Below are 72089 nucleotides of genomic sequence, written 5' to 3' on the forward strand. Positions count from 1 at the left end.
TGAAAAAAGATTATTTTGTGCCATCAATCTGCAGCTTAATGCAAAAATTCAGACTATGTCATCCTAGGAGGTGCATGGCTGTATACAGGTAGCTTCTTTTTATGTATATATTTTTTATTACAGACCCATTGGGTCATGCAAGAGATATTTCTTTACCTAACCAAAGAAACAGAATGACCATGATAGAGCAAAAAAGGAGTAGGAGTGATTCTCAACTTCCTGCCAGCTTCTCCACTGGTTGCTTGTGGGAAGCTAATAGAAGCATTGGAAATGATTCATTCTCTATATCAGCTGACTCACAGAATTGCCTGGCACTTTGCTAGGGAAAAAATGGAATAGTGGGCCAGCGCACTCCCAATTTTCATCCTGGAATGTCCCCAAGCTTCACTCCTTCCAAGGTCCTTACAAACCCTAGCTAGTCTTATGTTACAAGCAAACATTTATGTTATTTTTTCATCCTTTCCATCCACTTCCATTAAGAGATTTCAAATTTCATCTTCTGTTTCAAAACAACCAACTGCCACCCACCCCTCAGACATTGCTGCCAGCTGATTGAGCACAACAGTGGTAGTGGGAACAATTTTTATCTTCTTGCTGGTTTCCCAATTGATTTTGCGTGTGGGAAGCTAGAAAGGAGCATCATAAATCATTTCTTTCCTTGAAGGTAGCAACACATCTGTACATGCAGTAATCTCATTGAAGTTACCATGTTAAAAGTCATGTCAAAAAGTCAGATATTTTTCCAAAGATCTGATAAGAAAAACCTCTGCTATCAAGTACATATTAATCTTTTAAATCCTCTGACCCAGTGTGCTTATTTGAATCCAGAATTTTCTAGCTTTAATTTTTCAACAAAGGATAAAATGTCCCTTCTTGTTGTTACATTGCCAATGTAAATTCGAAGTATCTTTATACAGTATAGATAATTTTTCTAACATATACTACATCATTACTGGTAAACTGCCAGCTTGACTGGAAGGAGGGTCAAGCGATGGCTTAGCTTGGAATCATTAAGCAGATGCAAGCAGTGTAAATTTCATCTTTCCCATGATCCATGTAGCCTTATCTGGTTGTTCCCAGGAGAAGACAAGCATTCTGGTTAGGTTGTTGTGTCATAGTCGGCAAACAATAATGTTAATGAATATTAATATTCACAACTGGTTGCTTCCTCTTATCATTTTATTTTATTTTATAATCATTTTATAAATATTTTCATTAAAATTATAAGATTATAACAATATTTTCAGCCACATATATATTTTCTAATGCCCTCTGTATACTATAACCAAAACTTTCAGCCCATTTTCTGTTACATTCTTTCTTTTGTTTCAAATTTCAGTGACATATATTTTAGCAATTATATGTTCATCATTTGTACGCAATTTTATTTCAAACGCAGTCTTAAAGTTCAAAACGATGAACTCTTTTTCCAGTTTAAATATTTCTAATAACTGCAAATAAGAGAATCATTGACAAATGTATCTCTGCTAACAGGTCTTCTTTTGATTTTATTTTACATTTTCCTTAGCAACATTCTAGTATCTTATGATAAGTTACCCATTTAGGTTTGCCTATTATCTTTCACTATAAAATGTTCTTTGGGTTGAGAGGTGTTTTTATGTACAACTTGGGTTTGTATTTATTCCATATTTTCAGTATGGATATCTAACAATGATTTTTAAAAATCCGCATTAACCTTGACTTTGTTATCCTATAAATATTCATGCCATCCAAATCTTAGGACATGACTTCTAACCCCAAAAGCCATCTATTTATCAACAGTAACTGCTCTTTCATTCAAACTAAAGAGCAAGCTGCAATGCAGTTTCATATCAGATCCACCCAATCCTCATCTTTCGTTTGCATCTTGTACAGCCTTATATTTAACTTGTATTTTTTTTTATCTCTGCAAACAAATTTAGAGACCTAATTCTGCTTCTGTTTAAATGTATTTTCCAGGACCAATGCCTTTGGCATTGCAAAAAGCTTTAATTTTATAAAGTTCTTTTAAAATCTTTACTTCCACTATTTCTTATTTGTTATCATATCTCTATTCAATATTTCAAAAACTAAATAAATAAGAAAGGAGATAGTGGGCATCCCTGTCTTGTTTCTTTTTGTTTCTCATAGGGTTTTGTTTCCTCTCTACTAACAATTAATTGCGCTTTCTGTAAATGTAAATTTTATAAAGTTCTCTTCAAAGTTCATTTATCTTCCATCAACCTGAACAAGAAATCCCAGACGAAATTTGTTAAGTCCTCAGGGTTACGTCCTACCCATAGTCATCACTGTTGCCGCCCTGCTCTAATTGGCTAAGACGCGAGCAGGCTCTTTGTGAGAAAAACACAGTTCTCCTATTGGTTTTCCTCTGCCTGACAGGCTGCTATTTAAGCAGCTGTCAGTCGGCCACCTGTGTGCCTTATTAAAAAGTTAGCTTGTTAATAAAGAGTTGTGTTATGATAAGCCGAGCCTCCACGTCCTGCTTTGTTCTCTGAATAGAACAACTGGCGATGAGGATGGGATCGTTCTGAGGCATCGGCTGTGGAGTCGTGATTACAGAGCTGAGGCATCCCAGCTAAAGGCACCTTAAGTTACAAGCGATGAGACGTCGCTTACAGGCTCACAACTCCAGTGTCTCGTTGACTATGTCCACCTTCTTGCCAGCATTTGCCCCATTCGTGCTGGCATCAGAGACTTGGGACACGTATATAGAGAGATTCGAGTGTTTCCTACAAGTGAACGACCTGACAGGGCTGTCAAGTGCACGGAAACGGGGCTACTTCTTTAGCTCATGCGGGAGCGACATTTCCGGAACTGCCAGGGCTCTGGCAGCTCCACAACAAGTTTTCGATGTGCCGTGGGAGACGTTGCTTGATAAACTGAAGAAACAATACTCCCCGGCGCCTTCCCGCATCACGCGGTGCTATGCCTTTTGGCAAAGGGCACAGAAGGAAGGAGAATCTGTCAACGATTATATGGCTTCCCTATGGTCAGCCACCCTGCACTGCGAGTTCAGCAAGCTAGACGAAATGCTGCTGGACCAGTTAGTGTGTGGCGTTAGGGATTTAAAGCTCCAACGGCAGTTGCTGGTCCATTTGGATATCAACCTTCAAACAGCCCTGGATGAGGCTAGGGCAGCAGAAATGTCAGACCAGTCAGCCGCTGAAATCCAACATTTCCAGGTGAGCCCCGTGGCTGCTGGGAACCCCTCCTCCGTCCAGAAACCTCCGTGAAGTTTCTGACAACAATGAGTCATCAGAGGATGATGGGGTGGTTAGCTGCCTCAAGGCGAACCGGCAAAAGAGAGGAGCGCCTACAGCCAAATGCCCCTCTAGAGTTTGCCTGGGTTGTGGCGGCAACCATAATAGGGTGGACTGTCATTTTAAAACTGCCATCTGCCGCCATTGCAGCAAGCAAGGCCACCTGTCACGGGTCTGTAAAGCGACTCTCCCCGCTGCAATGGCTCCGTCCCACAAGCCGCGGACCCGTCACATGGGCAGGAAGGTGGCGTGCCACAACGACTGCTATGAGGTGTCCCATCTCAATGAACCCTGTGACATCGTGGTGAGCCACGCCACTTCCACAACATCAGTTAACAAGATCTATCTCACCGTCACCTTGGAAGGCGCTGCCTCCAGGATGGAAGTCGATACCGGGTCTTCCAGGTCCCTCATTTCATGGTCAATGCTCTCTCGGCTGCTGCCCCATGTATCTAAATGGCACCTCAAGCCCTGTCCCATTTTCTCTCAAAGATTACCAGGGACGGGCCATTCAACTGTTGGCTGTGACACCTTCCATGTGTCTTATGAAGCATTCTCCAGCAAGTTGCCTTTGATCGTAGTGAAAGCTGACCTCTCGAGCCTCCTAGGGCTTGATTGGTTCGCTGCGCTGAATCTTAATGTCTCCGGTGTCCATTCAACTATTCCTGATGTTACAGCCGTGTTGGCCCGCGAATTCCATGATGTGTTTGCTGACGACTTTGGTAAATATACGGGGCACCCAATCTCTTTTAATCTGGACCCCCAGGTGGTGCCAATCTGCCTAAAACCTGGAAGGGTGCCGCTAGCTCTTTGGCCACAGGTTGATAGGGAACTAGATAAACTGGTGGCCCAAGGAATATTGGTGCCCGTCGATCATTCCAATTGGGAGACCCCTATAGTGATTCCTCTTAAGCGGGATGGGTCCATTAGAATTTGTGCTGATTATAAGTCCCTCAATAAGGCGTTACAGGCCAACCCTTACCTGGTCCCCGTCGTCCAGCACTTACTTCACTCCCTCGGCCATGGGCAAATATTCGCCAAATTAGATTTGTCGCAAGCCTACCAGCAGCTTCCAGTCGATGAAACTACAGCAATGGCTCAAACTATCGTTACGCACTGCGGTGCATTTAAATACAACCGTCTCCAATTTGGCGTCTGCATCGCCCCGGGGATCTTTTAGAATCTGATGGAAAGGCTCTTGCAAGGCATACCCGGGGTGGTGCCGTATTTTGATGACATCTTCGTCTCGGCCTCCAACAACTCTGATTTAATCTCCAAGTTGCGAGTCGTCTTGTCGTGCCTGCATGTTGCTGGGCTTAGGCTTAAGAGGGAGAAATGTACTATTGGGGTTCCACAGATTGAATTCCTGGGGTTCCTGATTGATGCCCAGGGGATACACCCCACCTTGTCTAAAGTAGCTGCTATTAGGGATGCCCCCACCCTGACCAATAAGGTTGAATTGCAGGCCGGTTCCACCTGAGTTTGTGCCTTTCTTCTGGAGGCAGCATGAATTGTCTGTCCTCAAGGGGTGTCTCCTTTGGGGTAGCAGGGTGGCGGTTCCTCTCCTGCTGAGGGCCCAGGTTCTCGTGCACCTCCACGAGGCACCGCCTGGCATTGCCCATATGAAAGCCCTGGGCCGCGGCTATGTATGATGGCCCGGAATGGACCACAAGATTGAGAACTGGGTTGCGGCCTGTGTTCCATGCCAGCTGTCCCAGCCGGCACCCCCGGCAGCCCCCATCCACGACTGGGAGGCCCTACAGCACGCTTCCAGTTGTTCCTGGCCAAGCTTGGCATTCGCCACACCACCACGGCTCTTACCATCCAGCCACTAATGGCCAGGCGGAAAGGGCCGTGAAATTGGCCAAAGAGGCTTTGGGCCATTTGGGCCCATCCAATTGGCACCGCAACATCTACCAGTACTTGCTGGCACAACACACTATGCCCTGCCCAGTCACCAAGGCTAGCCCAGCTGAGCGACTCATGGGACGGAGGCTACGGACAACACTGGATTGGCTACATCCCGAGTACACGCCTGATAGATTACGGGACACGAACTACCCGGTCCGGACCTTCACCGTCAGGGATCCTATCTTTGCCCAAAACTTTAGTTCCGATGTAAAATGGTGCCCGGAGGTTGTTATTCAACTAACCGGACCATACTCTTACAGGATTCAGCTTACATACGGGCGAGTGGCGGCAACACATAAACCAACTCCGGCGAAGAGCTACAGACGCGGCCTATCCATTGCCGAGCCCGGATGCACCTTCCCCGGGCGGTGATAACACTCCAGAACCTCCACCTGTTATGTCTGCTCCAAAGGTTTCAACTACACCCGATTCGTTCTCGGTGGCAAACTCACCTGATGCATCGGTGTCTTCAAGTGTTCCAGCCTCGACCACGGCACCTGCTCTTGAAGTTCCAGAGAATGATCCTCCAACTCCGCCTCCTACGGCGGCCCTGCCTGAACTGAGAAGATCAGGCGGAGCCGGCATCATCTGGCATACTTGGAGGATTACGCATGTGCCATTCAGGTGGGAAGGGGTGTTAAGTCCTCAGAGTTACGTCCTACCCATAGTCGTCATTGTTGCCACCCTGCTCTAATTGGCTAAGACACAAGCAGGCTCTTTGTGAGAAAAACACAGTTCTCCCATTGGTTTTCCTCTGCCTGACAGGCTGCTATTTAAGCAGCTGTCAGTCGGCCACCTGTTGTCAATTGTATGCCTTATTAAAAAGTTAGCTTGTTGTTAATAAAGAGTTGTGTTACGATAAGCCGAGCCTCCGCGTCCTGCTTTGTTCTCTGAATAGAACAAAATTGTCAAAGGCCTTCTCTATATCTAAAAAAATAATGCTGTTTGTTTTTCATTAGGTTGGTCCAAATATTTCAAAATGTATACATTTCTAATTTTCTCCATTTAGCTATCTTTTAGGTTAAAATTCACATTGATTAATACATGAATACATTCTTACAAAATTAGTTTTGGTGTATCAGCTAGAATCACTTTTTATAATGATATTGGTTTATAGGGTGGTTTTTTTTTGTTGTTGTTAAAGTCAAATCTTGTGCCTCTTTAGCTATTAGTGTTATATGTATCTTTACAACTCTCTGATATCTTTTCTCCCTGAAAGATAAAGTCCATTGAGTTCTGTAAAGATATTCATTTATGACACATCTTATATCAAAATTGAAATAATCCTAATAAAATCCTTTTTCTATAGTTGCATTGTCCATTATATAATATCTTCCTTTTTAATTTCAATATCATTTTCTTTTTTATATATATATAATTTACATTAGCCATTTTCCTGGTTTATTTACTCATTTTTTTAAAATAACATTTTTACTTTCTCTTACTGTTAACATAGATAATTGATATTTAATTCTTTTTCCCCCTCTTTATTTCATTCAAAATAGCCTGTGTTTTCTTTGGGCTTTTTTTTTTCCCAATTCACTATTACGTTGTATAAAAACACATCTAATAGAAGCCTTATTTGCATTCCAAATCATTATTAGTGTCTTTATGTATGATATTTTAATGTACCTTTATCATCCTCCATCACTTCTTTCTATAGAATTAGTTTTTCTTTTATAAACCAAACTCACAGGATTATGATCTGAAAAATTCTTTGGTAATATATTTATCATAGAAACTTTATTAGCCACATTCTTTGAAATTCGAATCATGTCTATTCTTGGAAAGAAATATCCCTGGTAACATATCATACAATTTTCTTGCAAATCCTGTATCTATTCTATATACTTTATAAATTTCTAACTTTGCATCCTGCTCATCCCAATTTAAAAAAAAAATGTACTAAAAGCTTTTAAGAGGAATCTGTTGTAATTCCTGTCTATACTGGTTGCTGTAGTGCTCCTCCTTTGATTTTAATGTGTTTCCATTATAATATTATAATCCCAAAAATGAAAGGGTGTCAAATAAAAGGAAAGAGAAAAGGCAAGCTCCCTCCTTTTCTATTTTGTCTTTTTGCGCTCTTAATACTTTGGACTCAAATGGCAGCCAGCACTATCATATTATTTTTATCTTTTCTTTTGTAAAATCCACCAATTGTTTGCACTTTTTAGTAATAAATAAAAAAACATTACCATGAAGATCTAATTTATTTGTTAGTTTATCCATTTTAGTTCTAATTTATTCAAAAACACTTTCAGGTCATCAAAATTTTTAGACCTAGCTTCTTGATTTTTCTCCATTAGTTCTTGAATGTTTTGGAACATCGCTTGTATTTCTTGCATTGTAATTGGTTTCTCTGTTATTGGTAGATTTTCGGATGACTTCCTTAGCACTGGGGGTGTTGTTATCAGCGAAGATGCCACTGTAGAGGCTATATGTTTTTTCATCACTTTTGTGGAGGTTACTGTGGTAGACATATTGGTTAGGCAGAGGAAACTTTTCCAAATTATCATACACTAATGTTATGTACTCTGCTTAAGTTTACACACTCAATTCAACTTTTTCCCTTGCTTCACTCCTACTAATATTTGCTCTCAATTCTATATGTTTATAACCATAAATCAATTCAAATTTATCTTGTCTATCTACAATTGGCTAAGCTCTCTATATATGTATATACAAATTATTATATCAATTTATATTAAATAGTAAATCTAAATAGATAATTATATACACAATCAATTAATCCACAGTTATTATATACAATTAATAGATATTAGCAATATTAGTTGTTAGTTAGATCTTCAGAAGGATATTGGTCTCCAGTCTTAATTCAGCTTGTCAAAATGATTAAAATAAACAGGAAAGGGCTCACTGTCACACTGAATTCCTGGGAAGGAAGGGGGATCAGGAGAAAATTTATCCCCTAATCATTGCCCACTTTGTATAGTTAATAATTTGCAGTATATTATTCGTTTGTCTGCTGGGCTTTAGTTATTATCACAGCTAGCAACTTTCATTAACTCCAATAATCACCGTCCCGTAATCCAGTTAAATTGTACTTCCGTTTCCCTCCAGTTCCACAGCAGCGAGATCTCCAGAAACTTGGTAAGTAAAAGCTTCCTCCACTTCTAATCTGGGCTGCCCCTGTTCTCTCAAGTCGCTGCACAGTCCCTGCAGTTTTAGGTTCAATTTCCTTCTTCTTGTCCCTTCTTGTTTTGTCCTGTCTCCCCGTGCCGGTCAAAAACGCAGCGTCATTGGCTTCGGGGCCGCTATTCCATGGCCCTCTTCCTGTTCTCCGGGACCTCAGAGCTTGCACTTCGTTATGGTGGGGGGTCGCACTCCCTCTCCTCGCCTCCGAAGGAAGCCCCTCTGCTCCCCAACCTCTCTGGGGCTGAGAGCAGCGAAAAAAGCTGCGGAGACACCAGAAAATCATTTAGCACAATGGAGCTCGTGCCGTGCCGATCTTCCGCCCTGACGGCTGCACCGGAAGCCTCACCCCATATTTTAAAATATTATACCCTCCTTTGTAATCCAGAAATAATGATGACTCATGAAGTAAAATTTTTATCCTGCCCCTAAGAAAATCTGTCCTTGTATCCACAACCTTATTTCTGTAACCTTGATTGAAATCTCTTCACTTCTATCCGCTCAGTTCACAAGGTGACCATAAAATCCTTAGTTTTTTCAGACTAATGAGGAGGATCTACTGTCCAGAGAACATACACTACCACTGGAGATAATGTGTTGGGTGGAATTCATTGCCTGACCACTGTTCTCTGACTTATTGCCATTCCCATTACTTCAGGGACATCTAATTCATCATGAATCCTCACCATAAACTTCATGGCTGTATAGCTTCTGATAAACTTCTGTGTGACACCCACTCACGTATTTGAAGAATGCTATCATATTTCCACTCAAATATATTTTGTCAAATATACTTCTGTTCTATTTCTACTAGCACTATATAATGACCATAGCTATAGTTATGTTAGTAGTATCAATCATTTCTTTCCTTGAACATAGCAACACATCTGTACATGCAGTAATCAAAAGGGTTATACAAACTTAATATTAAGTCTGACTGGACAGAAAGAGAAACTAAAATTAAAGACTATTAATAATATAATATTTATGGCAATTGGAATTCAATCATGAAATTAGTTGCATAAACCATGAATAATTCCAATTTGATAGAATATTGAAGGGTGAAAAGAGCATTCTTACAGAAAATCAATGATTGTGCTAAATCAAGGAGACTTTATTTAATAACTCTGAATTACTCATCCATTAATAATCTCAAATACCTGTGTCTAGCTACATAGCTAGACAGTAATCACATAGCCTACAGAAACCATTATAATATTATTTATTGTGAATTTATGGAAGATATTAATTTAGATATCAAAATGGCAGGTGATATAATGTCAAAGCAATATGCTTTGGCTTGAAGGAGGATGCAGAAATATATCATAAATGCTTGTGATTTATGTTTACTTATGATAAATGCTTATTAAAAAGAAAACCAACGGGCAGATGAATGCATTCAAAAACTCTTAAGAGGTGCTGAGAGTCATCTTTACTAATATTGAAAATAGTTTCAGCCACTTTCAGTGGACATAAAGAAGCCTACATAAGTGTGTGTGTACACATACACGTATGTGCATATGCAACTATACACATAGACACAAATGTATACATACATACATACATACATACATACATACATACATACATACATACATATGAACTGTATGCTATCCTATTCCCAATAAATTTAGAAACTAAAAATGGAGGTTATTCTTGAAGAAAGCAAAAAATAAAAACAAATGTAGCAGAATAAATACAAAAATTAGGGGCACTAAATAGCTGCCAATATTTATTTATTTATCTATTTAATAAATTTATTAAATAAATAAATGAATAAATTAAATTTATATAGATGTCCCTATAGCGAACACAATTAAAAATATTAATATAGCAATACAAAATGAAAATTAGAAAATAAAGATATGCAACAACAAACTTTGGAATGCCACTGAAATCATTGGAAGTTAAAGACAGAGAAATATTAGGAATGAAGACATTATACAAAAAATGAACCTATGTGCGCATTAAAACACAATGGATAGCAAACAATGTAATCATAAATAAATATTATTCATAATTTAAAGTGGCTTCCTTGCCTAATAATTTTGTTATCATACATAGCAAAAGAATTTACAAAAATGTTCAGACATTTGACAGAAGGGAGATAATATTCTATCAACTCCTCATTACAGTGTCTTCAGAAAATCAAAGACCTAACAATAGAAGATGAGATTATATTTTCATTCAATGTCACAACATTCTTGATATCTATAGACCCAGAGCTAGTGAAAGAATCCATGGCAGTAATATTACAAAACACATCCAACCTAACCAGATAGACTAAGATTTAAATACACTAAGATCAAAATACCCAGAATCATGGACCTTATCAACTTTACTACCTACTTTCAGTTTGGTCAACAAATATGCCAACAAATCAGAGGACCGTACATAGGATCACCACTTCTAACACACATAATAGAGATGATAATACAGTGTCTAGAAACTATAGCACTCTTTAGCATATGACCAAAGGTATGGATCTGGTATGTAGACAATGCAAAAAGGAACAACTATAAAAGACACATGACTCTATCAACAACTTTTTCAAAGGAATAAAATTCACAAGGGCAGGAGGAAACGACACATACTACATTTTCAAGACATCTTCAGTAGCAGAAAATTGCAGCAAATTAGAAGCACAAGTCTATCAAATAACCACTTAGACCAGTGTTTCCCAAACTTGGCTATTTTAAGATGCATGGACTTCAACTCCCAGAATTCCCCAGCCAGTATGCCTGGTTGAGGAATTCTGGGAGTTGAAGTCCATACATCTTCAAAGGGTCAAGTTTGGGAAACACTGACTTAGACTAATCAAGCTCCATTACAGTACAGTAACAATTCAACTTTCCACAAGAAAAACTGGGTAACATTAGTTAGACAAAGACAAAGACACTATAGCAATCCATAACACTAGAACAGACTATATGTAGATTTTCCAAAATGCACACCCATGCAATGTTATCAAAAAATGTCTGACTAGTCCTCTACTATAGCACAACCAACACATGTTATGAAAAGGCTAACACTTCTATATATAAAAGAACAATCAACAGACTGTTATAGCCACTAAAATCACCATAGTAAAAGTAAAATGAACACCTCTAAAACATCTTAAGTAAACCAAAAGATCCAGTAGCCAAAACAGAAAAAAGAAAACAATAGGAGTTATCTACAATTTCAGTATAAAGACTGCTACAACCACTGTATAGGACAGACAAATAGAAAACTAGCAGAATGCAACTAGCATTCAGAAGATACAATAAAAATGTAAATTTTAATTTAAAAATACTTGAACAGTCTTAACCATAGTTAAACAGGAAAACTATGAGCATTCTGGACAAGACTAGATCCAAAACACTCGGATATTCCTGGAAGTTTCATATTCATACATATCGGCTATCAACAGACACATAGAGATAAACTACATTTATACACCATACACATCATTCAAAAGAGACAATAGAAAAGTGAAAAAAGAAACAAAAGGCCAGAACACCTCCTTACCAACAATGAACACTCAGATCAGTGGTGGGTTGCTACCGGTTTGCCCTGGTTCAGGAGAACCAGTAGCAGTAGTGGTAGGAGGCTCTGCCCACCTGCCTGGACATCATCAAATATGCTCTGCGCATGCGCAGAACTGATGCATGCACGAGCGAACTGGTAGCAAAGGTAAATGAAACCCACCACTGACTCAGATAAGTAGGATTAACACCAAACAAGTACTAAACAACAGCTTAATCAAAGAACTACTGAAGAGGAACAATACACCCTGCAAAACTGACAGGACAACAACATATAAAAGAGAGATAAAAACCCTTTCTTCTAGTACTGAGAACATTACCTAATCTGAGAACATTATCTAAAAAAACGTGTGTGTAAGCAAGCAACCAAGCTCATAAAGGACTCCACACTTTCTCTTTAATTTCTTTTGTTATTAATCTTTTAATGTCTTCAAACTGTTTATGAGGTTATTCTGGAAATTATTTCTTTGGACCAATGTTCTTTAGACTCTTCAAAAAAAAAATTCATATTCCAAAACAGAACAATCAATCTCTAAATCAAGTTGAAATTATATGGCACGAGAATTGCATTGTGATTTTGAATTCTGATAAGTGATCTTTAATTGCTGCCATAAAGTCAAGACACCAGTTCTGTGTCCTTATAAGCATATATTTTTGAATACTTATTCCAATAAAATCAATTATCAATGCCTTTTCTGTCTTCACATCTTTCAAATGTGAAGCAAGCAGGTTGCAATGGCTTCCGATCCAAAGTTTCACTTAAAGGATGAACTGATAATGTTAGGACTGTGTTTTAAAATGCTTCTGCTGGCAAACTTATTATTAGTTTAATTTGTTGATTACAATATTGTAATATTCCATTAGGAGTCATTGGTTGCCTAATCATTGCAAGTGAATGCAATGTTTTATTATTTGAAAATGTATTAAGCTATTTGTCTTTTGATATATATTCTGCACCATTGCTTAACTGAAATCTAATAGATAATGTAAAAAATTGTAGGTTGGATATGTTTGCAATATGTTCATCTTCTTTCTGCTTGGGACAGCTGGGTATAAATCACCAGTGGTAATGTTTTGAAACAAGATTACATATATCCTTTGAAAATGAAGTACCATATGGAATATACAAAATCATTTGTTTTCCTGAATATGCACAGCCTATTGCCTTATTCCCACTTACATGCTATGCTTATTTTATGGGTCTGGGTCTGGGCAAATTAGGCACCCATAGCTTTGATATTGCAGAATTAATTCAGAAAGCTTAGTAGCCTTTTCATAGCTGCCAGCTGTATAACAGAAAATGACTATAACCTTAAGATTTCAAGGGTATTGTTTCCTAAACATTTAAAGTAGTTAAGCACATGTTACATGTCAAAACATTTAATTATATTGTATTTTATTGATTTCTTTTCTTTTCTCTTTGAATTGGTACTGAGAAAGGTAGGATTGTGTATATCAACCCTTCAAACTGAATTCAGAGGTGGGCGGCACATGAATTAACAACTGGTTTGCCCTAGCACCGAAAATGTGAGCGCATGTGCCTTCTGCACATGCACTTTGCTCGCGCGTGCGCTTGCATGCAGGCGTGCGGCTTAAAAAACATGGCTAAATAGGATGGCATAGCACCAGGGTGGACAACTCACAGATCACAACTACTTGTTTGTCTGAACTGGTCTGAACCAGCAGCAGCCCACCACTGGCTGAATTCCAATGTAATGCATTCTAAATCAAACTGAAGCATTTAATTGAATGCTAAGATATTTTGTATTTTAGGAATGAAATATTCTAGGGCTGGTAACACTAGAAGTGCAATGTTTTTAACCTATACAATACAACCGCATACTGGTTTACTTGGATGAAAAAAGTCTGTTGCTTTTACCCTTGCATTGTTAGTATTTATATTTATTGCCTGATAACCTCCAATACTAAAAGATAGAATAAGTAAGTTTTGTAAATTAATGTAAAAACTTTTCCACTTTTAGTTTAGAGTAATTTGATTAAAACCCATAAATCTTCACATAATTTAATTGTTAATTTAAATTTGAAAGCACTAATTACTAGGAGTGAGGAAACTTAAATGATAACTTTGCCAAGAACTTTGCTTTTATGATATTGTAAGATTGCTCTGCATTTCTGAATTAAGAATCCAATGGTAAATTTTAAATAGGAGTAAATGGTTTAGGGAAATCATTCTCAAGAAATATATCAAATAATATTTAATTCTCACCCATGTCATATTTACATGCTTTCTTTTCATCATTTATCTGTTTGTTGAAATATTTTAATTAAGTATTTAAATGTTTTCTTTAAAGAAATGTTAATAAATTATTTAAACTACCAGGATATACTTATTTAATTTATAAAAATATGAAATTCATTGAGTACCCAACTTTTAATCCACCCAGGAAGTGTAAAACCAGACACTTTGGAAAGAATAATAGAGTCATAGTGTTGGTAGAAACACAGAAGCTAATTTGCTTTTCAGTTTAGGAAATCCAGAAAGTGGGCATTTCCAAAACAGCAACAACAGCCCCCACTCCCACAATTAAATACTATTTGTATCATAATTAGAGTATATATGCTTTTCTTATGCCTGCAATTTTAGGCCTTTTTTGAGCAAGAAAGTACAGTCATCCTACCCGCCCCAGCCATTGATATGGGAAAAGAATGCCTTTTTGAAGATCTGCATGTGGATGATAATTAGAACCCCAGTTAAATAAGTCATTTATTTGTGAAGATGTCTCTTTTCTAGCATAATATTTATCTGTGTCAAGAATGGCACAACTTGCCGCGGCCAACTCACTGCAGCCAATTTACCACTGCAACTTGCCTCTGGGTTTTGTTGTTTGTTTGCAGACATTTAATTATCCAACTAGGTGACATAATCAGTTCAAGTAAGTGTTAAGATTTGCCTCCTTTTTCCTTACAGTGGCTTATTTCTGCTTGGTAGTTCCTTGAATATAATAATGTTTTCTGTTGGATTTATCTGGTGTTAATCCCTGTTTATCTGAGTGTTGGCTGCTGAGAAAGATGAGTTCTGATTTTTTGTGTTTGTTTCCTTCTTAGCTTTTTAAAAAATTATCTCCTTTGAATGGTGTGTAAATGTAGTTCATCTCATTTGAATCTCTGTAAAGAAAATAGGAGGAAGAAGGAATATTAAGTTTGTTCATGGCCTTCAGTTATTTATAAAAATAATAAAGGTAGGAAATTGATAATAGATGAATGAATAAATGAATGATAGATAGATAGATAGATAGATAGATAGATAGATAGATAGATAGATAGATAGATAGATAGCCTCCAGGAATTCCTGAGCACTTTTGTATTTGGCTTGGTCTAAGATTCTAAAGGTTTCCCAGTTGAAACACTGGTTGAATATGTCCATGTGTTATAAGATTAATGAGTTTTCATTAGATCTTCTAGCTGCTACAGTAGTTGGTATTCATGGTTGTGGTCTGCTAGTTTTCTGCTTGTCTGTCCTATATAATGGCTGTTATAGTCCTTTATTATTATAGTCCTTTATAAGGACTATAAAGGACTATTATTATAGTCCTTTATTATTCCTGATTTTTTTTCTTGGGCTACTGGGTCTTTTGGTTTGCTTAAGATGTTTGGAGGCTTGTGTCTTACAGTAATGCCATGTGGTTGTAACAGTTTGTTCAGACAAATCAGCCATCAATAGTCACAGACACATAGAGATAAACCATACTTACACACCATTCAAAAAAGACAATAAAAATATATGAAGGAAACAAAAAGAACACAACTTCAGCAGACAATGTACAAATAAACAGGGATTAGCACTTGCAAACAATCACAACCTATAATATGTGAACTCAGAGTATAAGAAACTTTTTAAAAAGTCTGTATTTATGTATGTAAACAATTGAAATATAAAAGCAGTTTCCTCTAATGTACACTTTTACTTAATTTTATTATCATAAATGCCATAGTTTATTATGAATATTTTACTAATACTCTCTAAATTCAAAATTCCACGATATAAGAAATTTTAAGGAATTACATACAATCTACACACTCCCTTCAAATGCAAATGATTTGTATACCCATAGACACATATGCACAAAACTCCAGTTTTATAATTCAATCAAAAGAGTTATATTTAATAAAATCACAACAGCTTATTTATTTCTTCATTTGGGTTATATTCAGTCTACAGCTTGAAGACAGAAATTTTATGAGATAGATTTTGGACAATGAATCATCAGGTTAACCAGGTTATATCAGGCTAATGACATCTTAGTCTATTTTACATTTCATGGCTACTATTTGCATTAACACACTGACAATGAAGACTACAAAAGTGCATTTCAATGTAACCAAGCCATACTTTGGCAAACAAAAGTTACTGCCCATAAATGTAGTATAAAGTTGGAAAAGAAATCTGTATGGATTTGTATCTCAAATAGTATAAAACTGCCTTGAGGCATTTTAAGGAGAAAATAGGGCTGTGCAAAGCTTAGAAGGCTTGCTTCCCTTTGCTATCTTGAGCAAAGTACCCCTTCAAAATCCTTTGTGAACCAAATATCTTCCCACTTTTACCAGCAAAGAGAAGCTGTTATGTTACTTTATTTCATGTTGCTTCTAGGACCTCTAGCATGTCTAATAGATAAAGGAAATTCTGTGCATGCACCACACACATACAGAAGCCTCTTTGGACTATTGCATATGTTGACAAAGACCTAAGAAGCAGCACAAAACACTTAATAAGAAAAATAATATCATAGACTGACCTTATTGAGAAAAACTAGATTGCCTCTGTGGTGCAATGTGTTTCACTGAGATAAAACATGCCAGTTTTGTGCAGTAGGAAAGGAAAATTAAAAACATTTTAAATAAAATATAAAATAAAATGAAGCAACTCTGGGAAGGTTTTTTACTTCATGAATCTTTGGTCTGGGAAGTTAAGCAGAGTTGATGAGAACTTGGATGAGAAACTACAAGGAAAGTCCAGGGCTGTAGACTATGATAGAAATGGAAAAATATAAATGAATATACTCTTATGTCTGAAGTGCTAAAAATATGTTTCTTACTAATTACCCAAATATATATTCTACCTCATTCTAAACTTCAGCCATTATTTAGTTAACTAAATTAGGAGTTAAGGGGAGACACTGCTTCATCTGTATTTGCTTTTTTAAAAATTAGTGTATTGTGGTAATCTAGATGAAGAAGTTATAAGAGAACGATTCGTGCAAATAGTGACTCAGGTCCACAATTTTAAGAAACCGAAACATTGGACTGCTTAACCAAAGAACTCAACACTGAATATAAATTATACAGTATTTCAGTGGCATTAAATTTAGACAGTTTCAATGGATATACATTCTAACAGTTCTATGAAGTATACTGATTAACTGGTAAAGTTGATCTTCCAATAGACAACACTATTTGGGGTCTTGCTTCATTTGTATTTATTACCAACTACCTCTTTCCATTATTTTGCATTTCCTATTTTCACTGAGCTATCTTGATAACAAATTGATTTTTTTTTGTCAGGCATACTCACATCACTAAAATCATAAGCATTTAAACTGACAGATTAATAAAGAACTCTTTCTCTATAACCATTTTAGTGAGAATTCTTCTAATTTACAAATGTGTGTGTGTGTGTGTGTGTTTGTATGCTGAAGACATGGTGTGTTTCAAACAATGTCATGGAGAGAGGGGGGGTGTATGTGTGTGTGTGTTCAACTTATGCAGGATAAAATAAACTGAACATATTTTTTCACATTGTAATGATTTAGGGAATTATATCCCATTATATTTTATAATTATATTTTAACTGAACATGGCACAATGACTCATCAGTTAAGATGTTGGGCTGGAAATCTGGCAGTCCAGGTTTGAGACCTGAGTACCACATGACAGGTGAGTTTCTGTTACTTGCACCTGCCCACCTAGCTCCTGCCCACCTAGCAGTTTGAAAGCATTCAAATGTGAATAGATAAACAGGCATCACTTCTGTGCTGGCCACATGACCATGGAAATGTCTTCAGACAGAGCTGGCTCAATGGCTTTGAAACAGAGATGAGCACCTCCCCCTATAATTGACAACAACTAGTAAAGTAAAATCCACAGGGACTCCTTTACCCTTTTTACTTTAACTTAATATAGGGAAAAGATATAACAAAATAGTTTGAAAGCTTTTTGATGTTATTCCATTGACTGATGTGATCAAGAAATTTGACTAGAAACTTTTCTTTCCTGTTTTCATGAAAAAGCCAATTCCATTCCATGAATAAAAATCCATGTAAATGAATAAAAATCCATGTAAATGAATAAAAATCCATGTAAATCTAGAAGGAAGCAATCCTAGTGAACGTGGAGTTATTTACTAAGAGACCAATAATTCCCTTCTTGAAGCACAAAATTTCTTAATCCCTTTTGTTGTTTCTTTTTTGTTGTACATGTTTAATTTCCTACCCTCTTGTTAGATGTGACAATAATATAATCTAATAGCTCTTTTATTAGTCATTTATCCACAGACGCTCTTTCCTCCCAAAGATGATGATATGGTATTTCTACCAAGGAAATTAAAAGATGAAAGTTATCTATACGTAGTATCTTTAATATTTTATTTTCAATTCAATGGTTCTTGTCAACTTGTTTGTGACCAGAATAAACTGTAGTAAAAGAAACATACACTTTGAGCTGAATATTTTAATTTTATTTATTGAAAGTGAATTTAGTGTAATTGAATCTGGTAATTAAAAAAAGCCAGATTGTATTCATATAACCAAAACCAGAAGTACTATAGTAAGGTAAGTAGCAAAGTTTTTATACCAATTCCCATATCCAATGAGGGGCATTCATGGTATAAGTGGAAAAGCTTATCTTTTAGTGCCATGTTGAACATGACGTGACCTTTATATTTACTATGGATTCTTTCTCAGATCCTCATCTTCCTCATTGCTGTGGGATTTGCTACTTCTTCCAACTTGCATTCTTTAACCTAATCATGACCTACCCAGCATGATTTGTTCATGTCTTTTAGTAATTCATCCACTTCATACTGTTCTCCTTAAGGACAAAATTTACTGCAGCTCCCACTGATAACCTTTAAGACTCCAATATAGTTTGTCTGCTGAGACTAAACATGTACAAAAAGTGAATATCTGGAGTATTCTGCTTGGGGCTTCTAATCACCTTCAGTAGGCTGGACATTGAAAAAAAATCAAACCTATTTTCATTGTGTAATGTTAATTCAGGACAGAAGAGGAAAGAGTAGGTAGGAAGGCATGTTTATTTATTCTTTTTCCTATAAATTTTCCCTTGCAAGATTTTTCAGATATAGTGCTAAAATATAGGCATTTCATTTTTCAATTTGGTAAAGAGAAATTATATATTTTTCTCTAAATTGTTGTGGCTGTTATGTTAATAGATAAAGAATGTATGTATGTTTACTCTGTAATAAACTCATAATCAAAATTTTACTACATTAAATTTCCCAATAGTCCAGATGTTCTCCAAGGAAGCATTCCCTACTTCAGTTAAGGGAAGGGAGGGAAGGAAAGAGACAACTTTTTATTTTGAATTAGGTAATATAGATTATTATTATTATTATTATTATTATTATTATTATTATTATTATTATTATTATTATTATTTAATCTTTAGTGAGATTCACAGCCTTTGAGGCTGGTTAATAGCTCAGCAGCTCGAGTCCTAACCAAGGACCTAGGAACTGTTAAGGTATCGTCGGAGGATGTAAGCTGTTCCGAGTAAGATGGTTTTTTGTAGAGTCAAAATGTTCCAGTCCGGCAAATTTAGAATTTCTAAATAGCGGGGTAGCCCTTTGGGTATTGCTCCAAGGACTCCAATTACAATCGGGACAACACACAATTTCTTTTTCCACAGTCGCTCAACTTCAATTTGCAAGTCCCGGTACTTTGTGATTTTTTTCTTGCCGCTTATCTTCAATCCGTGCATCACCAGGTATTGCAATGTCAATGAACCATACTTTTTTCTTTTCAACTATTGTTATGTCAGGTGTGTTGTGGACCAAGTGCCTGTCAGTCTGAATCCTAAAGTCCCACAAGATGTTGAGTTTCTCATTCTCTAAAACTTTCTCTACCTGATGTTCCCAGTGGTTTTTGCTGTACTCAAATCCAAACTTCTGGCACAATTTCCAGTGAATGATCTTAGCAACACAATCATGGCGTTGTAGGTAGTCAGTTTGTGAAATTTTGCTGCACCCACTGATTAGGTGGTCGACTGTCTCATCTTTCTCATTGCAGAGGCGGCATTTGCTGTTGGTGGTAACATGTTGAATTTTTGCCTTCATGCAGTTTGTGGCTAGGGCTTGTTCTTGAGCTGCCAAAATAAAGCTTTCTGTTTCTTTTTTCAGTATTCATGATCTTAACCAGTTCCAAGTTAGTTTCTGGTCAGTTTTGCCTTCAATACTTTTCAAGTATTGGCCATGCAGAGCTTTGTGTTTCCAATTTTCAGCTCGCTGCTCAATTACTTCTTTCTTATATTCTGCTTTTGTTTTAGTTGTCTTTAAAAGGCCTCCTTTATTTACTTCCTTAATCATTGGTTCTTCACTTTTCTGGATGTAATCATTCAAGCTGCATTTTTCTTCTTCCACAGTCTGCTTTACTTGTAGGAGTCCTCGACCACCCTCTGCTCTTGGTAAATATAATCGGTCAACATCACTTTTAGGGTGCAAGGCATGATTCATTGTCATAAGCTTCCTTGTTTTTCTGTCCAAATTGTCTAACTCCATCTGGGTCCAGTCAATTATTCCTGCAGAGTATCTAATCACAGGTATAGCCCAGGTATTTATGGCTTTTATGATATTTCCTCCACTCAATTTGGATATTAATATCTTACGAATTCGCCAAATGTACTTGGCTGAAGTTAATTCCTTGACTTTATTATGCATTAAGTCAGAGGCTTCTAAAATCCCCAAGTACTTGTAGCCTTCTTCTGATTTTACTGCCTATCATTTCTTCATTCTCTAGTTCTATTCCATTCTCTTCTATGAACTTGCCTGCTTTGGTTGCTATTGTTGCACATTTGTCAATTCCAAACTGCATACCGATGTCTTGGCTGAATTCTTTTGTGTTTTCAATTAATAAATTCAGTTCAGCTTTTGTTTTACCAAACAGCTTCAAATCATCCATGTACATCAAGTGCGAGATTTTCAGTCCTTTCTTTGCAAGTTCGTATCCCCAGTTCATCTTCTTCAAAATGATTGTCAGTGGTAGCATTGAGAGTATAAAAGTAGGGGTGAAAGAGAATCGCCCTGGAAAATACCTCGTTTAATTTCAACTTCACCCAGTTCTTCTTCATTAGCCATAAGTTTCGTTTTCCAGAGGTTCATTGAAGATTCCATGAATTTTTGTATGTTGCTGCTGATGCCTAAGATTTCCAGGCATTTCTTGATCCAGCTATGGGGAACTGAATCAAATGCTTTCTTATTGTCTATCCAAGCCATGAACAGGTTGATTCGTCTTTTCTTTGAGTTCTTTAGGATTAGCTTGTCGATCAGCAATTGATCCTTTGTTCCTCTTGAGTTTTTGCAGATCCTTTCTGTTCTACAGGAAGCAAGTTATTTCTTTCCAGGTATCCATAGATTTGGTTTGCAATGATACCAGTAAGAAGCTTGTATGTTGTTGGAAAACAGGTGATTGGTCTATAGTTTCCAGGGTCTTTTCCTTTTTCTTTATCTTTTTGGATCAAAAATGTCCTTCCAGTTGTCATCCATTCATCATTTTCAGGTGTTTTTAGGATCTGGTTCATCTGGGTTGCCAATCTTTTGTGCAGACTTGTAAGTGCCTTTAACCAGAAGCCATGCAGCTCATCTGGTCCAGGTGCACTCCAGTTCTTCACTTTTCTTGACTGTCTTTGCACCATTGCTTTTGTTATTTTCACGTCTTCCATTTTATGCACTTTAATAGAGTCCTCAACCTGTTTGATCCATTTTGCATTTCTGTTGTGCTTCTTGTTGTTTTCCCACAAATTCTTCCAGAATTTCAGAGCTTTCCCTTTATCAGGCTTTTCATTTGTTGTTACTCCGTCTCCATTTTCTAAGCTCTTATAAAACTGGTGCTGATTTGCTCTGAACTGTGAGTTTTCCTTGAACTGTGATACTCGGTTTTCATACCTTTTAATCTTTTCAGCGATGGCAACAACCCTCTGCTTCAGCTCTTCAATTACTACTGCAATCTCCTTATTCCTCAATCGTATCTTGCTTCCAGGCTGCTTTTGATGATGATGATGATGATGATGATGATGATGATGATGATGATGATGATTAATTAATTAATTAATTAATTTTGTATACCGCCCTTCTCCCAAAGGACTTGGGGAAGTGAACAGTCAGAAGATAAAATACAAAAATTAAAACAATATTAAAAACCAATTAAATTAATTTGGCCCACAGTTAAAACACCCCCATATTAAAAAAACCCATAATTTAGCAATTTAAAATTAAAACAATTTAAAAAATATGGTCAGGTCATCCCAGCTTGATGAAACAAAAACGTCTTTAAGGCACGGTGGAAAGTGCGCAGATCCGGGATCCGCCGTACCTCCGGGGGCAACTCGTTTCAGAGGGTCAGTGCTCCCACAGAGAAGGCTCTACCCCTCGGGGCCACCAGCCGACATTGTTTGACTGACGGAACCCTGAGGAGCTCCTCTCTGTGGGAGCGTACTGGTCGGTGGGAGGCTACTGGCGGCAGAAGGCGGTCTCGTAAATACCCGGGCCCCAAGCCATGGAGCGCTCTAAAGGTGGTAACTAATATCTTGAAGCGCACCCAGAAGACCACTGGGAGCCAGTGCAGCTCGCGCAGGAGAGGTGTTACATGGGAGTGTCGAGTCACCCCCATCACTACCCGCGCGGCCGCATTCTGGACCAGTTGGAGCCTCCGGATGTTCCTCAAGGGGAGCCCCATGTAGAGAGCATTACAGTAGTCCAAGCGGGATGTGACGAGGGCATGAGTGACTGTGCGTAAGGCATCCCGATCCAGAAAGGGATGCAACTGGTGGGTCAGGCGAACCTGATAAAAAGCCCCCTTGCATATGCAGAATGATGTCAAGCAGAAACAAGATTTCCCCCCCCCCCGTACCTTTTGAATTTAAAGATCACAACCTTAACCAGAGTAAAAATTCATTCTTCTAAACTTGCTTATGAACAATAAGTTCTGCTTCTCTATATCAATATTGCAGTTATTCTCCCTTTGATCCACGGTGGACTCAGAAGAAGGTTATGGACACCAGGCTCATAGAATCATATGTGGCAGACTTGCCCAAAGGCAAAAAAATGTTGGACAAAAGTACATACATGTTTGGAAAAAATGACAAAGCAACATATAGATTTAAAACCAGAAATAGTCTTGTTGGGCATCTTACCGGAAAAATATGATAAAGGGAATATATATTTAATCTTACATGTGCTTTGTTGTTGTTAGTTGCAAAGTTGTATCTGACCCATCGCAACCCCATGGACAACGTTCCTCTAGGCCTTCCTGTCCTCTACCATCCTCTGAGTCCATATAAACTCACGCCTACTCCTTCAATGCCACCTCATTCTCTGTTGTCCCCTTTTTTTGCCCTCAAATCTTTCCCAGCATCAGGCTTTTCTCCAATGAGTCACGTGCTACCCGTAACTAGAATTTTATTTGTGCAATAATGGAAAAGTGAAGAGATCCCTATAGAGGAAAATGTAATTAAAAAAATTATTAGAATGTGCAGAAATGGATAGATTAATGCTTAAAATAAAGGAAAATGAAGAAAGGGAATGCTTTTTAACATGGGACTCGTTTTATCAATGGCTAGCCAATAAAAATAGAAGTTAGAAATGTGAAAATATAAGAGAAGGACTAATTTTATAAGGAAGGTTTATTAAAATGGGTAAGCAAATACTATTATTATTATGAGATCAATACCAATGTGATGAATATTATTGTAAATATTATGATCATTATCTCAGACAACACTGTTTACTTAGAAATGGAATTTCTTATACATAATAAAACTTTTTAAAACTCGGAGGGGAAAAGAAGAAGAAGGTTATGACCCTAGAAGTTTATTGAAGAAAGGAAAGTTCACAGTAAACTATTAATGTAATAAACTATTACAAAAGCAAAATTCTTTTGGAATCCAAGGTTTGTATATGCTGGTTTTATTTATAAATTTCTAACATCTCCTTGACTGACATGATACTTCTTGACATATTTTTCTTTTTCAAAAAAGCCAGAATTCAGAGCTATCAATGCCAGTGTAGCCATATTTTCAACATAGCTCTTACAAGAGGCTGCACCATCTGCCATATCATGAAAATGACGTGTATATGCAGCGCCCCAGCCACTGTTTGATTGTCAACTGTTCAGCCTTCTTAGGCTTAAATACTTTACGTTCCTACTTGAAAGAACAGCCTACTGGGATCTGAATCACCAATTGTTCTATATTGTCCTGGGTTCTAACCAGTGGCGGGTTTCAAATTTTTTTACTACTGGTTCTGTGGGAGTGGCTTGGTGGGCATGGCATGGCTTGGTGGGTGTGGCTTTGTGGGCATGGCAGGAGAAGGATACTGTAAAATCTCCATTCCCACCCCAATCCAGGGGAAGGTTACTTGAAGATCCCCATTTTCTCCCGATCAGCTGGGACTTGGGAAACAGAGAATAGATGGGGGTGGGGCCAGTCAGAATTTTTACTACCAGTTCTCTGAACTACTCAAATTTTCCACTACCGGTTCTCCAGAACTGGTCAGAACCTGCTGAAACCCACCTCTGGTTCTAACCAGGGGTGGGTTCTAAATTTTTTTACTACTGGTTCTGTGGGCATGGCTTATTTTGTGGGTGTGGCTTGGAGGTCATGTGACTGGGTGGGCGTGGCTAGCTGGTCATGTGACCGGGTGGCCATGGCTATATGTATAAGGACTACTCAGAGGGCTGAAAAAAGTCATTTCTGACAGGTCGTTGCACTTTTGACTGGTACTCATACTTATGACCATTCTCACATTTATGCCCGTACAGCATTCTTAACAAGTATGTCACTCATTTCACAACTGCTTCTCTTCACCATGGTGACAAGATAGGGTAAAAAACATAAAATGTGAGGACAGTCGTAAGTTCGAGGACTGGTCAAATGTGCGAGGACCAGTCAAAAATAACTTTTTCAGCCCTCTGAGTAGACCATATGCACAAAAGGACTACCTAGAGGGCTGAAAAAAGTGATTTCTGACAGGTCCTCACACTTTTGACCGGTCTTCGCGCTTATGATTGGTCATTATTTATGCCCATTGTAGCATTCTTAACAACTATGTCACTCATTTCACAACTGCTTCTCTTCACCATGGTGACAAGATAGGGCAAAAAACGTAAAATGTTAGGACAGTCGTAAGCTTGAGGACTGGTCAAAAGTGTGAGGACCAGTCAAAAATAACTTTCTCAGCCCTCTGAGTAGTCCATATGCACAAAAGGATTCAATTATTTCTTCAAAGTGCTGATGATTGCACCCTGGCTGGAGGAACTCCAACAGGGCAGTATTTCCTCCCAACAGCAGTGTAAAAAGCTTAAAACAACCCTTCCCCTTTAAGAAAGTCAAGCAAAAACATAGCCTCCAGAACCGGAAGTGACAGTAAGTCTACGCATACTGCCGGAGAGGCAGTTTCTGTAATAAAGATTAGGCTAGGAAACAACACCAAATGTTGTAATTAATCCTTACAGGATTAACACTGTAAAGTGGAAAAAAACAAAAGGAGATTTCTTTTAACAACCAGTTCTCCGAACTGCTTAACTACATAACAACCGGTTCTACCGAAGTAGAATCCCACCACTGGGTCTACCCATTTATTTTTGCAGGCACCGGTCTACTCATTTGTTTTCTTTAAACACTGATCAGTTGTAGGGCAGCCCTTTGAAGCCCCGCGGCAAGAGTTTAAACAGTTTTTTTCCCTCTAGCCATCAGCTGGGACTCAGGAAGCAGCAATAGATTGGGGGTGGGGCCAAATAAAAGGTAAGAATAAAGAAGGGGTGGGAGGAGGGGGCGGGGAGCAGGGGGGCAGAACTGGTTCGGTGATGTCATATTGTCACAGCTACCGGCTCGGCCGAACTGGGCCGAACCCACCACTGTTTCTAACATATACAGTGTGAACAGAATTACTTAATTTAGTGTTTGTCCCTTGTATTTGTAATAGGATTGTTTTACTAAAAATGTAGCATTTGTATAAAATTATGAATTAATTTTAACATTTTATGACCATCAAACGATCATTTTAACATCAAATCATTATTTTGATAAAGGTTGTCTCTGTGTCTACCATTTCAAAATTCACTTTATACTGATGTAAACCAATCAACCTATTTTTTCCTTGTTGATTAAAAAAGTTAATTCTCTCCAGTATTTCTTCACCATATGTACAGATGGAAAAATCTAGCTCTCTGAATTTCAGTAATGAGTATGTATGTATGTGTGTATTATATTACATTTGTAATTATTTATTTTCAAAATCAATTTATGGAAAGAAACGAATGTAAAAAAGGAGCCATAGTTAAAACAGAATATACTTGATTTGGAGAATATAAATGAAGATTCGTTCTATAGCTTACATAGTTGCAGGGAGTTATAAAATTCTTCGCAGGGAACGAAGATAAATAAGAATTCTATAAAAATAATAATTGGTAAATTGATTTTGTTTTATAAGGATCAACATATATATTGACCTGAAAATTAAATAAAGACAACTAGATATTTTGTAGAAAGTCTCATTTATTCTTAGAAGAATTGTATATAAAATCCTTTGCTATAACCACTTAAAGGAAATAAACAAATAAAGACTTTCAAACTAAAGAAATTAAAACATTAGAGAAATAAACATTTATAAAATTGAGAATTATTTATAGAAACATCCATAACATTATTCTTTTTTTAAAATAAAAATGTTGTTTTTCTAATTATCAAACTGGTTATAAATGCCTTTATTTCTCTTTTTTTTCTTTTTAACTTCAGCTGATTTACTGAGTTCAGTGTTAAATTAGGTTTATTGTCACTCTGGATTATAGATTGCCTCTTAGATTTGTGTAAAAACCAGACCAATTTATTTGAAGCCCTGGGAATTTAATTTCATATCAAAGAAGTTTATTTGAAATAAATAAATTAAAAAAAGCTGTTGGAAGCAAAATTTGAACTGAAAGAATTGGTTAGTTTTTTGTGGTTATGTTTGTGTGTATGTGTGTGTGTTTTAAGACAAAAACAAAAACTGGCTGCATTATTATACCATACTAAAGGATTTAATTCTGTAAATTAAGGGCTAAAAATATGTGAGAACTTGACAAGAAATGAAAGTATAATCATTCAAATACATTCATTTGGGATTTGTATTAATATATTGAAATATAGATTGAAAATCTGCATTATGAATAGGTAGTTTTTCCAGTACGGCACAGGTAAGCTTTGTATTAATCATTTGGGAATATACAAATATATGGTGCCTTACAATATGGATAAAACTGGGAAAAACTCAGAAACAGGGATATATTGCTTTTAATGCAAAATATTTGTTTCTATAAATTCATCGTGTTTATAATCACCATTTGCAGCTATCACAGAATGTGTAAAAGAAACTTGTAGGTTCTAAGTGGTATTTTATATCTATAGTTATAGCAGACACTGAGGACAGAGCAAATGATGAAGGTCATCCACAAATACTTGTCTGTATCTCTTTCCAGACAATTTTACAAGTTGATTTATTTTTTTATTTTTTTACATCTTGGGGCTTTTGACAGGCTTTATATCAGTGGTGAAATCTAAAATTTGTTACTACTGGTTCTGTGGGTGTGGCTTGGTGGGGGGGGTTTAACGTGACTGGGTGAGTGTGGCCAATTTTTTTTTTACTTTTAAAACCATTTTTTCTACAACCTCTTCGACAAAGAGATTGTAAAAAAAATGCTTTCAAAAGGCTCTGATAATCTCAGCTGGTTGCCTGATCCGGCAACTTAGCTGGGATCGTCAGAGCTTGGATCATCAGAGGCATTTAAAAGAAAAAAAGCCTCTTATGATCGTGTGGCTCAGCTGGGCATGGGGGGGGGCAGGGATTTTTGCTACCGGCTCTCCGAACCACCCACCTCCATCGCTATCGGATTGGGTGATCCGGTCCAAACTGGGAGCATTTCACCCCTGCTTTATATGTTTAATCATAATGATGATGATGATGTTTAATTTAAAATGCTTCTGGAGCTAGCAAGTGGGATGTTTTCCTCTGATTGAAACTACTACCTCAACTATTTTATGTTCCTTCATGAAGGTTTGTTCAGTTTGGTCTACTAATTAAGGTACTATCAAGTCAAAGAGATCTGATCCACAAGTGAAGGTCCAATTAAACTAATCATGCCTATGCACAGGAATGATCTCAACTAACAGTACTTACTTGGGGTTAGAAAAGGCTCAGTGGTATTCAAGAGAGGTTAGACTTTATGGCTATGTAAGGATTCTAGGCTAATCCCCTTTTAACTCCACCATTAAGTTCTCTCACTCCTTCTCCTACAAGTATGAGACTAGAAATTGGAACATCATGAATCTAGGCATGAAAGCCTACTTGGTGACTTTGGGGTAGTCATTCTCTCTCGGCTCAACTTACCTCACAGGGTTGTTGTTATGAGAAAAAAATAGGAAGAGGATGGAATGTTTGAGTTGTTTATAAAAATAATAAAGGAGGAATATAAATATTTTGCAACAAAACAGGCAGTAATTAACAGAATTTACCATGGATATAAAGGTAAGAAAAGAAAATGAGAAGAAAAACTATGTGGGTTTAGGGACTCTATGCTCAGTTGTGATGGTTAAGCGGATCATATCACTGTTATTGATTGGAAGGAATATGTCCTGAAAGCTGCTAATTGCCCATTGGGTCAATTTAATAAGTTCATCCTGCAAAATTTGCTTTCCACATAAATCTATGACAAAGTTTTAAACCATTTTGTTCCATCAAGTTTGTCTTTTATTACCCTCACACTTACAGACATCTCAAATACAGATCTCAAAATGGCGATCTGATACTCTCCCTTTACATGTTCATTGTGCATGTACATTTCTGAAACAAAGCATTGAAGCAGTGTTTGCAAATATATTGTGTTAGTTCTACAATTGCTATTTTTTCCAATCAAATTAATTTGCAAAGATCAACATTAGAAACATTGGGAGTTTTTTTAGTGTCTTAGAAATAACAGAATATGGCAATAACAAGCATGTACCTCAACCTATACTTCCTACCTATACTTGGTAATTTTTTGTCATTGTCTCAACAAGCTACTTTGCAAAGCAAAGAATTTCAGACAATTACCATAATTTAAGTGAATTTATTTTTAAATCACATAGTTAAGTCTATTGGCTCTAATGGAGGCACGTAGACTTTATGCACTCACCAATCTACTCTGAGGAATCTACTATATTTCATCCTGTGCCTATAAACAGTCTTATGCTTGGATATTGCTTCTGGATCAAATTTCCAAAGTTAATTTCTAAGGTTAACTTTTTCTGCTCTACTTTCCACATTTATTGTAACTTTTCATGTATATATGTGTGTAAAGAGCTACCATATAACTAATCTGCAGCAACTTAACTACATGGTAAGTTTATGAACTTGATATTGATTTTTTTCACCCTATTTCCATAAAAAGAAAAGTTCACTCACTTCGAATAACCTCAGCTGAGAAGAATCTTTCTTCTGGGTCAGAATTTTAATACCATGCTCAGCTTTTATTAACTATGTTTTCTTCCCAGGACTTGGGTTTTGGTATTTCACATTGATTTTTAGCCTTTCACAATAAAATAAGAATCATTTCCAGATTAGACAGGATTTGACAGTTTTGTCTACCTATCAAACCCTTTCCGAGAACTTGACATATGCTTATGTTGTTTGAGGTGATAATGGTATCATCGCAGGATGTAGATGTTCCTTGTAAAACTGCCTTTTGCAATTGACAGATGGTGATTCTATCCATGCCAATGGTGTTCAAATGGTGCTCCAGAATGGAACTCTAGGCACCTATTATCATTGGTACTATCTTTGCTTTCTTTTCCCACAGTTATTCTATTTGCAGATCTTTGTTTGTTGTGATTTTTCCAGTTCTTTTTCTTTTTTTTTAATTTTTCTTATCAACAATTGCTAAGTCTCTCATAAAATCTCTGAAGCCTTGCAAGTTGTTCTGGGCTTCCAAAGCCTTCAGAAGTTGTACTAGGTTTCTGGAGCCTTCAGAAGTGTGGTGCAACTTGGGAAGGCTTTGGAACTCTGTGTGAATTCTTGCAAAGGCTCTGAAGCCTTCTGAAGTTATTTCAGGCATCTAAAGCTTTCTAAAGTTGCACCTTTAAAAGCATTTCTGGAGCTTTTGGAAGCCCTATGTTATTTTGGAAGCCTTTGGAGGTTCTGCACAAGCTGTTGTGGAGCTTTCAAAAGCATTTGAAACACTGTACAATCAGGGTCTGCCTTGGATGAGCTGCATGGGTCTTTCCACAACAGAAAAAAACAAACAAACCTGAAGGTATGCATTTGCACTGTTCTTCAAGACTCGCATGCTTTGGAACAGTGGTGGATTTCAACCGGTGTTATAACCGGTTCGTTTCGTGCAAGCGCACTGCATTTCAGAACAGCTGAGACACGGCAATCCACTCTGCAGTGCCTATCAGCTGGGCTAAAAATGAACAAATATATATAAATATAACGCAGGGCCAGGCAGGAGGGCCCAGTAGATGAACTGAGCGAACCAGTTCCCTCTCAGCTCACCATCGCTGCTACTGGCTCGCCCAAACTGGGGCGAACCAGTAGAAACCCATCACTGCTTTGGAGAATGGTGCAAGGTGACATTCATGTGTGGCAGCAATGCCACTAGGATTGAAGTAGAGATCTGGGGTGGAACCAGCTGTCTAAGATTGCTGAAAGACCCAGGTTTAGAATTGTCACAAGTGCTGCAGTGCAGCTGGGATCTCTGCAGCTTTTTACTGAACTGCAGTTCTTGCATGGCCTGAGTCAGTCCCCATCCATGACTCACCCTCATGGTCCACTTAATTCAAGCAATTGCTTAATGAGTGCACCTGGGAGTGCCAGTGGTTAAGGTACCAAGCTAGAAACAGAGAGACTATGCAGCTCTAGACCTACTTTAAAGCACAAAGCCAGCTGGGTGACTTGAGCCAGTCATATTCTCTCAGTTCTAGGAAGAAGACAGTGGCAAAACACTTCTGAAATCTTTCCAATAAAACTGCAGGAACGTGTCCAGACACCTAGACATTAACATTGATATGACGGTATATTTTACAAAAGCTACAATTTTGTTTATTTTAATTTTACTTTCCAGCTCTTATAAATGAAGCTTGCAACATAGGGCAATTAATGAAATAAGCAGTACCTCTAAGTACATTTTATAAAATTCATCAAGCCAACTAAAAATGTTTTTAAAACAATTGATCTAAAGCACATGTCATGATACCCACAAACATAGTGTATTTGTTTTATTTATTTATTTTGTAATAGTGCTACAAAAGTACAATGAAATGGAAATGTATGTATGTATTTATTTATTTTAATGGCGGTTGGAATGCCTTCATCTCTCTTTTGTTTACTGCAGTACCAGTCCTCCTTTTGCACTTATAACATAGGGGGATTTTTTGTTGTCATTCTGTTAAGAGCCAGTGGAGATTTTGAAGAAGGAAATTAATTGGGTGTGGAGCCAAACATGCATGAGACTTTACAGCATGGCAGAGAGATAGAGTATAAGTTTGGCTGTATCATGATATGTGCTTTAGCTCAATTGTTTAAAAAAATCAGATTGTACTGTAGGAAATAGGTAGTAGGTTGTGCTTTAAATTGCTCTTCAGTATGTGATAAGAGTTGAAAATTAGATAGAAGGAAAAAGTAGGAGTACAGAAAGGTTGCCAGATTTTAAAAGGTTGACCTTTATTTCAAGTATGATAGACATCAACAGAATGAAAAAAAAAAGTTCAAATAGAAGGATGGCGTCCAACCTCTGGTATAATTTCTTGATGGGATATTTCGAAACTTAGTCACTGTCTCATCTTCTCTGAACTTTTTTTTAATAGAAAGCCAACCCAAAGTGTGGCCTAACCATTGGCCATGACTGACAGAAGCTGACCAACATTAATTCACATGTTTTTCTCTTCATTTACATATTAGCTATATAGAAGAAATGGATGGTACATTGAGTAAATGTACCTAACATACATATGTACTAAATGTACAAACATACATATGTATTCCCTGAATTTACTGACTCCAGAAGTGCAGTCATTCAGAAACATTAATATATATTAGTCAAACATATACGATATTGACATAAAATCATTTTTTAAAACAATGTTTTGTTGTTATTTAACGTAAAGTTCTATTTGTATGAGATTCATTTGATCTATTATAATTCTATGAGTTTCAATTAGGCTTCATCACTATGTAATTGTGCAATAATTATAACAAATAATAATAGGCCAAAAAAAAAACCAGTTGTGATATAATGGTTCCCAATAGTAGAATAAATTGTGACCATTTCTTTTTTCTTTCTGAAAAAGAGTGACATCTCTGATATAAGTATGCAAGGTATGTAGGTGTTAATAACAATGAGATTACTATGTATTCTATTCTTCATACACCGCTATAAAAATTTACACCCCTGAATTCATTGAATTTAGACAGTGAGAAGCAGAACTTATTTTTAGTACTTACACACAGCTGAAATCAATGTCATTTTCATCCTTCATTTACAGTGCTAAAGCATAGCACTAAAAAGTGGGCAGATATTTTATTTTAAAGTAGTTTCTTAGCTAGCTATTACCATTATGTAATATGCCATTGTTTTATAAATCCCAGATCGTGCAATATTTCATCCCTGACAATTTAGGCATATATATATTGAGGGTTATCTACAACATCAACTTTCCTAGTTTACATTTCCTGTCCTCATTGACTGAATTTGTATACATGTGCAAGAAATCATCATTCTATCTCATCCTTCCCTCATCCATTCCTGCAGTAAAATCTCCAACTATTTAGTCATCTACTTGAAAAAAGACTGCTGGTAAGTCAGCTCTTTATTAAAATGGATGAAGCAGATATGAAAAGTGCATAAACACAATCAGAAAATGTTTAATAAATTCACTGAAACAGATTTTTAAAAGACTGCCCAGCCTAGAAACATCAGTCCTGAAAATGAATATAATAGAGGCCAGGAAGAGGAAGAACGTGGTTGGAAAAGCAAATAAAATTTCTTGTCATTGTAGCAATGAAGCCTCTTGGAACTATCAGATAGGACAATTGAAAAAAAAATCACAATAAAATATATTTATAAAGAAGTGATATTAAATGTAAGATGATCTACAAAAATCTCAGAAGGAGAACATGAGTAAGCAATTGGTATTGAGAAGCATATGATATTTTTGGAAGACTTAGTGTAATGATTAAGGCATACTGTAACTTACAGTCAGCATACCAGTTTAGGCAGAATGCCATGTAGGTGACCTTGGGTCAGTATCTCTCTCAGTCCTATGAAGGAGGCAATAGCAAACCATTTCTGAAATATCACAAAGGAAACTGTGTATGTACTATATATATGTATTTATGTAGGTATGTATGTAGGTATGTCAATACCAGTGGTGATATTCAGCTGGTTCTATCTAGTTTGGGTGAACCAGTAGCAGTGGTGTTGGGAGGTTCCGCCCACCCGCCCGAATGTAATCACATCCTGTTTTTGACACTCTATGTATGCGTGGAAGGTAGTGTGCTCACATTTGTGAATCGGTAATGAAGGTAAGTAAATACTACCCCTAGTCAGTACATTTAATATCTAATAAATAAGATCTCAATTTTTAGTTTTATTGGAAGTAGAGTTATACAATTCTATACAATAGTCCAGTTGTCTCTTGAAAAAAAAAAAAGCACCTTTGAGACAACTATGACCTATGGATAACTGAAAATCTCCATTGACATAATTCTATATATCTATACAATGATCCCTTGCTCCTTTCAACATTAAAAATCCAAACAATAAATTTCTCCCCAGAGGAGAATTCTGTTTTTTTTTTTTTTTAGTTTCTTTCAGTTTGACAACATCCTGAAAATTTGGTGACCCTACTCTGAACAATCCCTATTGCAGGGGTGAAATTCTCCCGGTTCGGACCTGATCACCCTATCTGGTAGCGATGGTGGCAGGTGGTTTGGAGAACAGGTAGCAAAATCCCTGTGCCGCCCCCCCCCCACCATGCCCAGCTGAGCCGCGCGATTATCAGAGGCTGTTTTTTTACTTTTAAAAGCATTTTTTTCTGCAACCTTTTAAGGTTGTAGAAAAAATGCTTTTAAAAGTAAAAAAAAAAAGTTGGTCATACCCACCCAGTCACATTACCCCCCCCCCAATCAAGCCACACCCACAGAACTGGTAGTAACAAATTTTAGATTTCACCCCTGCCCTATTGCAAAGATATTACAATGCTGGAAATTTTATTTACAATTTCTTTTTCAACAACAACAACAACAAAAAAATGCTGCTTACAGAGACTAGTTGCATGGCCATCAATATCTTCACTTTTATATACAACTCCAAATTCTCTTACCTAATCAGTGTTAGTTCAAACACTTTCAGTGCATCTGTGGTGTACTTTATAAATTTAATCAATAAAAATTAAACTTTATCTCTTGACACCATAATTTGTCTCAGTTCAACATCCATCCTGATAATATCAGTTCAGGCATGTGCATCTCCTGTAGTCAAGATAAATAAAAGTAATAATTCAAATTCTTGGAATCTTCCTCTACTATCATTCAAAGATTCCAATTTCCTCAATCAATTTCTTGCTTAAAAACTTCTAATTTACAAAAGTATTATTATAATACGAATCTTATTAATTATATTGCTTAAATCCTCTGTCTCTGTCTCTCTCTTTCTCTCTCTCTCTCTCTCTCTCATTTTTGTTGTCCTTTTGTATTTCTTTTGCAACATTATATTCTCATTTCTTTCTGAGTCCCTGAACAGCTGTTATGGTCTACTGTGAAACTACTCGTTATAGTTTGTAAATGATGGTTTAAGAGTAAATGCAATGTGAGTTTAGCGATAATAGTTTTGTCACAAACTATGGTTAAAGCAAACTGTCATGCAACCTATGAAACAAGACATAATAGGAGTGGTGAAAGAATCATAGAACATCAAATAATAGAATTGAAAGAGACCTTCAAATTCAATTCAATTCAAAATTCAATCATATTTTGAGTTGCTCTGGTGTGCTTTCACCATGATTGCTAATGGTACATTTTATAGATACTCTATTAGTTTCTCTTCAAAGACTAGTTTAAAAAGGATTGTATATTATGTTCAAGATCCAGTTTTAGATGTTTTATTTTTTATATTTTTATCCTCTTTTACTATTAAACCATTAGAAACACAAATAGCAACCAAGAAGTAATTTTGCTCTTTTCTTGTCTCTACTTTTTCTTTCATTAGCAATTAATATGCAATTTCATTATTAATCCTCTTTTGCCCTTCTGGACCTTATCTGGTTCTAATTACTGTATCTTTAATGATACATATACAATATATGTTCTGCTAAAAATGGACCTTAGTGAATATATTGGAGGTTTCTAACCAGGATTACTTCAACATCCTTTTCCTGCCTATGCAACAACAAAACAGAAGATAAAGAACTAACCAGCAGATTCAGTATCAAATTCTAATTCCATAATTCCTTAGAAGATGCAGCCAAAATACCTATGAGATTTACAGAACTGAAGTTTATCTGCCATGAGAATAAAGATATGGAATAGTAAAATGTTATGAAAGCATTACTTTTATTTATTTATGTTTATATCTCATCCAGTTCCAGAAGCTCAAGAGAGGGAGCATTCAAATAAAAATCGCATTAAGTACACAACAGTAACAAAAATATAACACTAGTAATATAAAATAGTATGTGCACATGCAGAGCAGATGCCTGGATGCTTATCATGGAGTAAATCTCAGATCGTAGATAACTGAAAGCTTTTTTCCCCTTAAATGTGCATTCTGGCAGTAATTTCAGTTATGCAAACAATATGGAAAAATGCTAAAGAAAAGACTGTTCATGTATAAGCAATATTTTGTATGCCAATGACTAATTCTTGACAGCTACCTACTGTGCTAATCAGCACAAGTTAAAAATTTAGAAGATCATTCTTTTTATTATTATTTTATTTCTCTGTCTCCAGACAGTGGACATCTACTGTATAAAGTTAATTTGTTTGTGCTTTGTTTTGTTTGTTTTCAGGAGAATTATTGCTTATTAGGAAACCTAGGAATGCAAGATAAATTCAATTAATTAGGGAAATAAAAGTAAGAGGCTGTGTCTAGTAGTAAGAACATTGGCTATAATGCATTTGACATACTAACCATTAGCTATTTACCATGAGTAAGAATAGAAAGTGTGAACCTCACACCTTGCTGATAATAAATCTTAAACATTGCAAGGACAGGCTTGTATTTGTAATTCTTTGCTGCCAGTGTCTCTACCTCTGGGAACTGTATGATTGCTGACAAGAATTGCTGAGAGCAACATTTCAGCAGTTTTTTATTGGGAGGATCTATATGGCTCGGTCAATGAGGGGATGGGAGGAGAAGAACAGCTGGCTAATGTGGATCTCCTCCCCCATCCCAGAGTTCATTTTGACTTTCTCTCTGCTAGTTCCAGAGAAGGACCAGGTATCCAGCTTTGTTTGTTTCCATTTCCAGCTATGTGCTTTGAATCTGGACTGAAATCTGGACTGTGGGTTTCCACTGTGTACTGCAGAGGTGTCAAACTTGATTTCATTGAGGGGCACATCAGGGTTGTGTTTGAATTTGGTGGGCCAGGGTGGGCATGGCCAGATCAATGTCACTCATGTCAAGGGCATCTGTAGTGGCCCGAGCGCTCTGCCAGTGAAAATGGACTCCTGAGCTCCATTTTCAGCTATGATGGTATCCGGTAACCCTCTACCAGCAAAAATGGAGCTCGGGAGGGCTGCTCGCAGTCCTCCCAAGCTCTGTTTTTGCTCACAGAGGCACCCTGGCCCAGTACTTTGTTTCTAGGGTGGCCCCTTGGGCCAGATCTAAGTACCCCTTGGGTCGGATCCAGCCACTGGGCCTTGAGTTTGATACCCCTTGTGTACTGTATACTGAATTCTCCATTGATTTGGATGAATGGAAGGGAACCCTAACCAGCAGGTGACAGTGGTGGTGGTGATGTGGCAAGGCTCGTCTGGTGCACCAATTGCGACCCTACTTGGATCGGGAGGCTCTCCTCACAGTCACTCATGCCCTTGTCACCTCATGGTTAGATTATTGCAACGCGCTCTACATGGGGCTACCCTTGAAAAGTGTTCGGAGACTACAGTTGGTCCAGAATGCAGCCGTGTGAGCTATTGTGGATGCACTACATACACCCACATTACACCAATTCTCCGTGAGCTGCACTGGTTCCCTATTGGTCTCCGGGCACAATTCAAGGTGTTGGTTATTACCTTTAAAGCCCTACATGGCTCAGGGCCAGGTTATCTTCGAGACCACTTTCTACCACATAGCTCCCAGCGACCAGTAAGATCCCACAGAGTTGGTTTCCCCCGGGTTCTGTCAGCTAAACAATATTGAACTGGTGAAGGAGAAGGACCTTCTCTGTGGCTGTCCCAGTTCTCTGGAACCAGTTACCTCCTGAGGTCTGGACCACCCCCACCCTATTAGCCTTCCGAAAAGCAGTGAAGACCTGGCTTTTCCGGCAGGCCTGGGGCCATTGATTGCTGTTGCAATCTTGTGAGATCCGGCCATAAATGGTATGAATCGGTTTTAATGTTTTAATTTTTAAATGTTTTTATAATGGTTTTTTAAATGCATTGTAAGCCGCCCTGTGTCTTCGGAGAAAGGCGGCATATAAATTGAACTAATAAATAAATAAGGCAAGGAATATAAAGAATATATACATTGGTGTTATTCAAGAGCATTTATGGTAAATGTTTAAGCTACATTATAATTAATTTTCAAACAGTTTAGTATTCTGTGGTGTTAAAAAACAACCATTGGAGCTTTGTTGACTACTTGGTTGTCCATAATTAAAGTCCGTAATTACTGTGCAATTAAAATAAAAAAATAGATTGAGAATTGAGTTTTTAGATATAGTAACTGAAAACACAGTTAGAGGTTTACAATGGCTGCAACTTTGCTACACAGTCTAGTTAAACATTCTGAGAAATCTAAAGAAATACATAAAGAAATCCCAGTTGAGGAAGTCTCATCTAAATACATTATTTTTCAGAAACAAAGCTATGATTTAATCAGTCGCAGTATACAAATATTTCCCATCAGATTCTGCTTTTGTATCTCTTTCCCCAGCACAGATATCAAGATAAGAAACTGTTGATATAATCCAATTTTCTCTCTAGCTACTTGAGTATATGTACACATACCTGACTGGATAAGATTCCTGATAAAGAGACAGATTTAGCTTTTAGAGATACTTACCAGGATTACATATTTTTTTGAAGAAAAGCTGAATATTTTTGCCATAAATAATAATGAACATAATTAATGCTAAATAAAAACTATTGCAAAAACAAATGGATAAAGTGGATAGCTTTAAAATATAAAACCACAGAAAATATATTCTATTTAGTTATTTCTGTTATGTTCATGAACCAATACAATTCTGCTAAACACATCAGTTGTGATCATTTTACACATTACAGAAATGTTTTCATTTAAAATGGTTGTGTTTAATTTCTCTCTCTCTTCTCTCTATTTTTTGTGAAGTTTGTCTTTTGTTTATCATATTGCTGGGATTTTTTGATTGCTTGTCTAAATGTTCCTCATTTTATGAAATTTTAAAAAGAAATGGGTTTAGTGTTTAGAATTGATATTCATTGGTGCTCCTATGGCTTTGGATTTTTTGTCACTGAACCAAAAATTCAGATTTTTAAGGCAAAAACTCATGACCTTCAAAATGACGTCCTCATGATATTATATACGATTGAAACATTCCTCTGTAGTTTTCACATTAAGTGAAACAAGTATTGCTTCAACTAAATAGTGCAGACTAATATTCCAGATATTCCATTGCAATCCCCCCACCCCCTGCTTTACTACTTGATTTTAATTTAAATCCTCCACACATATGGGTCCATTGTCATTTTTGAAGATTGCTTTTGAAACATTTTTGAAACATCAACTCTCCTTTTTCTGGTTTTATGTTACTGAAAATTATATTCAAGAAGGCCACCGATACCTTTCTTTGTGTCCGAATAGGATTGTATCATATAAGCATTGGCCCTCATTATATCTATGATTCATTTATATTTATATTTATATTTATATTTATATTTATATTTATATTGTTTTTACTTGTAAGAAGTCCTCAATTTACAACCATTCTTTCAGTGATCATTTGAAATTATGGCAGTGCTGGACAAAGGAACTTATGACTAATAAAGTTAGGGCACATGATCAGAATTTGGGCACTTGGCAGATCACCAGCACTTACAACTGCAGGGCTGTTTTGACTCCACCCACCCACTCTTTCCTCTCATCTATGCCCTTTTGGCCCCCTACACTCCATGGTCTCTGTGCTTTAGGTGGCTTCCACCATCTTCCTATTCCTATTCATGGCTGCACAAGACTTTATCCTCCAGGTGCCATACTGTTTTCTCATAACACCTTGGGAAGATGGCCTCACATGTTTAGTAGCTACTTGGAGGAGGACTTGGGTGGGCATGCTTCATCAACATCAGGAAAAAGAAAATGTGCTGGAGTAGAACACAAGGCTGCATGGGCTTTGGAGCAGGGTGGCAAGAGTAACTGCTGAGAGTAACTCAGCTATGATTGAGAGTAACATGTACTGTTGGAACTTTCAGGGTTGTGACAACTTTGTGCTAAGCTGTTGGAGTTTCCCATACTGTGACTTCTTTGTGCCATGCTGCCAGGGCTTCCCAGGATATACCAGCTTTCTCCTTTGCTTCTATGCTGGACCAGAGTGGCTGAGGCTTCTAGGGGCAGCTAAGGCTCCATGCTACACCATGATACAAAGCAGGGGTGAAATCTAAAATTTGTTACTACCAGTTCTGTGGGCTTGGTTGGTGGGGAGCGGTAATGTGACTGGGTGGGCATGGCCAACTTTTTTTTTTTTACTTTTAAAAGCATTTTTTCTACAACCTTAAGAGGTTGCAGAAAAAAATGCTTTTAGAAGCTTCTGATGATCAGGCAAGTCAGCTGGGATCGCCAGAGCTTAAAGGCATTTTTTTTTTCTACAACCTCTTCGGCCGAAGGAGTTGCAGAAAAAAATGCTTTGAAAAGCCTCTGACGATCCCAGCTGAGCCATCGATCATCAGAGGCTTTTTTATTTTTATTTTTAAAAGCATTTTTTCGGCCAAAGAGGTTGTAGAAAAAATGCTTTTAAAAGTTTTTTAAAAAAGCCTCTGATGATCGTGTGGCTCAGCTGGGTATGGGGCGGGGGCGCAGGGATTTTTGTTACCAGTTCTCCGAACCACCCGCTGCTATCCAACCGGATTGGGCGATCTGGTCCAAACCGGGAGCATTTCACCCCTGGTACAAAGGCTTCTTGCATCTCCAGAGCCATGGAACATGAAGAATCCCCAAACTATAACATGGAAAGCAGACCCAAAGCTTTATGATTCATTATTATTTCTGACAAAAAGAGCAAAGATTAAAATGAAAAGGGAAATAAAAATGAAACCAGAACTTTTCCTTTTGGGCTCATGAGAAAAGAACTGGAGAAAAAATTTGGAACTTTGTTACTATATATGTTGACGGCAGCAAGACTATTGTATGCACAAAATGAAAGTTGATTCCTACCATGGAAGAATGATTGCAGAAGTTGATGGAGTTGGTTGAAATGGCAAAATTGACTACTTTGATTAAAAAAAAGAACATAAATACTTTTGTTTCCACATGGAGACCGCTTCTGAACTTCGTGCTCGATGTGGAAAAGAATGAAACTCTGACTTTGGGTTTTACAGATTAGACTGATAGATCTTTACAGAAATGGCTACTATTATGGAAAAGCAAAAAGTTGTGATTAGATGTTAATGCCTTATTTTACTGTAACAGGGAGAATTGGAAGTCAATGCTTCTTTTTCTCTCCCCCCCCATCTTTCCGCTCTTCTCTTCCTCCTTTGTACTCCCCCCTCACTGCTCTTCTATTTACTTCTGTATTTTGTATTTTATAATACTCTATAACTCAATAAAAGACACACACAAAAAAGAGCAAATATTATGGTAAATACGCAGTTGTGGGGAGTTGAAGGGGAGATAGTACCTTATCTTGGAAGAAGCATGCTTTGGGGCTAGTCCAAACCTAGAATGGCTTTGATTGAGATGGATGTGCACTTGATAGAATTCACTTAACAGCAGCAGCAGACAGTGCTGGGATTGCTGTCACTAAGTGATACACTCACATGACATTGCACTTTAAAACTACATCACTTAGCAATATAAATTCTAGTCACAATTGTACTCATAAATCAAGGACTACCTACAGTACTCACTTTTGTTGCCACGAGTTTAGACATTAATGGCTGTGTATTGCATTATTTTGAGGGGACAGCACATTTACACTGTTATACAAGCTGTACACTCACTACTTTACATTGTAGCCAAGTGTCATTTCTTCCGTGTTGTCACATGAAAAGATATACTTGAATATTTACAAAATGTGAGGGAGTGTACTCACTTCTGTGATTATACTGTATATTGTAATAGTTTATTATTGCATATAGCTTATACCTTTTAAAAGTTTTAGTTCCATTCTTTTTTTAAAAATGTATGCATGGTAGTCTACTTTCCTATAACTTCTCCATCTTGCATTAAAAATGGCTGGGCTGACAGGTAGAATATATTCATTCCAATCAGAAGAGCCAATGACATCAATGGTATATGTAAATAGGATAACAGAAAGTCTAATCAGAAGTTTGGAAAACATAATGAAAACAATATTTAGATAAATGGTCCAATGATCTCAGTGAACATATGGCAACTTCCTATTTCTTGTGTCTGTGGAAAGGTAAATCCGAGCTTCCGTTATTGTGTGGTTGACAGTTTTCTAGGATGACATGACATTCACAGATCAAAGTCTGTGATTGATTACAAACTGAATTGTCCAGGTTACATTGTAAAATGGCAAGAAAAATGGCATTTGAAAGGAAGCCAAGAATAACAAAAACAAATAATGGGAAGATCATGCAAAAATATTAACAGGTTTATGACAGCAAAGTAAAATAAATTGTAATGCTTTAACTGCAGAATAGAATACACTATTATTATGAGCTATTACACACCCATCAGTAGTAGTGGCAGCAGCTGAATTCCTTTGCTTAAAATACTTAAAAATCTGGATAGTACTCTATTCAGGGAAGGGAAATGGCTTTACATAAACACCATGGTATTGTAATATTTTGTTCACTGGCTATAGAGAGGCTTTAATGACCACTGCCTAGCTACTAATTGAATTCTGTATCACTAATTGCTTAAATCTTATTAACTGTAGGAAAGTGTGTAAGATAGATACAAAGTAGTTTGGTAGGTGCAATTGCTACTAATCTTAGATATATCAAGGCATCAGTAGGGACAACAATACATAGAGAAAATGTGATTGAAATAATCAAATAACTTTGGCAGGAAATCCTCAGAATTATTGAATAGAATAGTTTACATTTTTTTAATTAAACAGAAATGGAGTTGTATTGAAATAACATTAATATTTCAGAAAGCAATAGGAAATGCACAAAATAGTTCATTCCACCCAATAATGATAAAGAATCCTTGTTCACAGAAAGAAAAAGCTGAAAGTAGGTCTGCTGATTAACAGATTGTTAAAGAAATAATTGCTTCATTGCTCTGAATCAGATGTAGATAGACGTTTAGATTAATATGCTTGCTTTAAATAATATCTCATTATGCCCTTTTTTTTTCATTTGTATATTTTGGAGTGTGTATGTTTGTAGTGTGTATGTCCTTGGAAAGACATATTTAAAGTGTATAATTTGGATCAGTGGTGGAATTCAATTTTTTTTACTACCGGGTCTGTAGGCGTGACTTGATGGGTGTGGTGTGGCTTGATGGGCATGGCTTGGTGGGCGTGGCAGGGGAAGGATACTGCAAAATCCCCATTCCTTCCCCACTCCTGGGGGAAGGATATTGCAAAATCTCCATTCCTACCCCACTCTGGAGCCAGCCAGAGGTGGTATTTGCCGGTTCTCTGAACTCAAAATTTCTGCTACTGGTTCTCCAGAACCTGTCAGAACCTGCTAAATTTCACCCCTTATTTGAATATGATTGACCTTTATTATTATAAAGGTGATTTTTAAAAGTTATTAGAAAGAATCATGGAAGACCAAGCTATCATTTGATGTGGCTATTTGCTATTTGCTGAATGCAGACAGTAGTTAATTCAGGTAAGGCGTAATGATAGAAAAGAGCATTAAATCTCCTGTCCATATTTATAAACTTCATGAATGCATCTGATCAGGCATTGTGTAATACAGAATACTGGGTTATACAAATCAGGGCTGTCAAACTCATGGCCTATGGGCCCGATGCATCATGCACTGGCCATGCTCATGCCCGTTTTAGCGAAGGGAGAAAAGAAATCCGGATACATCATATGACGCCACTGTGACAATGTAAGTTTCATACCCCTGATATAAACCATTGACTCAGTATAGCAGGGTTCTTCTTGTTTTCAAATCTCCCTACTCTCTCTCTCTCTCTTTCTTTCTCTCCCTCCCCCTCTCCCCCTCTCTCTCTATAATGTATCATATGTGTGTACGTGTGGAATATATACAAAGCTGTTGTTATTTTTTTTTTTTTTTAATTTGATTTATATGCCGCCCTTCTCCGAAGACTCAGGGCGGCTTACAATGTGCTCAGCAATAGCCTTCATCCTTTTGTATATTTATACAAAATCAGCTTATTGCCCCCACAAACTGGGTCCTCATTTCACCTACCTTAGAAAGGATGGAAGGCTGAGTCAACCTTGAGCCTTGGCGAGATTCGAACCCTGCAGTAATTGCAGGCAGCTGGTCTTAAGCAGCTTAATAACAGGGTGCCTTAAACCCCTGTAGTACCAAGGCTCTTGGTTATATCTTGAGAAAAATGTTTCTTGTCTAAGATGTTTTTACTGATACATCTCTGTCCCCTATGAATCACAATTTATCCTTCAATTTCAGATTTCTAAACATTACACACACACACACACACACACACAGAGAGAGAGAGAGAGAGAGAGAGAGAGAGAGAGAGAGAGAGAGAGAGAGAGAGAGAGAGAGAGAGATGGGGGGGAGAGAAAGTGATCATACAGATTAGGATCTAGGTAGAGTCTGAGGGATCAAGAGATTAATGCGTCATCATTGCTTGCCAGAGACCAGACATTATTGTTGCTGCTCACAAATTACTCAGTATATGAAAGTAGTAGAGTAAGAACTAGAAAAGGCAGTGATATGCAAGATGCAGGATGCCAAGAAATGGGAGGAGAAGAAACTTATATTCCCAGCTTGGGGAGGATGGATTGGAGACATTTCAATGTGCTAGCTTCTGTGGGAGATAACTGGGTAAAATTCTTGCCCAATTCACAAAACGAACAGCAAGTTCAAGCTAAATGCCTCTATATTCCAATAATCTGTTTTTCTCAGTGGCCAACCCATTGCTTATATGAAGGGCACAAACAGAACAAGAGAGCAATTGCCCATTCCTGTTCTCATTCTCCAAAATATTATCTTTAGTGTCTGATTTTTCAATTTTAAAGGTAGCACATGACTAATAATCATTTTCTTTCTTTCTTTCTTGAATCATCTAAATTATAATACTTGCAAATTAGAGCACACTAACGAATTCTATTTGTTTGTCTTTCCTGGATAGTATTCTATAATGTTTCTATATCCATTTTCCTTATACTATGCTTAATATTACAGTCTGGAACTTAAATAGCCTTTTCTATATATTATGAACCTTTTCAACCTAGGTACTATAAAGACATTTTTCTTATAACTTTATTGCATCATTACATGCTGTATATGAAGGAAAAATGGGTCTTATGTTCTCCTTATATCCTATTTATCAGTTTATCAGGGACAAATTTATTCGATTTATTTCATCCAGGAGCCAAAAATCTCCATAGCTCTAATTTCATGTCATTGCAAAGTCATCTCAACTATTCTGAACAAAATGTATGGTAACACTTTGGGAATTACACTGGCTTTTTGGGGATGAAGTAGATCAATCCTACATAATAATAAAGTAAGTAGCAAGATGGATGCTTTCTCCTGGAATGCTGATTGCCATGATGAAAGAATTTTGAATAGCAATAATAATAATAATAATAATAATAATGTTATCTGCCAACCCACACATTTATACAAACAGAATTCAAATTTCATTCTTTTGAGGGGTGTCTGGCCACTTTCATAGTTTTTAGTTGAAGCTGGTAGACCTTGTTATTTATGTAACATAATTCATTAGTTCATTTGTAGAATATTTCATTTGTTTCCTATGTCTACCTTGTAGAAGAAATATGAAATCATAATACTACAATAAGAACAATAACAAACTCTAAAATAAAATATAAACAAATGAAATATTATGTTAACAGAATTTCAAAGACAGAAATAATATCAATAAGGTATAATTCACTTTTCTGAAAATATTTTACTTCAAAATCAGATAGAGACACATATACACCCACTCATCACCCTTCCTACTAAGATATTCCAAACAACTCTAGAAAAAAATGTTCTAATGTCTCTATAATGTGTAATGATTCTGATGTGGTCCTAGCTATATTGAAGCTGAAGTATTAGTATATAAAAAAACACTAGAGATTTACTATAGGAATTTATCTTTCTAATGTACCCCTTTTTAAAATATATGATTACAAATGCTTCAAGTATCACAATAAATGAATAATAATTGACATATTATCTTTAAATTTGGAATTGGCAGGATTACATAGTTTATTGCTTACACAACTGCGTGTTTTTGGGTGAACTTTTAATATATGGAAGCAAGTTCAATCTGTTGTTTTCTCCAACCAAAAAAATAACTTGACCCCTTCTTGGTTTTAAATATACCTGTAATTTTTTGTAATATACAATGTAGAAAATCAAGGATATATTTATACAACATTTTGGTTAATCATACAAACATTTGTCCAGATTCTGTTATTGTTGAATATATTTTTATGTTCATTTTCACAGCCCTAATAAAAATCAGAATTTCTCCATTATTCTATAAAATATTGCATGAAACAAACTAACTGTAATTCCTCAACCATTGATTTGTCTTTGAATTTTTGATTGAGTGTCCTTCAATAAATAAATGCAGAATTACTAATATTGTAATATGAAATAGACAATATTATAGGACATTTATTGACTTTTCTTAATCAGATGATGGATATATGTAAATTAAATTATGATGATAACAAGCATACTGGTGGATATAAAATTACCAAACATATAGAATGACTTGCCTTGAACAAATGAAATCTTTTTGATTTCTGAAGGGCCCTGTTTTGATTGTATTTTAAGACTTGTCTGAAAATGTAGATATATATAAAAAGAGATAACCTAGTAGATATTGCTTATTTAGGGTTAGAAAAGATTAACAAAAGTGATGTTCTTTAAGAATACAAATCCTGTTCTGAATCCAGTAAATAGCTGAAGAATAGAAAGAAGGAATAACTGAAAGTCCTTTTAATATAATTATATAACCCTAAGAAACTTATTGAAGCAACAAAGATATCTAAGAGCTTGAAATTGATTCCTTCATACTTGAGGAATAGGTATTAAAATAAAAATTAGAATGGGGTTGTTGTAGATTGCTCAGTATAAAATATTGATTGAGTTTCATGGAAGATGAAACTCAAGAGCCTGAGCCTGAGTGGCGCAGCAGCTAAAGGTAGTATTTAGCTTCCAGCTGCCTGCAATTACTGCAAGTTCAATTCTCACCAGGCTCAAGGTTGACTCAGCCTTCCATTCTTTCTAAGGTAGGTAAAATGAGGACCCGGTTTTGTGGGCAATAAGCTGACCTTGTATAAAATATACAAAAGTATGAAGGCTATTGCTTAACGCATTGTAAGCCGCCCTGAGTCTCCAGAGAAGGGCGGCATATAAATAATAATAATAAAAAAAGATAAGACTATCAGAGGCTAGTAATCATGATACACATACATTATCTATACACTATGCTGCTGAGTATCAGTCCTTCTGAAATGTAAGTGGGAAGAGGAAACACATTCACTTCTTATTTTTGCTCCCATAAACAATGGACAGATCATCATGGTGATACTATCCTAAGCTTCATAGGTCTTTGATAAAACTGTGAGCCCCATGTGCATTATTAATCCATGTTAAACATCTGATATGCCTGGCTTTGAGCTATATTTGGCCCCATTTTGACTTTTTCTTCACTACCACACACACACAAAATCTTGCAACCATCACTACATTAAGATCATAATATCAGGGGTGAAATCCAGCCAGTTCTATCCAGCTCAGGCAAACTGGTAGTGGCAGCTGCGGGAGGCTCTGCCCACCCACACGGACATCATGATGTCACTTTTTTGCGACATTTTAAGCCTCTGAGCATGTGCAGATGACGGCGTGCACATTGCAAAACCGATAGGGAAGGTAAGTAAATTTCACCCCTGGAACATATGCCATTTTCTATAAAGCAAGATGTCCTTGTCACTTATTTAAAAATAGGATATATATATAAAATGGATAAACTTTTACTTTCCCAGGCTATGATGCATTTCATGAAAAAGAGACTGGTATTTATTGACCACATAACTTTTCCTTTGGGAAATGAAGAGCCCCTTGTAGGCAATATCTTTGGCCAGATCGGTGCTTGTTTAGGCTCCTGGAGTCAAAAAAGATTCCACCCCTGGATGGATTAGTTGTGGATGGATGTGTTTAAAATCCTAAATATTAAGTAATGGTCTGTGTATTTGCAATTGATATCACATACTCTTAAATGTTTACTCTGTCACATGCATTCAACTGTTATATCTTTATAGCAAACCAAATAATTCAAGGCACAACAAACCTCAAAGAAAGATATAGGAAGAAATAGCAACACATTAAACATATATTGAGCCTTTGCTTCAGCTAAATTGAACAGCACAAGAATCAAGTTTAAAAACATGTCACTGCATGCTTTATCTTTGTCATCTAGAAAAATGTAATAAATGACAATTTTTTCATGGTTTGTTACTTCATATTTGATTTGTACAGCTTGTTTGGTCAATTGTGACACAGATACAGATGGCATAAAGTATTACTAAATAATTTTGATACATTGTTTCATGAAACTCCTTCTATTTCAGATGGAATACATAATTGTTATGGGAACAATCACCCTAGGATAATTTTTTATTTGAAACCAGTATCTACTTTAATGTTTTTCTTTTGTTTATCATTGCAGTGGAAAGAGAGTAATTATATGCCATTAGCAGCAGTAAAAACAAGAGCCAATTAAGACCTAAGAGTTTGACTCTGGAGTTGGTGTGGCTTAATGCGAAATACTGTATATGTTGAATTTCATAGTTCTCTGCCTGATATTTTTTTTTAAAAAAACACAGAACATTAAATCTGTATATAAAAATACAACTTTTAGTACTAACAGACTAAGTTTAACATGATTATTTAGAAAAATAATTTTAAAATTTTATTGTCCTAGCCACTTCTGAAGTAGCTTTCTATAAAAACAATTGTTTTCCTATAAACCTGCATTTAATTTTAGATTTTTATCTTATCTTAATGTCCACTGTCCAGGAAAAAATTAGGATCTACACAAAAAAAGATAGAGCCCTTTCCATAGAATTTTGTGTTTTTAGAACTCTTCCCCAAATGATTTCATGTTGGTTCCATGAATAGCTACTTTAGAAGTTATATATGTGTTATTGACCAGCATAATTATTGACTGACCTGTTTAAAGAATGCTTAATGTCTACTTTTATTTACTTTATCATGTAACTCAGATGTGTAAAAGATATTTACAATTTATATTGACTGTTTCCTAATATGATTTGATTGCTTATTTGTACCCTATGACTATCATTAAGTGTTGTACACTGAGAGTGTATGCACCAAGACAAATTCCTTGTGTATCCAATCACACACGGACAATAAAAATTCTATTCTATTCTATTCTATTAAAGCAGAATTTCAAAGTCATCTAATACTGGCAAAAGAAGGGAGGGGAGCTCCAATTACTTTCTATGAATTTGGAAGCTAATATTGGGTTCACTTTTTATTGACAATAATAAAAAGAATAATATTGTGATAAAAATATATTTCTCTGATTTACTGAGAACAAAGCCTTCTCAATTCAGTCTGTATTATAGAGAGGAAAGGTCCTTCCATAGAATAGGAAATTATTAACTGTCCATTACTATGTTACTGCAGTGATAATAAGGTTCAAATTCTTCTAGTGAATGAATAGGAAGTAGTGCATAGATACATGATATACATGATATATATTAACTGAACATTTAGTATTGCTCTTACAATCAGAAAATGGCAATTTTGCCAAAACTTGGCAAGTTCACTGTTGAAGTAAAATGGTAGAGAAGCTCTCCTATACTACCACCACTTTCAATACTAGACAACGCAGTAGCAACAATAAAAACCTTTAAGTTTCTAGGTTCTATTATATCTCAAGACCTAAAATGGACACCTAACATCAAATACATCGTCAAAAAAAGCACAACAAAGAATGTTCTTCCTGCTTCAACTCAGAAAGCTCAGGCTGCCCAAGGAGCTATTGATACAGTTTTACAGAGGAATTATTGAGTTTGTCATCTGCACCTATATGACTGGTTTGGCTCTGCAATCAAACAAGATAGACACAGACTTCAACAGATAATTAGAACTGCAGAAAAAAACAATTGCTACCAATCTGCATTTCATTGAGGACCTGTGTACTGCAAGAGCCAGACAAAGGGCTGTGAAAATATCTACAGACCCCTCGCATCCTGTACATAAACAGTTTCAACTTCTACCCTCAAAATTACACTATATGGCACTGCATGTCAGAACATCTAGACACAAGGACAGTTTTCTCCCCATGCCATCACTCTACTAAATAACTAATTCCCACAACACTGTCAAACTATCTAAAAGGGCAATATTACCATCATTATTCTCATCTTCCCTATTCCCTATCTCCTTAACTTCTTATCACTATTATTTTGTTGCCCATCACTATTGTTGTATGTACATTGAAAGCTTACATACCAGAAACAAATTCCTTGTATGTCTAATCACACTTGGCCAATAAAGAATTCTATTCTATAAAGAATTCTATATAGATTGTCTTTTTCAGAACCAAACGGGGAGAAACGGGCTCAGGCTCAACCCATCCAAGACCGAGTGGCTATGGTTTCCGACGTCCCGATATAGTCAGCTGGCGCCATCGCTGGCTATTGGGGGCGAATCATTGGCCCCCACGGAAAGGGCTCGTAACTTGGGCGTCCTCCTGGACTCACGGCTGTCTTTAGAAGAGCACTTGACGGCCGTGACCGGGAGCATTTTTCATCAGGTTCGCCTGATTCGCCAGTTGCGTCCCTTTCTAGATCGGGACTCGTTACGCACAGTCACTCATGCCCTTGTCACCTCTCGTCTGGACTATTGTAATGCTCTCTACATGGGGCTCCCCTTGAGGTGCACCTGGAGGCTCCAACTGGCGCAGAGTGCGGCCGCGCGGGTGGTTATGGGAGCAACATGGAGCTCCCATGTAACACCTCTCCTGCGCGAGCTGCACTGGCTCCCGATGGTCTTCCGGGTGCGCTTCAAGGTTCTGGTTACCAACTTTAAAGCGCTCCATGGCTTAGGACCTGGTTACTTACGGGACCGCCTACTACCATCAACAGCCTCCCACCGACCAGTACGCTCCCACAGAGAGGGGCTCCTCCAGGTGCCGTCGGCCAAACAATGTCGGCTGTCGGCCCCTAGGGGGAGAGCCTTCTCTGTGGGGGCACCGACGATCTGGAATGAGCTCCCCCCAGAGATACAGAGGATTCCGGATCTGCGCACCTTCCGCTGCGAGTTGAAGACGCTTTTATTTCATCAAGCTGGCCTCACCTAAATCTTCTCCCTTTTAAGTGTAAATTTTAAACTTTTAATGTATTTTAAAATATGGGTATCTTAAATTATGGGTATTAATTCAGCCAAATTTATTTAATTCATTTTATTCGATTTTAAATTTTGTATATCTATGTGTTATATTTCATGGCTGTGCACCGCCCTGAGTCCTTCAGGAGTAGGGCAGTATAGAAATTCAATAAAAAAATAAAATAAAAAAAACCTGAACTTCTGAAGAGTAAGCACAAGGGTTGATCATGTTTCCTTCCAGAATGACAAAAGGAAACAAACTTGAGAAAAGCAACTGACAAAGGTACATTAGACTTGTATTAGACAGGGCTACAGGAAAGAGATAAAGCAAAGCAATTTAATTTTTAGAATTGGGCTGTACATTATTTTGTGAAATAACCATCATAGGGGCATCAATAAGGCTTTTGTAATATAAAGGGCCCACTGAAAAATTTGCATATCTTTAACAAGCGCTCAATAGTTCTTGTTTCAATGCAAAACTGATCTGTTACACTACTGCCATTAGTCAGGACTTTCAAGAACAGAGCTGTTGCTATTGTTTAGCATTTAAAAGGCAAAATCAATCTTCAGTGTTTGATTACAACTATAAGTTCTGTAACAACTGAAAGGCATAACCACAGGGAGATTATATTTTCCAGGAACTGAAGGTCAATAATAGAAGACTATAAAAGCTTTTTAATATATTTATTTGTTAAATTCTTATAACAATAAAAAAAATCTGATTAAGAAAAATGACCCCTATGAAAAATAAATTTTACAAATGAATAAGTGGCCATTTTTTGAATATTCAGACTATCATTTGTCTCAAAAATGTCAGGCTCTGTAGAAATATATCATACATTCAAATACATTTCCTTTGTGAACTACATATGAATTTGGTTGGTTGATTTAACAATATTTACGAATTCTCATCAATAAAGACTCTAAACCATTTACTAGAAAATAAGCTTAAATAAGTTCTAAGTGCATTACAATTTAGTAAGAGGTCATCTTGCAAGGATGTCTATCCATCCATCATCCATCATCTATCTATCTATCTATCTATCTATCTATCTATCTATCTATCTATCTATCTATCTATCTATCTATCTATCTATCTATCTATCTATCTATCTAGTTTGTCTGTCTATATATCTATTATTCAGTAGTTATGTAGATTGTACAAACATTCCTGTAAAGATCATTTATCTGTCATCGTTTGAGAACATGAGTTAGACAGTGTAGATATATGTGGACCATCTGAATATAAACAAAGGAACTGAAACAATCAATGTAGTTAAATTATTTAAGTTTCAGTAATAATATTACTCAAATTAAAGAAGGGAGGGAGGGAGGGAGGGAGGGAGGAAGAGAGGGAGGGAGGGAAGGAAGAAGGGAGTAAAAGATATCATGATTCAGTGTTGCTGATATTCTATATTAACATAATTTATGCTTATGTCCTAAAATGCTTTTTGCACACAAATAGTATTATCTTATTTTAGTGGCCCTTGTGTTTACTTAATCAAAATTGTAGTATCTATTAATGATAATAAACTATAATAAAAAAATACTATAAAAAGACACATATGCAAGACACACACAGAGAGAAAGAGAAAGAGATACATAAATACATACACAGAGATATTTTTTGCAGATAAACTAGCATATTATAAATGTATGAGTCTTTCTAACATTTGACTTCCTTCTCATTTGATCTGTAAATTCAATTCTGTTTTAAAATGTTCAATTCTGTTTAAAAAGCCACTTTAATACTACAATCCTCTATACACTCATCAAAAATTCAACCTAACTAAATATATCAAGACTTCCTATATATGCATACATTTAAAAAATTCATGAGCTTGAATAGCTTTTATAGTAGATAATCTGAATCTTGAAATATATTATATTATATTTGTATAACATATCACACAGTTAATCTGTTTCCTATACATGATGTTTAAGTTCCTGAAAATTTAAATATAGAGACACTGAAGCATCCAGAGCTATAATTTTAAAAAGTATGAGATTATTTATTCTTCCTTGAAGTAAGGTTTAAAGATATTTCATCCATTTGTTCATCAAATTATAAATGATTTTGTACATATAATGATCAGTGTTGCATGTAGCAATTTCTTACATGCAACAGAAAAACAAGAGGCATGGAATTAAAACTGTTCAAACTATTGCTACAATTATTCTAAAATGATAATGAGATGGCATTATTTAGATTTTAAATTCATAAATTGTTAAATTTATAGTCTACCTTTCCTTTCTGTTCAAAAGTGATATGTTTTCTTCGTTTTTTCCATTTACAATAGCTAGATATGATAAAGTGCAAGATAATATATCCCTTTCATTTGTTATAGGTCCACTTGCATGAAAGGAACCATTGACAGCTACTCCTTCCATTTTTGTGTCTATGAACTTAGAAAACATTATGGATATGAAGATAACATTATGTAAAATTATTATAAGGGAGATGACGCTCCCAAAGGTTTGAATGGAATATGTGGCAAAGCACCTGTTCATCTTATCCTACTTTTCTGCCTTGCTTTTAAGGAATTTGTGCACAGGTGGATAATAAATAGTGTTGGTTACTGGAAACAGCTGTTGGAGACAAGAACAAGGCTGCCAAATGCTTTGTTCAGCAGGGCACAGGAAAATGTGAATATTTTGGACATTAGTGAATATTCTAGATCCATTAATGAATCTGAAGTTCATGTGATCCTCTTTAACAACTTTCTGACAAGCAAAGTTAATGGGAAACCAGATTCAGTTAACAACCATGTTACTAATTTAACAATTGCAGCCCTTGACTTAACAAATGTGGCAAGAAAAGTCATAAATGGGACAAAACTCACTTAACAAAATTATCACTTAGCAACATAAATGTTAGGCTCAATTGCGGTCATAAGTTGTGGACTACCTGTAATAATTAAAAGAAAAGGAAATGCAATCAGTATATACCAGAGCGTAAGAGTGAAAAGAAAAAAATAAGTTTCTTATAAATGTTCATAGTAAATAATGAGAAGCATGCTTCTTGATGCTGGACTAACAAAGTAGGAAATGTAATGATGGAGAAGGAGGAAGAAGAGGAGGAAGGAGGGAGAAAGGCGGGGAAAGAGAAGGGAAGAGTTCTATTGCAATAGAAATCAGCAGAATGTTTCACAGAGATAAAATATTCAAGGAGCTGTTTCAAGGGAAGGCTACCTAAAAGACTTAAAATTTTATCCAGAAAGGATGAGACACTAAGCCCTTCCACAACATGACACATACAAATGTAGCTACAAGCTGATAGAGAACAGATTAAATTTCTTGACAAAAATAAAACATGGTCTTTCACACAGTTAGCAAAAGAAAAGAATGAGTCTTCACAATTAAACAAGAGGCAGCAGGAAACATCAGGTGCTATAAAGCCTGATATGGGTATTTCCCAAATATGTAAAAATTATGATAAAACCTTTGTATTAATAGTGAAACACACTTTAATGAGAACAGTGATTAGCATGGAGAAATACATGTATAAAAATAGGTTTCTTTTAAGGGAACATAAAAACAATAAAACAAACGAGAATTTGAAGGTTTTGCAGAAACAGAACAGATGAGAAAGCTTGCCTTGGACACCAGGGTGTGTGGGGAAGCTCCACCGCCTCCTGCCTCACGGTGGTGGCACACTGGTGCACCTCGTGGCCTCCTGCCCTGCCGCAAGTAAAAAGAAGTGGGCCTCCCTTACATGGGAGAAAAAAAATAAGACCTAATGCTTATATAGAGGTCCAAAAGAAAACAAGACCCAACATTATTTTCGAGGAAACTCGGATTTGCAAAAACCAAGAAAGGTTGCATTCTTATTTGTGTATCAGGTTATTGGTAATCAAAAGTATAACAATGATTTAATATTGCTGAAATAACATATTTAAATACAACTGAAGGCCACCTGTAGAAAGTCAAAGACTGCCAGTATTGAAAGTAGAGACCAAAAGACTTGACACTTCTAATGAAAAATACACTTGCAAGGATTAAAATAATATCTATCATACAGACCAATTGGTTTGCCTATTGGTTGTCAGAGATGGGCTTCACATACTGTAGCAGCCAGTTCGCCCAGCACCGGAAATGTGAATGCGTATTTTTAAAAATTGAAAAGAAAATTTTGATGTCATAAAGGTCCAAATAACAGAAAAACATGGGAAAATTGAATGCTCTGAGGTACAAATCATCTAATTTAAACAAAAATCAGCTATTTCCATCCGACCAACATTGATTCTACCATAGTCTTTGTGGCAATAGAAATACCAAAAATGGAAAAAACCAAAGAAAAAGAAACAATTCAGTTTTGAAAGATCTATAGGAAACTCAAAAAGACTATAATAAAAACGGTGAATGGATAAGAGAATTTGAAGTTGAATTTAGTAAAAATCAAATAGAAGAACTAATAATAGTAGCAGAAATATTTGAAAATTTACTAACATTGATTAAAAACTGGACATTCCCTGGAAATGATCAGTTGTATGGCTCTGGGTTCAAGATAAAATCATCATCAGTAATAGGATAGAAATGCAAATGACCAAACTAACAGGAGCCATCAGGATGAAGCCGAAAAATACCTGGGCATTTTAAAGTTAGATAATATCAGGCATGGACAAGGTAAAAATATGATTGGTAAAGAATATATCCAAAAAGTGAGAAAATTACTAAGGGAAATATTGAATAGTGGAAATGCCATCAAAGCCATCAATATCTGGGTCATATCTGTAATGCAAAACACTGCTAGAAATATTAACTGGACAGTTAGCTGAACTGGACAGTTTGTACCAAAAAAACCAGGAAACCTAAAGACAATTTATTATGCATGACATCTCCATAATTATATTGATAGACTATACCTGCCCCTCATAAATGGAAGCAGAGGTTTACTTCAAGTCAGACAAATTTCAGAGAACAAAAATGTGCATTGATTAATTAGGTAAAAGACATAGAAGAACAAGCATTAATGCAGGTAAAAAAAAAAGAAACTTATTGAATGTACAGGAAACAAAACAGGAATATTGAAAAAAAATGTAACAAAACATGAATATTTTGGCAAGGAAACATGCTAGCAAGGAAAGCTTTATGTGATCAATTAGGAAAAAAATGTCTAATTCTCATATTCAGTTACAACAGAAGAGAAGCTGTAATTCCTTCAGTGCCTGTGTGATAATAAATTTCTTGTTGGCAATTATATATATTCAATCACCTGTAGCCCTACTCCTAGAAACAGCCATACCACTGTCTACTAAATTAGTAGTATTCATAGCTTATTTCTTTATATGGTAAGGAGGACAAGAAGATTTGAAGTGTTGAATATTCAATTGTATCTCTAATAAAAAATAGGAATATAATACATTAATTTAAGGATGAGATTGATTTATGGCATAGATACTTTAAGCTATGTCTTGCAAATTTTTCATATAAAATAATAATGATAATGATGTTTAAACCAATGCATTTCAAACATTTTAAACCACCAAGACACATTTTGCTGATATTTGGTATTTTGTTCATTTTTATTTGGTTTTTATTAATTTTAAAGCCAAACGTATATCTAAATTAAATATTTAAAGATATATTTATGCTTATATGCCAGTGTGATCAGTTAAACTCCCTTTAATGAAAAATGTAGGAAATACCTAGGAATGTAGGAAAATTGGATCCAAATGATAAAATAAAATACAATTTACTTTATTATTACTTTATAAGCATCTCTAAGAAAACACCTAGATCAGTGGTTCTCAACCTTCCTAATGCTGCGACTCTTTAATACAGTTCCTCATGTTGTGTTGACCCCCAACCATAAAATTATTCCTAAAACCATTGAAAACATGTGTTTTCTGGTGGTCTTGTGAAAGGGTCCCCTGTGAAAGGGTCGTTTGACCCCCAAAGGGGTCGCGACCCACAGGTTGAGAACCACTGACCTAGATGATGGTGATGAATTCTGAGAAAATACCTGTTTTACTTTAAAAAATTATAATTAGATGAAATTGTATATTTAATGTGTTTTTTTTTTAATGTATATGTAGTCTATTTTTTAAAATTCCACTTCATTATATTCACTGAAGTTCAAGGAAGGATATATTTTATTTTTCCCCCTCATAATTATCCTGTGAGATAAAACAGACTAAAAGAGAATTACAGGTGGCTGAAGTCAGACTAGAATGTTATTTTTTTTTCCCAGTTACTACCTAATACAACACTACAACAACAACACCTCGTTAGTTCTTGGCTACAGTATGGAAGTTGTTTGCCATTGTTTCCTTTAAGGATTTTTTCCCCCCAATTCCTTGTGCATCAGACCTGGAATTACCTGGTAGTCATTCATCAAATATTAGCCAAAATTGATCATGCTCAGCTTCTAGTCACCCAAGTGCAACCAATGTGTTGGGCTTTCAGTGAATTAAGGAACTATACACATTTAAGTGTAGAAAATGAACAGTAATGACAGTAGGAAGTAACAATGTAGACATTAGAGAACAAATATTGTTCATATGTATCCAGTGGTGGGATTCAATTTTTTTAACAACCGGTTCTGTGGGTGTGGCTTAATTGGGGTGTGTGGTTTGGTGGTCATGTGACCGGGTGGGCGTGGCTAGCTGGTCATGTGACCGGGTGGGCATGGCTAGCTGGTCATGTGACCGGTGGGCGTGGCTATCTGCATAGGGACTACAGAAGGCTGAAAAAAGTCATTTCTGACTGGTCCTCGCACTTTTGACCGGTCCTCACACTTATGACCATCCTCACATTTATGCCCGTTGTGGCATTCTTAGCAACCATGTCACTCTTTTCACAACTGCTTCTCTTCATCATGGTGACAAGATAGGGCAAAAACGTAAAATGTGAGGACAGTCGTAAGTTCGAGGATTGGTCAAAAGTGTGAGGACCAGTCAAAAATAACTTTTTCAGCCCTCTGAGTAGTCCATACGCACAAAAGGACCACCCAGAGGGCTGAAAAAAGTGATTTCTGACTGGTCCTCGCACTTATGACTGGTCATCATTTATGCCCATTGTAGCATTCTTAACAACCGTGTCACTCATTTCACAACTGCTTCTCTTCACCATGGTGACAAGATAGGGCAAAAACGTAAAATGTGAGGATAGTCGTAAGTTCAAGGACTGGTCAAAAGTGCGAGAACCAGTCAGAAATAATTTTTTCAGCCCTCTGAGTAGTCCATATGCATAAAAGGATACAGCAATAGAGAGGGATGAAGGAAGGGAAGGGAAATTAGAGTAGGAGTGAGGGTAAGAGAGGGAGGAAGAGAGGAGGAGAAGGAGAAAGGAAGAGGAAGTAGGGAGGAGAAGAAGAAGGGGAGGAAGAGAAAGTAAGAAGGAAAGAAAAGAGAGAGGTGGTAGGTTTGAGGAGAAAGATTGCTGTACAATAAAAAAGATGAAAGGGAAGAAAGCCAACCCCAAACAAATATAAAGATATTAAGATAAAGAATGAATTGTTAAACTTTAAAGAATAAAAGAGAACAAATATGAATAAATAACAATAATTAGAAACACACATACAAACATACAATGTATTTTCTTTGAACAGAGTATTTGGCCGGTTCACAAATTTAAACAGTGTTTAGTCATTTCAATTAAATTTACAATTTCTATATTTCCTTTTTGCCATATTTATTCCTCACCTATTTTTGTAAAAAACCAATATTACCCTTCATCTTCATCTCTAATCTTAATCAAATTCATTTTTTCCCTTCTATTCTATATTATACCCCTTCTCATTGTCATCTATTTTTATATCCATCCTCACATTGGTTAATTATGTAATACTACAGTTGTTTAATATAAATTCAACATTTTAATATAAATCAATTAGTTATATAACTACCTTTTTTGTATATTAATCAATATGAACATGAATATTCCAATTATTTCCATGCAATCCAATTTCTTACAAATCAATTAATTATATTTACCAATAATAATAAACCAAATAATTTCCCCCATATATTCCTCCAAACCACAACTTAACCATTTCTGCTTTCAACACAATATATAATTAATAGTATCTCAATTATTACAATTCCCTAGTTAAATAGAGCTTTTTTTCTTTTGTTTTAAAATCTTGAAGTCTCCTCTTTTCCCCTAAATTTCCCATTGTTTGCACCTACCTTTTTTGGTGAGGAAAAAGAAAAAGAAAAAGAAATCTCTCTCTGCCTCATTTTGCCATGTTGCAACAACAGCAAACAGCCTGCTTTACTTTCTGTTTCGTTTTTCAGCATAGATAGGGGGGAAAAATATGCACTCTTTGCAAGCAAGCAGCAGAGCCGTGAGCAAAACAGCTGAGAGCAAAACAGCTGAGAGTTGGGAGCCGATCTAAGCAAGGGCTAATTAGCCTATGCTGAAGCTCCGCGGGCCAATAAAATTACAAAAAAACCCTTTGTTAAATTGCTGGTTCGCCCGCCCCTCGCCCACCACTATTTATTGGCAATAAATAGTGGTGCAGAGGGGCCGGGCAAGGGGCGGGGCAAGCCAGCAATTTAACAAAGGGTTCGGCCGAACCCCCTAGAACTGGCAGAATCCCACCACTGTATGTTTCTATATATATAGTCCTGCATAATCAAATCTTTACTATATTGGAGCAGAATCATGCATAGCTGAGGTTTGATTGTAGATGTTAAAATAATTTAATTTATCACATTTCTATGCCGCCCAACTCCCAAGGGACTCTGGGCGGCTTTGACTCTGGGCGGTCTATAATGCTTTGATAGACATCCGGATTACTTCATAAAGGAGTGTAAATCTCATGCCTAGCCTAAATACTTTCTTATTTAATGTTCAGCAATTAGTGATTGATTGTATTCATTGTCTATGATGATTAGGTGTCATCTCACAATAGACTTTCTTTGTTCTTAATCTACCTCCTTCTATATTTTGGTAGTCCCAAGTTGACAACCTTAACTTTGGAGTGTTAGGACAAAGTATTTTCATTCAAAATTAAGAAATTTGCTAAACTTACTGTCAGGTAGACTCGCAAATATAAAAATCTGATTGATTCTTGGGAGGGATATATTTTCACAACTAAGTTCATTTAAATCACAAACACACACACATACATCATGAAGAAGAACTCAATTTAAAAGCAAGTGAAAGCTGGAATACCAATAAAATGTGAATTAGTTTGGTTATCTCTAAGTAAATAAAAACGTCAGCTGAAGATTAAAAGAAAAAAAATTGTTTAGAAGTTCATTGCTGGCATTTTAAACATTCAATACGGATTTATAAAATATTAGCACAGAGCTGCCACATGAATTAGCCTGTAGGTGTAGCTTATAGCAGTGGTGAAATCCAATTTTTTTTACTACCGGTTCTGTGGGCATGGCTTGGTGGGCATGGCTTGGTGGGCATGACAGGGGAAAGATACTGCAAAATCTTCATTACCACTCCACTCCAAGGGAAGGATACTGCAAAATCCCCATTTCCTCCCCACTCCTGGGGGAAGGATATTGGAAGGATACCACTACCGGTTCTCCAGAATCTGTCAGAACCTGCTGGATTTCACCCCTCGCTTAAATCCTGAAAATAAGAGCTTAAAGCAGGCATTGGGGAATGCATACTCTTTCCCCAATCCTTATTCTCTGCCAACTTTCAAGTCTTAACTCTTTCAAATTCCTATCCCTATCCCTAACCCTAACCCTAACCCTATATCTTTTATATTCTTTGCCTATGATGTAATAATAACTAATCTTCTTTGCCAGGTTGCATCAAGGTCAAGATTTGTTCTGAAGCTAACAAATGGTACTAGTCATTCTTATTCTGTCTCTGTTGTGGCCCGCCAGCAGCCTGCATGGATTGTGGCTGATCCCGACGATGAGGAGGCTGGTGTGGTGTCGCACCAGCAGCCTGTGCAGCCGGCGCTCGAGTTGGACAGCGAGGAGGCTGAAGAATATGTGGTGCCAGAGGCAAAGATCCAGCCAGGGCCTTCACAACCTCCAGAGGCTTCTTCAAGTGAAGAGAGTGAAGTGGAGGAGCCTCTTCTCAATGCTTGAGCACGCAGGGCTACCAAAAGGCAGGAGTGGCTACTCAGGAGGAGGTCTTCTCTAGAGTAAGGCTTGGGGTTCATTGGCCACTCCCTTAGCCTATTTAAGTTCGCACACAGATAGCAAATGTTGCTGGAAACAACAGTTTGGTCCTACGCAGAGCAATTTGAGAGTGAGTTTTTTTGTTTCTGGGCTGATTGCCAACCTTGTTGGACTTTGTTTAATCTCTGTAATTCATAACAGGCTGATAAGGACATTTGTGGTTAAAGCCTGCATTTGAAAGGAGTCTGTTTGTATTAAACTGAGTTTTTGGAGCTGTGTGTGTGTGCTACACTTCTTGGGACCCGTAGCTGGGGCAGAACAGTCTCTAACATTGAATGGAAAAATATTTACACATTAATAGACACACCCACCTACCCCATGAGAGAGAATTAAAATGCAGGTACTGACCAGCCAATCAGAGCACAGCCAAGCCCCTAACCAATCAGAACACACCTCCACCCAATCAGAACACAGCCAAGTTCCCACCCAATCAGCTCACACCCCCACTAGCAGTTAAAAGGAAGAGACAGCTGCGATCTCACATTGCTCCTGGAAGCACGAAGCTGAGGACACCAGCCTGAAGATGATGAATGAGACTTCGTCGAAATGTCGCCAAGACACTTCCAATTTTACGTGGGAGAAGACCCGAATAACCAAAGACCTACATACAAACACCCACGAAAACCTGAAAAAACAAATATATATATATGAGTGGCCTTGGTTGTGGGTTTTTGTGGATATATATCAAAGCAGCAAACATACCTAATACTCCTGCATGTGTTTCTCCCTCACAACAATCCTGTGAGCTGGGTTGGGCTGAGACAGTTAAATTGGCCCAAATCTACCAGCCAGCATTACTTTTCAAGCAGACAGCTATTTGAAGTTGCAACTGCCAAAACATCTTAGGGATATATTTATGCAATCAAGATTCAAACACCTTGACACAATGGTCAGATATGTGAGATTCCATTCTCTACCCTACAATGAGCGTCTCTGCATTTGCAGACGGCAGAGGTAGAAGACCTGGTTCACATCCTATTTGACTGTTGCTTGTATAAAGGGGTGAGAGACAGGTATATGGACCAATGTTTGGTCCATATACCAAACAAATGAGCCATTGGGATCCCCATATCAAAACAACTTACTATATGTGTGGCCAGAACCTGAAAACAACATTTAACACAGCACAGTACTTAAACAAAATGGTTTGGTTGAGATCTGCATATATGGGAATAATTGGGGTAGATTGTAAGGGTGAAAATATAATTTTATGTCATTTTATTCTATTTTATATATTTATGTATTAAATTATATTGTATCTTATCCTATAATTATTGTATTTTACCCTATTTTTATTTTAAATTGTTTGTATAAGATTTTATTGATGATATGTACTTGCACCTTGTGCTTTGATGTGCCCTATAAGCTAATCAATAAAGCTAACTAACCCAGCCAGCATTCCTGTGAAGGGAAGCCTTGCAACTAACAAAAACTTAGAAATGTCTGGTTCCTAAGCCTGCACCGTTACTACTCAAACCAGTGATGAGTTCACTTTTCTGTTATGAATTCAGAAAAAAAGAAAAGAGAAGAGAAGAGAAAAGAAAAGGAATGAAGAGAAAAGAAAAGAAAAGAAAAAATAATTTAAGCCCAACCACTGATATTATTGCCTATGAAACTCAAGGATCCAAGTGGCCTGGAACTGGAAAGACTTTAGCCTCAGCATTTGTGAGAGAAACAATATCTTTGCAAAGTGGCTTTTTCATCTCTTCCTATCCCTGACTATAGGAACCACAAGCATTTATTAAGGATATGCATATGTCAAGTCTAATACTTGATAGATACCTGGGTGAAGCAACAAATTAAATAATAGATGACATTGATGCTCAACAACATTTCATAAGTAGCAAATGTATGGGTTACAACTTACATTCCTCCTTTCTCACCTGGCTTTGTTTCTTTTTCAACACCTTTAAGAGTATTCAAGGACCTCAGGAATGCACTCCTCTTGTTTCATTTCTCCACTTCAAAGTAAATGGATTTTGGATGAAAGGAAAAAGAAACTGTTTTCCTCAAATTAAAAAAAAAGCATAGATTTCATCTTTAAAATTCTAAAAATGAAGCCAAAATTTATAGGTAATAATATTTTAGAGGAAGAAATGTGGACTTTAAAAAATGATTATTAAACTGGAAAGGCGCCACATGCAAGTAAGATGACAGTTCAATACCATATTACAAAAAGTTAAAGAAAGAGCTGCTATGAACAATGAAGAAAATCCAAGCAAAAATTTTGACTTATAAAGAAGAAACTGATGCAAAGAATCTCAGTCAAATATACTGAGTTTTTTATTCAATGTTGATTATATTTACCACAATTTTGAACTGAACTCAGGAAGAAGTACATTTTTAAATAATACATACAGATCAAACAGGTTACATTACAAAAAGAAAGATGAAACACAGTAGCACGTTTATAATAAATGTGCTAGAATACATTAATAACAAGGTACCTAACTTCTGAAGAAGAGTTGCTGAAACGAGAGACAGGTTGTAAGACCACAAAAGATTCAGTAAAATACTTAGCACTTTATCTGACTCAATATAAAACAGATACATTTCAAAACAATGGAAAAAAAATAAACAGGAAAAACAAAATGTTATTTGCTGGGATTTACTGTGACAATAAAAATGAATATATTCAATAAAATGGATTTTTTATTTCAATCAACACTAATTATACTTTTAGATAAAAGTTTGCAAGACTAGTTTAAAAAAATAATTGATTCATACAGAATAGGAAAAATATAATAGAATAGAACAGAATAACACAGTTGGAAGGGACCTGGGAGGTCTTCTAGTCCAACCCACTGCTTAGGCAGGAAACCCCCTGCTTAGGCAGGAAATCCTATACTATTTCATACAAATGATTATCCAATCTATTCTTAAAAACTTCCAGTGTTGGAGAATTTACAACTTCTGGAGGCAAGTTGTCCCACTGATTAATTGTTCCATCAGGAACAACTAAGAAAATTTCTCCTTAGTTCTAGATTGCTGAATAAGATTCAAAAGAAAAGAAATGTGGACTTTGTTTTCCTAACCTTAAACCATACTATCAAGCAAGATGTTTATTATGGGTAACAGAATGGCTAATGTATTCAAATATCAACTTTAGAAAGAAATTGTTAGTCAGTAGATTTACAGCTGTTATGGAATAAAGAAACAAAAGAAGAAGAAAAATCAAGCACCAAATTAAGTTTGCTAAAAATTTGAACCCGTCTGAGAATAAGTCTGGCAATTTCCCAATTAACATAGCCATCAAATCAGATTCTTTTTATTCCAAAGATAATCACAATAAGATTTAATTACATATGCCTTTATCATATATCGAGATTCAGAAAACAGACTAATGACAGACCAAGTGTTGCTTAATGAAGGTAGGAAACTACCATAGTTAAAGTATCTATAAATTACTGAAAGAATAAAAATTAAGCTGAAGAAGCTTATTGGACGAGAAGCAAAACTTCTAGAGAAAAACCAGAAAGTCCAATTGCCTCTTGAAAAAGAACCGTTCTGAATGAATGAAATAGCCTTATTAAATACAGTAGTTTATATACTGCTCAAACAACTAATGGGAACACAAAACTACTGTATGTAACGAACAAAGTATTTAATAAGGCTATTTTATATATCTGTATCTATATCTATATCTATATCTATATCTATATCTATATCTATATCTATATCTATATCTATATCTATATCTATCTATCCATCCATCCATCCATCTATCTATCTATAGAGATAGAGATAGAGATAGAGATAGAGATAGAGATAGAGATATAGAGATATATATAGATATATGTAGGTCTTTGGTTATTCGGGTTTTCTCCCGCGTAAAATTGGAAGTGTCTTGGTGTCGTTTCGACGAAGTCTCATTTGTCATCTTCAGGCTGGTGTTTTCGGCTTCGTGCTTCTAGGAGCAATGTGTGATCGCAGCTGTTTCTTCCTTTTAAGTGCCAATGGGGGTGTGAACTGATTGGGTGGGAGCTTGGCTGTGTTCTGATTGGGTGGAGGCGTGTTCTGATTGGTTAGAACACACCTCCATCCAAGTGTAATATTGCTATCTCATATTAAACAATTGGCAAGATGTTTTTTTTCTTCAAATGATTTATTCTTTATGAATCTTGCGTAGCCATGTTAGAAGAGTTCTGATTTTGTTTCATTGATTCAAAGTATTGTGCTACAGAATCTTTTAGGCTTATCAAAGTTTCTTTTTAATTTTTGCTATTTATATTCATTACCATAGGAAATCTAATTTGTCACCCAAAATTTCAGCTCATGTAGAAATTCCAGCAAGCATTGCAACAGTTACTTGATATAAAGATAGACTTGCTTATGTAAACTCAAGAGCACTTCTTCCTTGAAATATCTGAAGATACTATCATTTCTTTCTTCACTCTTTTATTTTGCAGGCTGAAGACAATCAGTTAATTTAACTATTCTTCATAGGATTTAGTTTCTAATTTCACAATCTTTAAACTTTTTCCAGTTTGTCAGTGACATTTAATACCATGTTAGCCACAACTGGAGACAGTATTGCAACGAGGACCTGACCAATATAAAGTAAGTGTGACACTTATTGCCTATGACCTGGAATGGAGTCCATACATCTATTAATACATCCAACTGCCACACACTTTTTGCTGTTGTTAACTTGTGATCTACTAGAATCCTCAGATCCTTTTCATGTGGACTTTCAGCCAAAAAAAGTCCAATACATCATTTCATTATATTTCCAATTTTTCATAGAACCTTAATAACTTTAGGATTTAAATTAAGCAAAACTACTCATATTTTCTCACTTTTTGGATAAATTAGAGATCTACTGGGTCTTTAACAAAAACCAGCTACTCATATCAACATGGTGAAATCCATATTTTACTACCAGTTCTGTGGGCGTGGCTTGGTGGACGTGGCATGGCTTGGTGGATGTGGCAAGGGAAGGAACTGTAAAATCATCATTACCACCCCACTCCAGGGGAAGGATACTGCAAAATCACCATTCCCTCCCCACTCCAAGGGGAAGATATTGCAAAATCTCTATTCCCACCCCACTCTGGGGCCAGCCAGAGGTGGTATTTGCTGGTTCTCCGAACTGCTCAAAATTCCACTACAGGTTCCCCAGAACCTGTCAGAACCTGTCAGGACCTGCTGGATTTCATGCCTGATATTAATGTACATATTATGGTTTGTTTTTTTAGACTTTTGCCAGACACTGATTTTTTAAATATGTGGTATTATTATGTATTCACACAGTGACCAGTTTTATGTGAATATTTCTGCAGGCTTCCCAATCAAAGACAGTAATTCTTAATTTTCAAAGAATTGCTTATGTATCAATCCACCCCACTTTCTGAAATTTTGGAAAGTATTTAGAGGAACAGATATAATGTATCTATAATAAATATATTTTTTCTGCCTGCCTGCCTCTTACAACCGATGAAAAATTATTTAGCACATCCCAATAATAGATGTAAATTTCCTTTCTTTTTTCCATTTCCAATTTTTCTATTTTTCTCCCTCTCCCCAGCCAGGACCCTTAGTAAAGATTTCCAAGATCAGTATATCCTTGAAAAATACGATCTGTGGAAGAGATGCCAAAGTCTGATATAGCTTCTCTAATCTAAGGTAGAGTTTGGATTAGAGTCCATGGTAATAGGATAATTGTTTTGATAAGTAAGTCATCAGACCAAATAGTTTTATACTATATCCTAATCTACATAAATAAATAAATAGTTCTGCTTGTTTTGTCAATCTAAATTTCTTTTCTATAATTACCTTGAAAATGATTTTTTTCAGTATTGACAGAAGTATTCTTCCAGACATAATTTGTAAAAATTATAAAATGATATTTGCTATCAACAATCCAATTATTTCAATTTATTTTCTAGTTTCTTATTTTCTTATTTTCTTATTTGACATGTTTTGATATTTGTGTTTGTCTTCTCTGTACTTTAGGATGATTCAACAGCAAAAATTTCATTTTATTTGTCCAACAATGTGATACTGTTTTGAGTATCATGCACTATTGAGATATAAATTAAAGCAAACAAATGAACAAATATGCTGTAATATGAATTCTTAATTACTGTTCAATCATAGTTAGTTCTATTTGCAAAAAACTGGTGAGAGGCTCTACCCAAAACTTCTTAATGTTTGTTTTCTCTACCTACCTGTAAATATATATATATTTATGTAGATAAAGATCCAGTACAAAAATATCACTACAAAATGCAAAAGAAGTTAGGTTTACAGTTACAGTGTTACAGAACTAAAGGAGATAAAAATATATATTTTAGCTAGACTATTTTCAAAACAGTTTTGCACAAGGGAACAGTAATAGTCAGCAATGTCAACTGATTTTTTTCTGAATATCAAGCACCTTTATTTTTTATTCCCTTTACAGTTTTCTAAAGCTTTGTGAGACCTTAAACATTCTGAGTCATTTAAGCTTCCCAGTATTTTCTCCCTGCTTCTGTTCTGTTTGAATGCTCACTTATCTCACTTATTAACAGTTTCTTCACTAAGAAATGATTAAACTCCAATTTATGTTCCTTCTAACTTTTTTTGGACAATTCCTACACAACTTGAATACACAACTAGAATAGAATGTTATTAAGTAAAAATAGTTAAATGGTCCAAAATGCTTTAGCAGAATCTGATGAGGTTTGGTGGACTAGATATCATTGAGGCTCCTTCTAAGTCTATGATTCTGTGACTCCATGACTTCATCTCTCATTTTTACTTGTATTTTACAGGATTGAACATCTTAAAATTACTATTTACTCTACAGTAAATCTAAAACGAAAGGTATATTAAAATATTGTTGTTGTTCAGTCACTAAGTTATGTCTGACTCTTTCTGTTTCCATAGGACCATAGCACACCAGATCTCCTATCCTTCACTATCTTTCAGAGTTTGCCCAAATCATTGCATCGATGACACCATCTAACCATCTCATTTTCTGTCACCCCTTCTCCTTTTGCATTCAATCTTTCTCAACATCAGGGTCTTTTCCAATCAGTCTTCTCTTCTCATTTGGTGGAAAGAGTATTTTAAATTTGTTTTTTAAATTTGGGGTTTTAAATTTGGGGTTTAAATTTGGGGTTTAAATCTGAGCCAAAATTATTTAATAATTTTAATTATTTTTAAATTGATGTCTGCCTTTGTGCTTTTAATAGGCTGTACACCGCCCTGAGGGCGGTATAGAAATAAAATTATTATTATTATTATTATTATTATTATTATTATTATTATTATTATTATTATTATTATTATTATTATTATTATTATTATTATTATTATTATTTGAGCTTCAGATTCAGTATCTGTCCTTCCAAAGAACAGTCAGGGTTGATTTCCTTTAGGATTGACTGGTTTTATCTCCCTGTAGTCTAAGGGACTCTCAAGAGCAGAGGTGTCAAACTCACATTGTCATGGCAGCATCACATGATATATCGGGACTTTTTCCCCTTCGCTAAACTGGGCGTGGCTGTGGCCAGTGCGTGATGTATCCGGCCTGCAGGCCGGGAGTTTGACAGCCCCGCTCATGAGTCTTCTCCAATCTCACAATTTGAAAGCATAAATTAAAACATAGTCTATGTCAAACCAAATAAGTGCCCTTTATTGACTCAACTTTTAAACTAAGGTGAGAATATATCACTATGATTTTACATATCACAAATTCAGGATTACTAATTCTATATTCTCACCGTGATAACTCCTTGCATATAAGAGCCAAGGTGGCACATTGGTTAGAGTGCAATACTGCAGGCTACTTCAGCTGACTGCTAGCTGCAGTTCAACAGTTCAAATCTCAGTGGCTCAAGGTTGACTCAGTCTTCTATTCTTCTGAGGCGGGTAAAATGAGGACCCAGATTGTTGGGGAAAATATGCTGACTCTAAACCACTTAGAGAGGGCTGTAAAAGCACTATGAAACAGTATATAAGTCTAAGTGCTATTGCTATTGCTATTAATTGAATTGACTGCTTTCTGATTTCTATGATTTAATTTTGAAATTAGTTCCATAGACATCAGTTTCTTCAAGCCTGTTTTAAAGATCACACACAGAAACATACATATTTCACATTTCACAGCATCATCTTTCTTATCACCTTAAAAATAAACAATGACTTTTGATGTTGAAAATAACTATTTCCCTTAGATAACCAAGTCAAATTCCAGCTCCTTTGTCCTGAAAGCAACTAGGACATTACTACTACCCAGTGTTCATAGAAAATAGCAGAAAATTGTATTATCTTGACTGTCAATACTATGAAAGTATTGATTTGTGAATAAATGGGAAAAGCATATTTAAGTGCACAGCAATGGCAAGGGAGATTTCTTCACTGTTTCTCTGAAAGTTTCTTAGACTTCTTTTTAATTTACTATGCACAATGTTACTATTATCATCCATGTCATTGCTATTATGATTAGTTTTTGTAAGACTTCATTTTCTTCAACAATTTTGGTAGTGAGAAAGCTGTGAGCCATGAACATTCATTTATAATTGATGCTTGTATTCAGTTGTTCTGATACTCTTTTCTGACAGTTGCTAGATATTTTGGATCTGGAGTACCTGAGAGTGTAGGAATGATGTTTTATGTAAATGTAAATAGGTTTTGAAGAGATTCGATAATGAATAAAGAACTCTTTTGGTTCATTTTAAAACAGGAAAATGTGTGTGCTTACGAAAGCCTAAGGAAATCCTTAGGAAAACCATATTACTTTTTCCTCTGTTTTGAAAAATTAATGGCCTTTCCATGGTCTTTACCAAATATTGGATATATTTTGTGAGGAATCATTTGTGAACTTGCACTGAAAAATATTTTAGAAGAAATCTCACACATCAGGCCAACTTAGACTAGGATTTGACTTATTTCAATAGCTAATCAGATGTTTCTGGGATACTTGCAAGCAAGAGATGGAGATATACCTCCCTTGCATTGTTACTCCTCTAATTCTGCTGTTTGGAAGCAAGTATTCTGGTCTTTTTCATGAAAAGCCAACACATTTTTATAATTACTGAATTAAAAACAAAATAGGAAACAGACAAGTCTTGGTGGAAAGTTAATGACCCTTGTTCCATCTTGTCTCAGACTTGTTCATCTTTGCTTTTCAGCATTACCATATTACATATCAAACACCAGTGAACAAGGCTAGGAAGGATTTTTATTTGTATGTTTCTTTGCAACGGAATACATGATTACTGTTTCCTCACCACAATAGCATTCCTGAATTTCTTCAATGTTGTGTTTTCTAATAATAGTATTTAATCTTCTGATGTTGTTTATGTCAGTATATTTGAATAAATTTAATTTATTGAAAGTTCGGTATACATGTGATATCACATGAGCCATGCACGATGCCTCTCATAAACAACTCTTAGATGGTTTTCTAGCCAGTATTAGACGCTGACACTGTGCCAAGAACCTAATTATCAGGATAGATTTCTGTGTAGCATGGTACATGTTTGCCATTCTATGAGTTGCCCAGAAGACAATATTAGATATTCCAGGCTCAATTAGTATGCTTTCACTTCATTTTATTTTTTATTAAATGGAATACACATGAAAAGTAAGGAGCTGAGGTGAAAATTTCTGACCCTGTTGTATTTTTTAAAGCTGTTATTTGCAATTCAAGGAAATCTCTTTTCTGATTCCCTAGAACTACACTTTTTTTCATAATAAATATAAGGATATTAATTATATTAAATTATCCCTTGGATTTCTTTTTTATTTCTTGAAAGTCTTATTAGATATTAATCATAAATAATAGACAAGATAAAGGGAAACAGACATGAAGGAGCAAAGAATTAATCTCTTCCAAATTATAATTATTTTTCAAGTGGAAATAAGGGGTGAAGTTACTATGCAACTGAGGTCCTGTTCCATCCAATCATTCAAAATGGTCTGTGAAATCATTGCTTGTAGCTACCACCAGCCACATCTCTTATGAATGCTTTGCTATTCCTGTCATGTTGTTATACAAAAGGGGAAAATATATTTTGGAGTAGTGTGCTCCTTTTTTGTGGTGAAATAAAGGAAAGTTTATAATTCCATATTGCATTTTTCATACCTTTTTAATTTAAGATTTTTGGCAACCCTGAGATACAGATTGAGCATTGTATTTCAAAATGAATGAACTACTGGAAATGTTAACAAAGTTTAACCAAAATGATCATCTAGTTAGCATATATGTGACAAAGTAATCACTCTAGGCATCTTTAAAAGCAGAAGAATTGCTTTAAGCTTTCTGCTGCTCATAAAAAAAACTGCTAAAGAGTTGACAGAGGGAGGGAGGGGGCAGGGAGGGAGGGAGGGATGGAGGGAGAAGAAAGGAAGGATTAAAAAAATAATTAGTGCAGTAGTACAGTATTTTTTTTTCAATCTTGTGCAGAAACCTAACAAAGAATTGGGCTTCTTTAATGAATAGTTGAGAACTGCTATACATTCCCCACCCCAAATCCTTCAGTGGAATTTTGTTTTAAAAGAACACTTAAAAGTGAAACAACAAGCAGAACATATAAGATCGCTAAAGTTCAAATTATAGAGTTCTGAGAATTGATACATTTGTAGTGTCTGCTTCCTGCATATGGGAGAATCTTCAAGGAGTTATCCCATGGTTTTAGGAAAGGATCCTGCAGCATCCTTCATTTTCCATAATTTTCCATGTAGCAGATACTTTTATATAATGGCATAATTGATCTCTTCTAGTGACTGACTATGAAAGGAAACTAGCAATGGAAAGAAATGGTTCAGAAAACTAAGGAAACCAGCAATGGAAAGAAATGATTCAGAAAACTTCCCTGCAGGACAAATAGACAAAGCCATCTCTTTTTCTTTCTTTCTGCAGGGCTTTGGGTGCCTTAGAGACTTTGATATTAAAGATTTTCATACTGAATGGAGGGATTAGTTTGCAAAAGATAACTAGTTGATTATCAACCTACAAGGAAAAACACCACCACCAGTAAGTTGATGTAACAAATGTATTCAGTAACATATT

This window comes from Pantherophis guttatus, chromosome 5, assembly GCF_059756535.1.
Source record: "Pantherophis guttatus breed Tessera chromosome 5, ASM5975653v1, whole genome shotgun sequence".
Lineage (NCBI taxonomy): Eukaryota > Metazoa > Chordata > Lepidosauria > Squamata > Colubridae > Pantherophis > Pantherophis guttatus.